The 59,866-nt window shown below is 46.6% G+C and overlaps 5 protein-coding genes and 2 long non-coding RNA genes across 19 annotated transcripts; 4 read left to right on the plus strand and 3 right to left on the minus strand.

The window, feature by feature from the left end:
* Window positions 1-8,188: 8,188 nt before the first annotated feature.
* creb3l4 (cAMP responsive element binding protein 3-like 4) lies at window positions 8,189-15,437 on the minus strand. The gene is made up of 9 exons (XM_029129433.3): window positions 15,288-15,437; window positions 14,929-15,205; window positions 10,152-10,255; window positions 9,986-10,075; window positions 9,769-9,875; window positions 9,561-9,629; window positions 9,228-9,312; window positions 9,068-9,161; window positions 8,189-8,988 (listed from the first exon to the last, which is right to left on the minus strand). Exons 1-9 carry the CDS (start codon window positions 15,435-15,437, stop codon window positions 8,750-8,752), a joined length of 1,215 nt encoding a protein of 404 aa, XP_028985266.1. The 3' UTR covers window positions 8,189-8,749.
* On the minus strand, window positions 13,214-14,922 carry LOC129603137 (uncharacterized). Its single transcript, XR_008692794.1, has 2 exons — window positions 13,702-14,922; window positions 13,214-13,524 (listed from the first exon to the last, which is right to left on the minus strand). It is a non-coding gene; the product is annotated as an uncharacterized LOC129603137 (long non-coding RNA).
* LOC114843164 (histidine N-acetyltransferase-like) lies at window positions 15,360-20,701 on the plus strand. 4 transcript variants are annotated; one of them, XM_029129430.3, is made up of 8 exons: window positions 15,360-15,499; window positions 17,011-17,064; window positions 17,459-17,496; window positions 17,614-17,742; window positions 18,857-18,951; window positions 19,146-19,265; window positions 19,398-19,622; window positions 19,689-20,701. In XM_029129430.3, the coding sequence occupies exons 2-8, from the start codon at window positions 17,057-17,059 to the stop codon at window positions 20,226-20,228; spliced, it is 1,155 nt and encodes a 384-aa protein (XP_028985263.1). In that variant the 5' UTR covers window positions 15,360-15,499; window positions 17,011-17,056; the 3' UTR covers window positions 20,229-20,701. The 4 variants fall into 4 exon arrangements, with proteins under 4 accessions (XP_028985263.1, XP_055359050.1, XP_028985261.1 ...); XM_055503075.1 differs by lacking the exon at window positions 15,360-15,499 and adding an exon at window positions 16,267-16,390; XM_029129428.3 differs by lacking the exon at window positions 15,360-15,499 and adding an exon at window positions 16,307-16,439.
* Window positions 20,702-29,227: 8,526 nt separating this feature from the next.
* Window positions 29,228-32,760, plus strand: LOC114843166 (histidine N-acetyltransferase-like). Its single transcript, XM_029129434.3, has 4 exons — window positions 29,228-30,979; window positions 31,257-31,376; window positions 31,496-31,720; window positions 31,787-32,760. Exons 1-4 carry the CDS (start codon window positions 30,914-30,916, stop codon window positions 32,324-32,326), a joined length of 951 nt encoding a protein of 316 aa, XP_028985267.1. The 5' UTR covers window positions 29,228-30,913; the 3' UTR covers window positions 32,327-32,760.
* A 4-nt stretch (window positions 32,761-32,764) lies between these two features.
* Window positions 32,765-37,342, minus strand: LOC129603148 (uncharacterized). Of its 3 annotated transcripts, XR_008692816.1 has the most exons (4): window positions 37,212-37,342; window positions 35,884-37,044; window positions 35,109-35,148; window positions 32,765-34,400 (listed from the first exon to the last, which is right to left on the minus strand). It is a non-coding gene; the product is annotated as an uncharacterized LOC129603148 (long non-coding RNA). The 3 variants fall into 3 exon arrangements; XR_008692815.1 differs by lacking the exon at window positions 35,109-35,148; XR_008692817.1 differs by having other exon boundaries at window positions 35,109-37,044.
* On the plus strand, window positions 35,894-38,328 carry LOC114842794 (zinc transporter ZIP1-like). Of its 2 annotated transcripts, none has more exons than XM_029128670.3 (3): window positions 35,894-36,095; window positions 36,849-36,979; window positions 37,249-38,328. In XM_029128670.3, the coding sequence occupies exons 1-3, from the start codon at window positions 35,894-35,896 to the stop codon at window positions 37,927-37,929; spliced, it is 1,014 nt and encodes a 337-aa protein (XP_028984503.1). In that variant the 3' UTR covers window positions 37,930-38,328. The 2 variants fall into 2 exon arrangements, with proteins under 2 accessions (XP_028984503.1, XP_028984504.1); XM_029128671.3 differs by lacking the exon at window positions 35,894-36,095 and adding an exon at window positions 36,392-36,533.
* A 731-nt stretch (window positions 38,329-39,059) lies between these two features.
* Window positions 39,060-56,651, plus strand: LOC114842792 (CREB-regulated transcription coactivator 2). Of its 7 annotated transcripts, none has more exons than XM_029128669.3 (17): window positions 39,060-39,280; window positions 40,664-40,723; window positions 42,046-42,147; window positions 42,600-42,716; window positions 43,315-43,376; window positions 44,704-44,769; window positions 45,251-45,345; window positions 45,855-45,881; window positions 47,337-47,416; window positions 47,630-47,679; window positions 48,074-48,342; window positions 50,739-51,178; window positions 51,257-51,499; window positions 51,576-51,761; window positions 52,786-52,866; window positions 53,455-53,641; window positions 54,136-54,275. In XM_029128669.3, the coding sequence occupies exons 1-17, from the start codon at window positions 39,113-39,115 to the stop codon at window positions 54,138-54,140; spliced, it is 2,238 nt and encodes a 745-aa protein (XP_028984502.1). In that variant the 5' UTR covers window positions 39,060-39,112; the 3' UTR covers window positions 54,141-54,275. The 7 variants fall into 7 exon arrangements, with proteins under 7 accessions (XP_028984502.1, XP_028984496.1, XP_028984497.1 ...); XM_029128663.3 differs by having other exon boundaries at window positions 39,061-39,280; window positions 54,170-56,651; XM_029128664.3 differs by lacking the exon at window positions 45,855-45,881 and having other exon boundaries at window positions 39,061-39,280; window positions 54,170-56,651.
* Window positions 56,652-59,866: the final 3,215 nt, after the last annotated feature.

The following is a 59,866-nucleotide window of genomic DNA, read 5'->3' on the forward strand; positions in this document are numbered from 1 at the left end:
CGGACACACCGGTGCGTTTAACCACTCGTTTACAGAAATACAGCAGGGCTCAAAGCTTTCCTGCAGCTAAAGAACTATTACTGCCCTATACCCGGACCATCATCACTAGAACCCACCAGAGGAGCCGTGAACCATGCTTCTTGAGGCACTAACCTCCCGACTTCTGAGCAACTTGCTGAAGGCAAAAGAATCAAACGAACGCAGAACCTCCTCAGCTGGAGACCAGCGAGAAGCAGGTGACTCCGGGTTCGTCTGCTGCACAAACGAGGAACTACAGTGTGATCACGACAGGTGTCGTGCCAAAAAGTGGCTTCTTGTCAAAAGATATTGGCTGTAATCACTTTTTGGCAACGTGAAGACAGCATCTTACTGGTTTAACTGGCCTCAAACAGGTGTAGACAGTGATAAGATGTACTGGATGCTCATTAAATATGTTAATATAACCCAGCAGAGCTCCATGAACTTAAAATAGGGGGAAAATAAGCTTTCAGCAAACAGATATTCGCTTTAACCACTTTGTGGCAACATAAAACCAGCATGCTACTGGTTCTACTGGCCTCAGGCAGGAACAGACAAAGATCAGATGGACGGGATAGTTCCATGTTACAGCAACATTGGGTCGTAGATCTGAGTCCTAGCGTCATGTCATAGAGTTAAACAGTCACGGTCGACGATCGCTGTAAAGAGAATTACGATTATTTCCGTCGTTTACACAAAATTTAAAAGACGTGGCGTCACTACGTCCACTAGAAAACGTGTAGCGGATCATATTTACAGTTATGGCTGTTTGAAACCGTAATAAGCAGCTGTAGTCCACACAAACCGAGCTAAACGCATTAACGAGGCGGCGCGCGCTCCCGCGTGCGGCAAGCGACACCTGCTCCAGATAAACGTCGGTGTAACGTGCCAGATGTTAAAGCAGATTCAGACGTGTTACTGTTATTGTTGTCGTATTCTGCGGCATTAACTAAAAATGCAAGGAGCACAGACTGGGCTTGGTATAGATGGGATGTCCGTCAGAAACCTGAGGAGCGGGCAACAGTCACCGCGGTCAAATGAGCCGCTGCTCGCTTTTCCGTGGTCAACGAGCCGTCGCCATATTCGAGGTCGCCATATTCTACTTAGAACTTCGTGGACTACTACCACTGAAAATAGCAACTACTTTTTGTAGTAATTTATTAATAAGATATCCAATAGTAAACAGCCTTGACATCAATGGCTGAACTTTGACCTTTAATTATTCAATTTACAGTTCTACCTTGTACTTCATTTACTATTAGCATGCAGAGTATTACCTAATTTTACTGTATACTTTTTGAGTAAATACTATTAATAATACGCACAAATGAGCAAACTTTGGCTTTGAAAAAAACAATTTATTTATTTACCATTCGTTCACAGTACTACTTAGTACTTCATAGGCTAAGGTAGAAAGGGCGCCCTCTAGCGGATGTTTGGGGTAATTGTCGACTCAGACACAGCAGAGTGGCGCGAGGAAACTACTAATAGGACGGCCCACATGAAGTTCCACCACGAAGTTTTGTGAAATAGGTTCAAGTGAGTGACAGTTGGTTATCGGCGATCATTAAACCCACCGTTTGATACTTAAAGACACAGCTGCCGATGTACTGGCTACATAGCATCTATTCAAGCTATCGAGGAATGAAGACGACTGTAATTACTGGTGGCATTTAATAAAAAAATCACATTAACCGAACCTGAGTCTTGTGCCATCTCTCACCGGATGCCTGTGGTGGTTCACCTAAGTTTTAACCAGAAGAGTTATTAACAGCTACTACCACAAAAAGTATGAACTTATTCTACTGTATACTTTTTTCACATATTAGAGCCTCCAGCCATCATCCTTGCTTGACAATGACCCGCTTCCCCCAATATGAGCCGTGTCATCTCTAAAGAGAGAGTAGTACTATACTTAAAATTCACAGTAAAATGAGTTGATACTTGTTGTGGCAGAGGCTATGAACTACTAGGTACTACTTTGGGAATTTCCCCATCGCGGCATAATAAAGGTATTCTATCTATCTTTGAGGGAATTATAATCTAATAATTTAAGGAACAAGATTTATTCAAAAACAAGATTATTTTTTTGGTGTTTTGTTTATTAACTGTATGACAGTTGAGTAGTACTTTACTCAAAATATACAGTAAGATGAATAAAGTTTTAACAGTAAAGAAACTGTGATGTACTGATTTGAGGAACTCATTTTATTGAAAGTCAAATTCAGCGATTGATGTCAAGGCTGTTTACTATAGGATACTTTATTAATAGATTACTTAAAAAATATACAGTACAAATAGTTGATATTTGCTGTGATAGTAGTCCATGAAGTACTAAGTAGAGCTGTAAAGTAGTTGATGTACCAATTTGAGGAGCTAATTTTATTGAAGGTCAAAGTTCAGCTATTGATGTCAATTCAACTTACTGTACAATATTTATGGTTTATTTGAAGAAGTATTTTTATTTAAAGCCAAGTTTTAGAATAGAGGCCAATTGCCTCTTCATACATCCCATCAGTGAATATTTTCAAACATACACTTTCAATTCCATCATTTCTTAAGTTTACTTTTGTTTCCTTAAGGCATTGATCCTTACATTATCTCCATTGTTCACTCGAGTGAGTCTCTCCGCTCTTCTCAGTGATCGTAAAACTGTTACCGTAACTATCATACGAATCGCTCACTTCGAATATGGCGACGGCTCATTTGACCACAGAAAAGCGAACAGCTGCTCATTGGCCGCGGTGAACAGTCGGGGAGGCTGGGGCGTCGCACCTTCATCTGGCCATCGGGGGTTCATTAGTAGAACTAGAGGTACTCTGTGTCCGGCTGTTCAGACCCGAGAGGTGTTTTATGTCCTGTCACTCAAACTTCAGCCTTTGGAGCAGAAGCCACTGCTCAGCTGTGTGTGACCCGCTCTCAACAGCCCCGAACCTTCACCTGTAAGATACAGACTTGCAAATGCCAGCGAGGCGCCAGCGTTTCTCTGTGACTCACGGCTCCTGCAGCGTCCGCAGATAATGTGTCTACCGCTGCCATGGCAACGCAGCCCCAGCCCTGGCTCTTTTCAAAGCGCCACCTGTGGATCGATGCGCACATCAGCAGACGGCAGTAATTAAAGCGGTGTCTGGTGATAACATCCAGGTAGATGAGAGAAATCTCAACAGGAAAGGCCAGAGTGTGTCAGTGGATAATACGAAGCAACATACAGCATTCAACACATTTACTATGATGGTGAAGATGTGTGAAACAAACCACACAAACCTCAGGCCGTGGAAGCTAAACGTACCCCAGACCTGACACTCTGTCACCAAGGAGATCAACCTGTTACAACCTAAACTTCTGTACCTCAATGTAGCATCATCCAGGCTCCACGTAGACCCCACTCTGTCTGCTCCAGCTGCCCCAGGCCCCCTGTAGACCCCACTCTGTCTGCTCCAGCTGCCCCAGGCCCCCTGTAGACCCCACTCTGTCTGCTCCAGCTGCCCCAGGCCCCCTGTAGACCCCACTCTGTCTGCTCCAGCTGCCCCAGGCCCCCTGTAGACCCTCCCGGGCTCCACGTAGACCCCACTCTGTCTGCTCCAGCTGCCCTAGGCCCCACGTAGACCCCACTCTGTCTGCTCCAGCTGCCCCAGGCCCCCTGTAGACCCCACTCTGTCTGCTCCAGCTGCCCCAGGCCCCCTGTAGACCCCACTCTGTCTGCTCCAGCTGCCCCAGGCCCCCTGTAGACCCCACTCTGTCTGCTCCAGCTGCCCCAGGCCCCCTGTAGACCCTCCCGGGCTCCACGTAGACCCCACTCTGTCTGCTCCAGCTGCCCTAGGCCCCACGTAGACCCCACTCTGTCTGCTCCAGCTGCCCCAGGCCCCCTGTAGACCCCACTCTGTCTGCTCCAGCTGCCCCAGGCCCCCTGTAGACCCCACTCTGTCTGCTCCAGCTGCCCCAGGCCCCCTGTAGACCCCACTCTGTCTGCTCCAGCTGCCCCAGGCCCCCTGTAGACCCCACTCTGTCTGCTCCAGCTGCCCTAGGCCCCACGTAGACCCCACTCTGTCTGCTCCAGCTGCCCCAGGCCCCCTGTAGACCCCACTCTGTCTGCTCCAGCTGCCCCAGGCCCCACGTAGACCCTCCCGGGCTCCACGTAGACCCCACTCTGTCTGCTCCAGCTGCCCCAGGCCCCCTGTAGACCCCACTCTGTCTGCTCCAGCTGCCCCAGGCCCCCTGTAGACCCTCCCGGGCTCCACGTAGACCCCACTCTGTCTGCTCCAGCTGCCCCAGGCCCCCTGTAGACCCCACTCTGTCTGCTCCAGCTGCCCCAGGCCCCATGTAGACCCCACTCTGTCTGCTCCAGCTGCCCCAGGCCCCACGTAGACCCCACTCTGTCTGCTCCAGCTGCCCCAGGCCCCACGTAGACCCTCCCGGGCTCCACGTAGACCCCACTCTGTCTGCTCCAGCTGCCCTAGGCCCCACGTAATCCCCACTCTGTCTGCTCCAGCTGCCCCAGGCCCCCTGTAGACCCCACTCTGTCTGCTCCAGCTGCCCCAGGCCCCCTGTAGACCCCACTCTGTCTGCTCCAGCTGCCCTAGGCCCCACGTAGACCCCACTCTGTCTGCTCCAGCTGCCCCAGGCCCCCTGTAGACCCCACTCTGTCTGCTCCAGCTGCCCCAGGCCCCACGTAGACCCTCCCGGGCTCCACGTAGACCCCACTCTGTCTGCTCCAGCTGCCCCAGGCCCCCTGTAGACCCCACTCTGTCTGCTCCAGCTGCCCCAGGCCCCCTGTAGACCCTCCCGGGCTCCACGTAGACCCCACTCTGTCTGCTCCAGCTGCCCCAGGCCCCCTGTAGACCCCACTCTGTCTGCTCCAGCTGCCCCAGGCCCCCTGTAGACCCTCCCGGGCTCCACGTAGACCCCACTCTGTCTGCTCCAGCTGCCCCAGGCCCCCTGTAGACCCCACTCTGTCTGCTCCAGCTGCCCTAGGCCCCACGTAGACCCCACTCTGTCTGCTCCAGCTGCCCCAGGCCCCCTGTAGACCCCACTCTGTCTGCTCCAGCTGCCCCAGGCCCCACGTAGACCCTCCCGGGCTCCACGTAGACCCCACTCTGTCTGCTCCAGCTGCCCCAGGCCCCCTGTAGACCCCACTCTGTCTGCTCCAGCTGCCCCAGGCCCCTGTAGACCCTCCCGGGCTCCACGTAGACCCCACTCTGTCTGCTCCAGCTGCCCCAGGCCCCCTGTAGACCCCACTCTGTCTGCTCCAGCTGCCCCAGGCCCCCTGTAGACCCTCCCGGGCTCCACGTAGACCCCACTCTGTCTGCTCCAGCTGCCCCAGGCCCCCTGTAGACCCCACTCTGTCTGCTCCAGCTGCCCCAGGCCCCACGTAGACCCCACTCTGTCTGCTCCAGCTGCCCCAGGCCCCATGTAGACCCCACTCTGTCTGCTCCAGCTGCCCCAGGCCCCACGTAGACCCTCCCGGGCTCCACGTAGACCCCACTCTGTCTGCTCCAGCTGCCCTAGGCCCCACGTAGACCCCACTCTGTCTGCTCCAGCTGCCCCAGGCCCCCTGTAGACCCCACTCTGTCTGCTCCAGCTGCCCCAGGCCCCCTGTAGACCCCACTCTGTCTGCTCCAGCTGCCCTAGGCCCCACGTAGACCCCACTCTGTCTGCTCCAGCTGCCCCAGGCCCCCTGTAGACCCCACTCTGTCTGCTCCAGCTGCCCCAGGCCCCACGTAGACCCTCCCGGGCTCCACGTAGACCCCACTCTGTCTGCTCCAGCTGCCCCAGGCCCCCTGTAGACCCCACTCTGTCTGCTCCAGCTGCCCCAGGCCCCCTGTAGACCCTCCCGGGCTCCACGTAGACCCCACTCTGTCTGCTCCAGCTGCCCCAGGCCCCCTGTAGACCCCACTCTGTCTGCTCCAGCTGCCCCAGGCCCCCTGTAGACCCTCCCGGGCTCCACGTAGACCCCACTCTGTCTGCTCCAGCTGCCCCAGGCCCCCTGTAGACCCCACTCTTTCTGCTCCAGCTGCCCTAGGCCCCACGTAGACCCCACTCTGTCTGCTCCAGCTGCCCCAGGCCCCCTGTAGACCCCACTCTGTCTGCTCCAGCTGCCCCAGGCCCCACGTAGACCCTCCCGGGCTCCACGTAGACCCCACTCTGTCTGCTCCAGCTGCCCCAGGCCCCCTGTAGACCCCACTCTGTCTGCTCCAGCTGCCCCAGGCCCCCTGTAGACCCTCCCGGGCTCCACGTAGACCCCACTCTGTCTGCTCCAGCTGCCCCAGGCCCCCTGTAGACCCCACTCTGTCTGCTCCAGCTGCCCCAGGCCCCCTGTAGACCCTCCCGGGTCCACGTAGACCCCACTCTGTCTGCTCCAGCTGCCCCAGGCCCCCTGTAGACCCCACTCTGTCTGCTCCAGCTGCCCCAGGCCCCACGTAGACCCCACTCTGTCTGCTCCAGCTGCCCCAGGCCCCATGTAGACCCCACTCTGTCTGCTCCAGCTGCCCCAGGCCCCACGTAGACCCTCCCGGGCTCCACGTAGACCCCACTCTGTCTGCTCCAGCTGCCCTAGGCCCCACGTAGACCCCACTCTGTCTGCTCCAGCTGCCCCAGGCCCCCTGTAGACCCCACTCTGTCTGCTCCAGCTGCCCCAGGCCCCCTGTAGACCCCACTCTGTCTGCTCCAGCTGCCCTAGGCCCCACGTAGACCCCACTCTGTCTGCTCCAGCTGCCCCAGGCCCCCTGTAGACCCCACTCTGTCTGCTCCAGCTGCCCCAGGCCCCACGTAGACCCTCCCGGGCTCCACGTAGACCCCACTCTGTCTGCTCCAGCTGCCCCAGGCCCCCTGTAGACCCCACTCTGTCTGCTCCAGCTGCCCCCAGGCCCCCTGTAGACCCTCCCGGGCTCCACGTAGACCCCACTCTGTCTGCTCCAGCTGCCCCAGGCCCCCTGTAGACCCCACTCTGTCTGCTCCAGCTGCCCCAGGCCCCCTGTAGACCCTCCCGGGCTCCACGTAGACCCCACTCTGTCTGCTCCAGCTGCCCCAGGCCCCCTGTAGACCCCACTCTGTCTGCTCCAGCTGCCCCAGGCCCCATGTAGACCCCACTCTGTCTGCTCCAGCTGCCCCAGGCCCCACGTAGACCCCACTCTGTCTGCTCCAGCTGCCCCAGGCCCCATGTAGACCCCACTCTGTCTGCTCCAGCTGCCCCAGGCCCCACGTAGACCCTCCCGGGCTCCACGTAGACCTCACTCTGTCTGCTCCAGCTGCCCTAGGCCCCACGTAGACCCCACTCTGTCTGCTCCAGCTGCCCCAGGCCCCCTGTAGACCCCACTCTGTCTGCTCCAGCTGCCCTAGGCCCCACGTAGACCCCACTCTGTCTGCTCCAGCTGCCCCAGGCCCCCTGTAGACCCCACTCTGTCTGCTCCAGCTGCCCCAGGCCCCACGTAGACCCTCCCGGGCTCCACGTAGACCCCACTCTGTCTGCTCCAGCTGCCCCAGGCCCCCTGTAGACCCCACTCTGTCTGCTCCAGCTGCCCCAGGCCCCCTGTAGACCCTCCCGGGCTCCACGTAGACCCCACTCTGTCTGCTCCAGCTGCCCCAGGCCCCCTGTAGACCCCACTCTGTCTGCTCCAGCTGCCCCAGGCCCCCTGTAGACCCTCCCGGGCTCCACGTAGACCCCACTCTGTCTGCTCCAGCTGCCCCAGGCCCCCTGTAGACCCCACTCTGTCTGCTCCAGCTGCCCCAGGCCCCATGTAGACCCCACTCTGTCTGCTCCAGCTGCCCCAGGCCCCACGTAGACCCCACTCTGTCTGCTCCAGCTGCCCCAGGCCCCATGTAGACCCCACTCTGTCTGCTCCAGCTGCCCCAGGCCCCACGTAGACCCTCCCGGGCTCCATGTAGACCCCACTCTGTCTGCTCCTGCTGCCCCAGGCCCCCTGTAGACCCCACTCTGTCTGCTCCAGCTGCCCCAGGCCCCCTGTAGACCCTCCTGGGCTCCACGTAGACCCCACTCTGTCTGCTCCAGCTGCCCCAGGGCCCCTGTTGATCCCAGTTTTACCTGCCCTGGACTCCCTGTAGGAGCTCTACCTGCCTCACCTTGTCCAGGTGTATTCAGCCAGTTAGCAGGAAATGCCATTGGACACGACTGTAGTTCACACCTGGTGACATCTAGCCTTGAATTGAAACTCTCTTTGAGACTGTAAACTTTTTCTTTAATTCCAGACAGAAAACATTCAACATTTACACTGTATGAAGATAGAAACCTGCCACCAGCTGAGCTCAACCTACGATAGCCCCTGGAAGGATTCATTTAATGTTACTATGACTACTGTGCTACTCAGACAGTGATGTGTTGGTGTTCCTGTGACAATAAAGTCTAAATATCCAAACTGAGTTCAGGTAAGGACATCAGACCACCTGCTAGATGGTCCTTTTTATTCTAAGCTAACTGGCCGCACATAAACATCTTCCCCAAACATTCCCATTGTATTATGAAGGTAAATGTTCTTAAAAAGCCCTTTGACACAGTTTTAATCACACATTCTAAGACCACGGGACCTGGGGAGCTGTGAATCAAACCACTGACCCAACCCTGGGGTCAAACATTCTAGAACGAAAGAACCAAAACGTCAGTTACAAGACATTTTTTGTAAATCAAACATTTAAAATCGTGGCCAGTCCGTGTTTGATGGTTCAGGCTGATATCAATGGTTCAGAGCTTTGGGGCCTAAAGTCCAGTGGCTGCAGCTTCCTACATCTCATCGTTATGAGTGGGTTTGGAAGGATCATGGTTTCCATCTTGAACCTTTGACCTCAGCGTTTTAGCTGAGCTGTTCCCTGCCCGGCTGCCCTCCTGGTCTATGGTTCCACTGTTTTCTCTTGGTTGTTGTAGGGCAGCAGCGTCTCCTGGGGGTTCAAGGGTCACTGGGTGGGACTCATCTGCTGCAGGCTGGGAGGCGTAAGAGTCCGTCAGGATGTTCCGGGAAATAACTAGAAAACAAAAGAAAGACCGGGATTTACAACTACGCCAGACTGTGAGAAGCATTTTTGCGGCGCAGAGGGCTCCGACCTCCTGTCGGCCTGTAGTCATCATCTGCAGACAAGGTGCGTCTGAACGGGCTGAAACTGGGCAGGATGATCAGAGCCAGCGAGACCAGAATGATCTGAGAATGCAGACAAACAGCTGTGACAGGTTCACTACTACTGTGGACGCAGTGGCCCTGACCTACCAGTAAGCAGGTGCTGGTCTGGGCTCCTTTACTGACCGTCTGTCGGACCAGAGACTGAAGCTGTTGCAGCTGAGCCAGCAGAGACCTGAGGAGCAGCCACATAGTCAGGGTTCACCACATCTGCCATGATCTGAGCTCAGTCCAGTACAACCTGAACCTCTGCTTCCTTATTCAAGCATTATGAAACAGAGCAGTGAGACCGGCTCAAACTCACTAACAACACAATGGGTTCAACTGTAGCTGCTTGTAAACATGTCAAGCGTGTGATGCTGCTAAACCAATTAAGGTACAAGTGACTAGAAGCAATGTGTCCTGCTGCATCCAACAACCCACATGTTGTGTCTCTCCAGCTTCTCCACTGTCCTCTGCAGCTCCTTGTTCTGCGTGGAGCAGGCTGCCGCCCTGGCAACACATGTATAGGGACGTTAATGCCACTGCGCTCCAGCACATGCACCACAGAGCAGCTCACATGGTAAACCACAGGAGAAAAACTCCTGCAGAATGAACAGGAGGCACATGTGTTGTCGTAGGTGAAGGTCACCTGCTCTCCAGCCCGTCCAAGTACTCCTTCCTCCTCCGACGGCTGTCCTGAGCCGACTGCTTGTTGCGAATTTTCCTCCGAACTTTCTTCAGGATTCTTTCCTCAGCCTATACATAAAGACAAATCCAGACACAGACGCTGCTCAACCATCATGACAACGTGAACGCAGCAGCTGTTCTAACTGCTTTAGCCGTGTTTAGTTCAGTGGGGAGAGGACCTTGGTGAGAGGAAGATTGTTGGGTAGAGATATTCCCTCCTGAGTCAGCAGTTTCTGCTCCTCCTCAGTCAGCTGGAGGTCCAGGTAAGGCTGCAACCAGACAAGAACAATCAGTCTCCAGGTCCAACCTCATTCCCAACACACATTAAATCTTTTCAAGTCTCACCAGGTCAGTGTCAGGTTCCAGTGAATCGCTGAGCTGAGCAGCAGGAACTGGCAGCTCGTTTATGATGCATGAGTCCGGAAACAGCACCTGAGAGTTCCACTCGTCTGATCAGGAGAGGAAGTCAACAATGAGCACAGGATGCAACAGTCATGGCCTCAGCCTGCAGCGATCTGGTACCAAAAGCCCAGCATTTTATGCTGGTCAAGGCTGATTTCTATGTTTCAGTCTGGATGCAAGGAGGACTCACTGCAAAGGTCTCCACTGAGCATGACAATACTGTGTCATTGTAATAAACATCATTATCATGTTGCTTAGTCTCCCTACGCTGTGACAATTCAGAGTGGAGCCCAGGACGCAGAGTCGCAGTCTTACACGCCTCTCTGCATGTTCTCTACAGCCGCCACCCCCTCTTAGCCTTTTATCGCATAGAGTCTGTGTCTGCTCCCCGACCACCTAAACTATACAAGTCACAAACAAATCAAAGAAGAGTGACTTACCAGAATTTAATAAACAACAAAACGGTTACTCTTACAGAACAAAGTGACAGTAAGTTAATAAAGTGTGTTTTTTTTAAATATCAGATCTCTCTCATCTAAATCCTTGTTAATAAATGACTTGATAAGTGACCATCGCATAGATCTGTTCTGTCTCACTGAAACCTGGCTGCAGCAGGATGAATATGTTACTTTAAATGAGTTGACTCCAATGAGTCACATCAACAATCATGTTCCTAGAAGTACAGGTAGAGGTGGAGGAGTAGCAGCAATTTCTAAATCAGATTTATTAATTACTCCTAAACCGAAACATAGTTATAACTCATTTGAGAGCCTCACTCTGAGCCTTTCTCACCCAGACTCTAAAACTCAGAAGCCAGTTGTGTTATGTATTATTTACTGTCCTCCTGCTCCATATTCAGAGTTCTTAACGGAACTAAACTATTAACTATTGGTTTTACTCAGCATGTAAATGAACCCACTCCTGACATATGGGGTTAAAATCCCCAAAGCCCTTTGATATGTGACCATTTCTTAATAACTTTTGAATTTACCATAATTGGCCTTACAGCAGCTGGAAAGAAATCTTACTATATCTGATGTTTATCTGACGATGCTGTTGCCAGATTCAAGCACATGATTCCATCATCTTTTGCCGCATCATCACGTAGCTACGCAGAGGAAAACAGTCTCCTTATAAACAGGATTGATTGTGTTGTAATAACCTGTACGGAGACTCGCAGTCAGGATTTAGAAAGGATCCTGACAGTATTCAGAAAACTTCATAGCACAGAAACAGCTTAGAACTCAGAACCTTTAGCTTCAGACAATGGTCTAGTTTCTGTCCTTGTCCTGTTGGATCTTAGTGCAGCATTCTATTACAAAGATTAGAATATAGCATCAAAATTAAAGGAATAGCACTGGGATGGTGTGTGAATGTTATTGGGTGAATGAGAAGTAGTATAAAGCGCCTTAGATCCCGGAAGGGTGTTTAAATGCGCTATAGAAGTTTGGACCATTTACCATTTGTTAAACAGATTCCAGTTTGTTTGTGGTAATGATATATCCTCCATATGCACAAGAATTAGCTTTGGAGTACCGCAGGGTTCTGTGCTTGGTCTAATACTGTTCAGTCTATACATGTCTCCTCTAGGTGAGATTATTAGGAAGCATTGGCTTGAGCATGGGCTCACAGAATACAACTAGTGCTTCCTGGTTTCCTCTGTACCTGCCCCAGCAACGGTCAGGCTGAGAGGGGGCGGGGCCAGGCTGAGAGGGGGCGGGACCAAAACTGCTCTGTCTGCCATTGTTTTCCTTGCATACCCCTACAGCACTAATATCCATTGGCCGGAGGTCCTGCTGTAGATTATTTAGAAGACACCCAGTACACACAGTCTGATATTCATGGTTAGTGGTATGGGCCAGAGTTCAGCCCAAAGACTTATGCTTTGTATGGAGGAGGACAAAGCTGACCTGACATCCTGCAACAGCTGAGAGCCAGATGCATCATGTCTCTGCACTGAAAGAAGCACAACTGAATCAAACAGACAAATGTTCAGACATTTGTCTATTTACATTTTTGACAAAAGGTTATACTTGAGAGTGTGTTTGAATAAAGACATTGTTTCTAAGTAATTTAGCAGCTGTTTATTTTGAATCAAAGCAGACAGTTGTTGGAAAGCCACAGATTCTTCTACTTCCGCCTCTTAAGTAGTGCAGACGTGTTTTCTCTCTGCTCCCACACTACTTTGCTTTCAGTGTCCTTGTTCTGTTTATTCTGGAATAACTTTTTTTTTAACATGGAGCTAATCAACTGGTCACTCGCGCATTGGAAAAAAAATTCTCACAAAGAAAACAATCTCTGGGAGAACCACTCTGCCCCTCGGGGACTCTTGCCTCTGGTTACGTGTGAGACGCTTGGAATTCCTGGTGCCCCCATGTGTCTGGAGCCACTGTTCATCCAGGATGCGAATGTGGTGCCCTGCTTTATCGGAGGTTGGAAAATCTGCGGCAGGCTCATTGGCATGTCCACCTGTCGTGGACCAACAAGTAACATCTCAGCTTGTTTGGATCATTTGCATCAGAGGATGAGCCGGATTGAGGGACTGATCAGTAACATCTCAGCCCATTCGGAGGTAGACAAGAGACAGACGGAAAACATCTGCAGACAGACTGAACACTTGGTGAATATGGTGATAGCCTTGTCTGACAGGCTTGAGGAGATGTCACGGGGGACCCAGGGTCCCACAAGAGGCAATGAAGCCCTGAGTTCTGACCGATTAGACTATTGTTCTAGACAAATTAGTCATGGATTGTTCAAATGTACTAGAATTGGCTGTGTATTATTCTGTCCCTTCTCCCTTCCTTCCTCCCTTCCTGGGTCCAATCTAGCTCACAAGCTGTGCCTCCATGTTCGTTCCCTTATTGTGTCTCCCTTCAAGGACAACTGTTGGACTGACCTGTAAACATCTTGGTCGGCCTCGGTAATACTTCTATAAACAACACTTCACTACACTGATGCAGATACACACCCATCCCACCTTACAGTCTCACTGTCTGCTCTCCGACCTTATCTATCTGTCCTGATGTATCTAAGAAAAAATTCTAGCAAGGTTTACACTTGTACTCTATGCCACTGTGTGAGAGTGTGTTTTTGTTTTGTATTGTTTTGTATTGCAACTTGTTTCCACAGTCGGATTCCGTGACGGTCAAGCTGGCTGCTGATGAAATTTCCCCGCCATGGGACTAATAAAGGCACTCTATTCTATTCCTCATTTGGCCAAAGACTTCTTTTCTTTGTCTGCTGTTAGTGGCTGGAAAAACAAGACGTTTGTCCCTTCCAAGAGTCCCAGTGACTATACGAGACCGGCTGATCTTACCTACAAAAGGATGAAATATTAGTATTAGAGTTGCTGCCAGCAAGGCTAATGCACAGGCTAACGTTAGCAACGCACGCTAGTTCTACTCCTGACAGTCCAAAACACAAACAGCAGCTCATAACTGTACTCAAACTTTACAGCACAAGCTAAAACAATACAGTCGAATATATTACTTACTCACTGCTCATTCCACTGTTCTGTCCAGTTGTTTTTTTCTGGTTTGTCCTTAGCATCTTGAAGCTAGTCGAAACTAAGCTTCGACTGCTGCTATGTTTACAAACAGTACAAAACTAATGATCCATAACACACACTTTCCCCTGTCAGCAGTAGAACCCGCAGCTTAATCCAAGAGGAATCATATTAAGAGGCATAATTATATAAAATATGAAGTTGTAAGTAGAATTAGTAATATTGAATTTGTTGCTGCCAGCCAGTCAGAGCTAATATAAAATCTAGCGTTACCAACATAAGCTAATTCTACTTCCAACAGTCTAAAACACCATAAACAGCAGCTCGTAACTTTACTCAAACTTCACAGCGCAAGTTAAAACAATAAAAATATATGACTTACTCAGTGCTCTTTTGACCGTTCTGTCGCGGCTGTTTTTTTCTGGTCTGTCCTGCAGTGCAGAGACACGATGCATCCCGCCTGTGGCTCTGGGCTCTGTTGCCGGTTGCTTACAGGCAGCCTCGTCAGCGCTGTACTCTGGCTCATACAACTAACCATGAACTTCAGACTGTTCTGTACTCTCCTAAATCTACAGCAGGACCTCCGGCCAATGGATATCAGTGCTATAGAGGTATGCAAGGAAAACAATGGCAGACAGCAGTTGTGCTCCAGCAGGCTGGCTCCACCCCTTCTTATCATGGCCCCGCCTCTCAGGTACACAGGTACAGCGAAAACCAGGAAGCACTAGTTGTAGGTTTTGAGCACACGGCAAACCATCTGCAGAGACGTTTTACTGGAGGAATAAATGATAACCTCTCTGGAGATTTTTCTCTCTCTGGAGAAATTATGGAGCAATCTGATTGTCCCTTCATTCCTAAATATTACCCGAGTTTGTTTTTGTCAATCCCGAAAATCTGTGAAGTTTTCTTTTAAGCTGCAATAGACATAGACTGCTGGGGGACTTAATTTATATACTGAGCTCCTCTGTTTCCTTCTACCTCTTCTGTCCAATAACCTCCCATCATTGTTCCACGTTTAACTCACCTTGTCTCTTTGCTTCTCTCTCTCTCTCTCTCTTTTTCTCTCTCTCTCTTTCTCTCTCTCTCCCTCCTACTCCCACTCCCACTCTCTCTGTGTGTGCAAGTTTCTTGAAAAGATGGAGAGTTTTTTAGGCTGCATCGCCCCTTCGCTGATTGATGCTAACCTAACTTTTGTTTCAACTACAGAATCCTCACCGAGTTCGATGGAGATGATGTTCTCCTGACCAGGTTCTGCCTTCACGCTTCCCAGCCCACTGACATCGTAAATCACCTGGTAGACGGTAGTCATGGTCGTCTGTGAGCTTGCCGTGGTTAATGCTTTTTCTATAGAGGCGGGGGTCTCAACAACTGGATCATCAGAGATGCCACTGTCGCTCTCTGACGAGGTGTCTGCATGCAGGCCATTGGGAAACACCTGGTTTGGGTCGACCCCATGAAAGATGTCCTCAGAGTCACTGTCGTTGTGCGTGTGCTGAAAAAAACATGTGGAGACTTTTAGTCAACAACCCTGCAGAACGTGCCTATGGCTGGTCTCAACCAGGTCGCTAACTCACACAGCTGGGGTCTACCACCCAGTCCTGCAGGGGCTTTTCTGAGCTACTGCAAAGGAGCTCTGAGCTGGAAAGCGGAGAGTCAAGCTGCCAGCTGTCTGCCTCCACAACGTTATCTCCACCCAGGAACAGCCGGTCGCGCTCTGCATCCATCACCTGCACCTCAACGAGAAAAGGTTTACACAGTGAAACTGTTAAGCCAGAGGCATAAGAAGGTAGGAGGAAAAACTGAGCCTCCAGTGTCCACATTTCACTATTTATAATCCCCTGAGGAAGAACTAGTGTTTTCATTGTCCTCATTTTGAAGCTCTGCTTTGTTCTGTTCTGTGATACTTTTTTGTGTGAAGGACAGAATGTTACAACTGGTTCTGACTTTAATGTACATTTGTTATATGTTTTATAGTTGTTATTGGTTATCACTGAGTGTGTTGATGTAACGACGCTGCAGCACCAGCAGGTAAAAAGTGAAACATAAGCCACTAATGACGGTGACAGTCGGTACAAACCCTGAGGAGGATATCCTGGAGGCAACACCCAGACTGGAAACCTGATAAGCTGCTCAACACGTTTTCACCGTGTCCTCTACTTTAAACCTGATCTGTGGCTTCCTGCACCGACTGACAAAAACTGTGTTTTTAGGCGTTTTGAGGAACTTCCATCTCTGTCTTGCGGTGCGCATGAAAACCTCATTTATTTGACACCCTAGTCCAGAGTTACAGATCAAAACCAACCTAAGTCTGATTTAAACCAACTGCGATCATGAAGACCACGACTCAGTTATTGACAAACCTACTTGCTTATGATTTGTTTCTACACCGTGGTACAGTACTACTCTCGTTACTGCAGTAAACAACCTGTAGCAAGTTCACAAAGTTCCCAGGATTTTCCAAGACTTTCCAGGCCCGTGTGGACCGCGTCCTGACCTGATTCAGAAACTGCCTGGTCAGAATACTCACGTTAGGAGATACGGCTGCTGGTTCAGAGGGACCGGTTCTTCATCACAGGGCGGATCTGCAGGCGCTGCTTCCTAATCAAGCCGTCAGGGAACTCCTGTCCAGTTGTCGGCCTGGAAACGCTCCGGATCCGATGCTCTTCTTCTTCTTCTGGTTCTGCTTCTTCTTCGTCTTCTTGTTGTTTAATGGCAGCTTGCGGTCTGTAAGTTGCGCACTACCGCCACCAACTAGGCTTGTCTGTGGCGTTACTACATATTGTCTATTTATTGTGTAAAAAATAATAATAATATTAATAATAAAATATATTCCCCACATTAATTAATGTTAATTAATGTCTTCTCAAGAAAACAAAAAAGTGCTCTACTCCTGACATTCCCCACCCCTAGCCTCAATAACACTTGTAGCTCTATCTTAACTTTCTGCAAGTTCAGAAATTCGATTTTCTCTCTTTGTCTACTATATAAAGGACAATATAACACCACATGCTCCATTGTCTCACCCTCATCACACTCACACTACCCTGTCTCATGTTTCCCCATCATCTTTAATGTGCTAGTCCCGTGTGCCCCAATCTCATTCGGCCCCAAATGTCATCCCTGGTCCTATTTCCACTACACCCAAATATCATAACTACCTCCCTTTGAACCTGGTAAAAAAAAACCTACCCTTTATCCCAGTCATCATGCTATTTTATTTTTAATTTAACTTAACTAAATTCTTAATCTCTGCCTTGCTATACCTAATATTCACCTCAATGCTTTCTTTTCCCGTAGCGTCCTTTGCAGGTTTGTCAGCAGCCTCGTTACCCTCCACCCCCTTATGAGCAGGTACCCAAATAAACTTGTCCACTGTCCCTATTTTCCCGATTTTAGTCAATGCATTTAACACCTCTATTACTTTATCTTGCCTTGAAGATGATGCTATAATTTGTATACTTATTACGGAGCTACTTGAGTCTGATGCTATTAACAATTTTGAAGGTTTGATGTCCTCTATCCAATATAACGCAAAAAATGTTGCTAGTATTTCTCCTGTATAAACATTCAAGTTGTCTGTATTTCTTTTATTTGTCACATAATTTCGTTCTGGAACAACAAAAGCAAACCCTACTTTGCCACCTATTGTTCTTGATGTATCCGTATAAATTTTAAGATAATCACTATACTCTAACCCTATATATCCATCATCCCCACTATGTTCCTCTTTCCTCCTCTCCATCAGGCTCAAATCCACTTCTGCCTCTTCCCATAACCATGGAGGTATTTCAGAATATGGCATTGTTGGTCTTATTTCCCTACTTCCTATATCTAATCTAGTGATTACTTTGTCTAACAAACCCAATGCTGACCTCCCTTTTTCTCCTCACTTTATCACAGCTTCAGGGAGCAGGGTGTTGCGCTACCATCACGTGCTGGTGGAAATACGAAAACGAGGTCAAATGGATGCAAATAATGATGCAGGAGCAACCTGGGGCTCATTGAACTGCACCGATGGCGCTAGGGATTGTGGGTAGAGTCTAGTTTAACGTTTTATGTGTTAGTTGTGTGTATGAGTGCTTAGGAGTATAATTTCTTTATGTGTGTTTTGTGATGTGTGTGCAGCACGAAGAATGATGTGTGTAGCTGTTGAACTGAGATAAATTGCCGAGGCAGCAGTGATATCAACAATTGTCATCACCTGTTTTGTTCTCAGTGGTGACTTTACTTAATTGAAGGGACATGATATTCCAAATATTCCCGGAGGCTCCTGCACACAGTGGACATTCCTCACAGATTAGCTTTTAACAGAAATACAAAGTTCAGGAAAAGTAGCTCTCCCTGCACTAATAAGTATACTAACACACTAAACTATAAGATGACCTACAACAAATATATATATCTGATGTGTATGACTTTCCACTACATGTGTAAGTGCCGAGGTGTGAGGTAAATAAATTGTGTCTGTGTTACACAAGATAAGAGCGCGCTCCTCCTGCTGCCTTCAGGGACGCCACAGCTGCAGCAGTGAAGCCTAGCCTAGTTTCGCCAGCGCACCTTACTCGTGCGTAAGGACGCAACAATATAATGCATAAGGACGAGTTAATATATAGTTATTAGTGAAAAACAGCACCGCAGTTTGTAACATTTTTTTCTCTTGTAACATAATGCATTTGTACCATATGCCCAAGTTTATTAATGTAGTCTTTAGTGAACAGACCTACAGGATTTGGTGGTTTTCTTTTAAATGACATGCAAGCGATTACAGCGGGACAGAAGCTTTAAGTTGACTTTCGCTGTGGCGTCACGTTGTCGCCAGCCTAATTCTGATTGGCCGCTGATGTTTGTGGCCAATAGAAAAGCAGCAGAGCTGAATGATGCGTTCACTGTCACAACATAGGTAGGTTTGCTTATGGAAAAGGCCAAGTTGAGTTAATCACTCTTATAGTATGTTGAATATTTGTTGTTGTTCCTACCAAGTAAGAACAAGTCTCTAGCTGCAGTAGAGGTTAAAACGGATTAATTTTTTTAAAGGCAGCTGTAGATGCTAAGCTCAAACTGAACACTAGGCTGTTTATACACTGCAGTGGTTTTGTTGTTCTTGAACGCAGCACGGTGTTTTTAAAATTTTCTCTTTCCGTAGGTGCTGTGAAGATTCACGACGCTCTTACAGTACGCAGTACGAGGATGTCTGCAGCTCTGGAGTTCAGTCTGGCGCAGGAACAGGACTTCCAGCAGGTCATTAACCCTAAACCAGGAAATAACTACTTAACTCGACAGAATTCAAAGTGAACCTAAGCAGACTGGACACGGGTTGGTGCCAGGATGGGTTAGACTCAAATGCTGCTCAGCCTTCTCTAATCCATGTAAGAGTGCTGTGTGGAGTAGGGTTAACAGGAAACATCCAACTAGCTGCAGTGTTCCTGATGCAGGTCCTGAACATCTGCAGCAGTGACGCCTTCGATGGCTTGGACTACATGGCTGCTGCCTTCCACCGCTGGCTGCAGGAGCCTGGACGCGTCGTCTTCATTGCTCGGAAGGACAACAGAGTGGTAGGAGTTGAAGAAGCTCAGACTTATTCTTTATTTCTTAATAATTCTCCTAACATGCAAAATTCTCAAACTCTGATAAAACAACATAAAAGGTGCACGTTTTAAAGCTCACTTGTGCATGTTGACCTGCAGGTGGCGCTGGAGTCTGCTCTGCTCATAGATGGGGGTCAGACAGCTGTATTTCAGGGTCTCAGGGTGGTCCCGGACTTAAGAGGTCACGGCATCGCTGACGCCCTCCAGAAGCACGTCACAGACTACATCCACCAGCATTACCCACAAGTCTCTGCTGTGAGGCTGAGCCGAGCAGTTCAGCCGTCACCTCAGACACTGGCCAAGTACAGACTCGTGGCTAAGGAGGTGAGTTAGTGGGCTGAGCCAGTCTGCGATGGCCTTGCTCCAGTACTGATGTGTCGCCCCCTGCAGGCCGTCGTGTCTCTGCGCTGTGAGGCCGTACACCTCCAAGCGTTTGTTGCTGAACTTGGCTCCAGGCTCCACGGCCACGACACGGTGACTCTGAGCCAGCAGCAGGCCGAGACGCTGATCCTGAGCGACCACGTGGTTTTCAGCCTGCTGCCCAGTAAAACCATCATCAACGACTGGGAGCCTCTGAAGCCCATGGAGGCCAACATGGAGGTGCTGCGGCGCCGGCGCTTGACGTGGATAGTGGACCGTGAGCTGGAGCCGTCAGCCATCAGCCTGTGCACCACGCCGTACCCTGTCCCCTACCGCCACGATGCCCTGCACTTCAACATCAACATCTTCAGCCACAGCGTTTCCTCGGCCTGTGCTGTGTTTGTGGCTCAGCTTGAGTCGCTGCTGCCCAGACTCCAAGGTCTGCTGATCTTCCACACCTTTGTGCACCCTGAGGTCTGGTCTGGGCTGCGGCAGTTCTGTCAGAACAATGCCGGCGTCTCTTTCTTCAAGGACTACTGGGAGGAGGTTATCCTGGAGAGGGACCTCTGAGGTGCCATGGTAACAGCACAGTCTTTTCAGCAGGTTCTGGGTTCTTCCAGACTGAGGATCCTTGATTGGTCACTTTTATCGATCCATTAACTGTGTGTGTCCGCTTTACAGCTTTTTGTATGACTGTAACCTTCTTTGCAAAGAATGAAGCTTATGAAGACAATTCTTTCCTCAGGGTTGAATTTTACTCTCATCACAGGGAGAAAGTGGCATCCTTGTCAGCCTGGTAACAGAAACCTGGGGCCTAGCTCCTCTCTTTGTTCCCCTTGTGATTGAGGTGAATCAGCTTCCTTTTTAGCTGTCCTTGTCATACGGACTTTATCACAGACTGTTGATCCAGCAGCTATTCTGGTTACCTGCTTTGGCCTTTTGGTCTGACTGTCCGCTATTGTTTTCTGCCTGCTAGCCTTGACTTATGATTTGAAAACTGGATTCTGACCACATCTGCTGCTCATAAAGTGGTGAAGGGCTTGCGCTGGTTCTCTGTTGTCAGTCAGTGATGGGTCTCACACAGACCACATGTGGTAGGAACAGAGAGACGATGCCATCGGGTCAGCTGCACAGTCAGCTGACCCTCACAGTCAAACGTCCAGAGCTTCTCCCAACCAGCATCTTCCGCTGTTGGCTACTAATTGTAAAGTGTAAAGTGTAATACAGTTGTAGCATAATTAGAGTGTAACGATACTGCATTTAAGAAGAATAAGAAAACCTTTATTAGCCCTACATTGGGACATTTAACATTTAGCATATAATGAAATAATTGTAGTTAACATTATTTAGCATCTATACATTTTACAACAAACACAGGAGTTTTATGGTTTGATTTGATCAGTTTATTTCGAACATTTTACAACACACACAATATAAAAAAGTATATATAAAAAACAAAGGCCAATAAACAAAATGTTCTAAATGGAGTAGGGCAAGGACTGATCAACCCTGGTCCTCGAGAGCCACAGTCCTGCTTGTTTTCCACCTCTCCTTTCCAAACCAGCAGGACTGTGCTCTCGAGAACCAGGGTTGGTCAGCCCTCGAGTAGGAAGTATAGACTTATTTAATCCTACCCCATGTGCTTCATTAGTTTTAGTCTGTCATCTAGTCTGACATCTATATTACACACACACACACACACACACACACACACACACACACACACACACACACACACACACTACATATTTCTTTGTACACTCAAATAAAAATCCCACATAAATCCACCACACATAAATATCCATAAATAATCTACACATTAATATATGTAATACATATTCATATTATACACACAAATATAACCCCTCAAGCTGAGGGTGGTACCACTACAGCTCTGGACCAGTGGCTCTGACATCACATCTGATGAAGACACTGGAGAGACTGGTCCTGGGTCACCTCCGCTCTGCGGTGGGATCCTACCTGGACCCGCTGCAGTTCGCCTACCGTCACGGCATAGGAGTAGACGATGCCGTCACCTTCCTCCTACATCGAGCCCTTTCCCACCTAGAGAAGCCCGGCAGCAATGTGAGGATCATGTTCTTTGACTTCTCCAGTGCCTTCAACACCATCCAGCCGGTGCTTCTGAAACACAAACTGGAGGAGGCTGGTGTGGACCTTCATCTGACGGAGTGGATTATGGACTATCTCACAAACAGGCCTCAGTTTGTGAGAGCCAGGGACTGTGTGTCTGACACTCTGACCTGCAGTGTGGGGCCCCACAGGGGACTGTACTGGCCCCCTTCCTTTTCACCCTCTACACGTCAGACTTCCGGCACAACACGGAAAGCTGTGTTCTGCAGAAGTTCTCTGACGACTCTGCAATTGTCGGACTTAGCACTGATGATGACGATGCAGAGCACAGAGGACTCACTTCGAACTTTGAACCACCTCCTGATCAACACCAGGAAAACAAAGGAGATGGTGGTGGATTTCTGCGTACGGCAGCCTGCTGTCATCTCACCGATGCACATCCAGGGAATTGACATTGAGAGAGTGGACTCTTACAAGTACCTGGGAGTGCATCTGAACAATAAACTGGACTGGACTCATAACATGGATGCACTGTACAGGAAGGGTCAGAGCAGACTCTACCTGCTGAGGAGACTGCGGTCTTTTGGAGTGAAGGGGCCGCTCCTGAAGACCTTCTATGACTCTGTGTTGGCATCAGCCGTCCTGTACGTGTGGTCTGCTGGAGCAGCAGCATCACAGTGAGGGACAGGAAGAGACTGGACAGGATCATCAAGAAGTCCAGCTCTGTCCTGGGCTGCACTCTGGACACGGTGCAGGAGGTGGGGGAGAGATGGGTCCTGACTAAATTCACATCCATCCTGGACCAGGACTCTCACCCACTGGAGGACTCTCTGTCTGCTCTGCAATATTTTTGCAAACTGTGCAATATGTAGATTATATTTATGACATTTTCGCATACCCACTCTGATCACTGTATTATACTGTGCCAACTCTACCCAGTTTCACTGAGCTGTTCTGTATTTTCTACTTGCTGCTATATTTTTCTTCCCGTGTATCACACTCTGTGCTGTTGTGAGATGAAATTTCCCCATTGTGGGACTATTAAAGGTTTTCTTATTTTTATTTGTATTCTTTTCCTTATACATTCATATATAAATATAATATCTTTACTAATTATCATTAATTTATTCACATTAGATTTATTCACATTAGTCTCATATACAGCCTTGCCTATTCCCTCTTCATTCCTGTACTTCATTAATATGTTTTCTTTACATATCCTTGTGAACTGATTTACATTTGATGCTTGTTTTAAGTCTTCGTCCAACCTGTTCCATACTTTGACTGCACAGATAGATATACAAATGTTTTGACAGTTCTACCTATGCATTACTTACATTACTTTTAAGTTTAACTCAACTCTGAAGTTATACCTACCATCTCTCTCCAAGAACATTTCAGTATGTTTTCAGGTAACAGATTGTTTCTAGCCTTATACAGTATAATATTGCAGTTATGAATTCCACCAGGTTGAAGAATTTAAACACTCTACATTGCACAAATAGTGGGTTGGTATGGTCACGGTATCCTGCATTAAAAACTATCCTTATGGCTCCTTTTTGAAGGATGAACAGAGAATGTAGCATACTCTTGTATGTGTTTCCCCAATTATCCAGCTTGTCCCTGGAAGAGGCTTATTAGCATAGACTGCACCAAACAAACACACAGCAAAGTGTTCAGTTTGTTGTAAATGGATGATAACTGCTGCGGTTTCTGCTCTGATCCTGTAAATGAATCCTTCAAAAGTTCAAAGGTTACAAATCCACAACAACAACCAATCTGAAAATGGTTGGTGCAATAACATCACACTGGAATTTGTGAAGTGGCCATGAGTCAGAACCAGCAGAACATCTTATGTCAAACTGTAGGAAGCACAGATCAGAGAGGAGGTAGCAAGAAGTGATCGATGTGGGAGAAAAGAACTGGACAGTTATTGGATGAGATTAAACGAATTGAAAGATTAAACCCAGATGGTGGCAGCAAATCGGACCTTTCCCTGTCAGCAAGATTGTGAATGCTGCGTCGGTTAGACTTCGGTTACCTCGATCCCTGAAGGTGCACCCTACGTTTCATGTTTCTCGATTGAAGCCCGTGCATTCTAGTACTTTGCTGATTAGATTAGTTTGATTATCTGCGATCGAAATGCCGGAATCCCAGGACTGTATAAAGAAGATCACACAGGCGAAAGTTTAATTGAGACTGTGTTGCTGCGTTAGTCGGGAGCGTCGCATGTTTTGTTTTATCCATAGAGCCAAGTGTGGGAACCCGTTCGTCAGATGCTGCTCTACGAAGAAAAACCCGGACATCAAACCATCCGTTGTCAGAAATAAGTATATGTGACAAATATATAAATATATTTAATATAAATATTAAAGGTAAAAATAAATTTTGAATACAAATGTTAAATGTAACTCTAAATAATATCTAAATGTTAAATGTAAATGTTAATGTTAAATGTTCGCCAAGTATAAAAAACATATTCATGACGTAGTACATAGACAAGTACTCTATCCCTACCCTCAAAAAGCGCTCGTAATGCTGATCTCAGATCCGTGACACGGACTCAATGCCTCAAGCAGTTCACATCTGACCTGGAAACTTTCGTTTATAGCTTGCAAGTAACTTACAACAGCTACCTAGTAAAGTTCAAGATTCAAATAACTGTATTAATCCCAGAGGGAAATTATTTTGCACATTTGATCACTGTCGCAGTTGAACGTACACACAAGAAGTTAGGGAGATTAAAATAAGAATGCTAACACATCTACACACACTCACATCTAATTAGTAGCTACAGTATAGTTTTATTATACCGTTATTGCAGCTCAACCCTTACAGAGAGAGGAGGAGTTGTGCAGGCTGATGGCACAGGTAGGAAGGATCTCTGGTGGCGTTCTGTGGAGCACCTAAGTGGAGTTCCTCTGTCTTCAAAGCAGCTCTGCAGAGCAACGCGTCCTCATCACATTTTATTGTGGCAGCAGATGAATCAAATTGTGATCCGACTTTCCCAGAGGGGGGAAGGCAGTGGAAGAGTAGGCATCCTTAACAGTAGCATACATCACGTCCAGTGTCTTCTCGCCTCTGGTGGGACAGCTCACAAACTGGGTGAATGGAGGAAGTGACTTGTCGAGGCTGGTGTTATTAAAATCACCGGAGATCATAAAGAAAGCGTCAGAATGTCTGAACTGCAGGTTGGAGACGACTGTCTGCATGACATCACACGTTCACGAAGGGGGGGGGGGGTGTCAATAGTGATGAGTACAGTATAAGGTGTGGAAACTCTGGGTGAATAACATGGACGGAGGCCCACGGCCAGCAGCTCGATGTCAGGGCTGCAGACCCGCTCTGACCGCCACACGTCCAGGATGGCACCACTTATTGTTCATGCAGAGAAAAGCGAGTTAGCCGTCCTCGTCGATGCCTTGTCAATCATTGCTCGTGTGGTAGATGCAGAAGTAGCTAAAAAGAAGTGAGGACTGAATAAGTCTGCTATTAATTGCTACAATCTTTTGTAAATAAAATATTGAACCTCTTCGTCCTGTCTTTGGAGTCTTGTTTGCCAAGCTTCGCTTATAAGCGAAATATTACATTGCACGGCGTTCCCCCGGCCACTGCAGCAAACTAACACTTGTCGCCATGGCTTTAACCATTGAGCCATCAAGCAACCACTGCACCGCTACTTTCATAAGACGTATCTATGTGTCTAAACACACTCTTTGTAAACGGTGGAAACCAGATCAACTTGTGACCGCTGTGTCTTGGTGTTACGTTAAATTTCTACATCTACAGACATCTAAATTTAATAAGTTAGTGTCAGGAGCTGTTCTCGTTGTCTGTTGTTACTGCGATGTCAGATCACACATTTTAACTCATCTTTTGTGTGGTGTTTTGGTGAACTAGTCACGTTCACTTTCAACGTTGAGAGGAAGAGGAGGAGCCAGTAACTGTTTACGCCTGGATACAGATGTGACACAAGTTGACAGGCACAGGTTAACAGACTGGTCACAGGTTAATTTGTATTTGTGTTAAGTACATAAAACATGAACATTTTCAGGGCTCCAAGTAAATTATATAGGTGTTGGAAATATCAGAACTCAAAAAATAGAGAATAGGATGAATACCAAACCACTAAGCTGCCAGTTCTTGACTTCAAATAAACATAACCATTTACATATTCAACCTTTAACATCCAGCTAGCAGTGTCCCCCTTGGGATCGATGGACTCATTATCAGTCAGATGTTAGTAGAACCAGATTGTCTGTCAAATATCAGGTTACCATTGGCAGGACATCCTTGCATCATGATTTCATAGATCTTTGATAGAGTGGTGACAGCCTCTGGATTTCCATGTTTGTCACGGGCAGTTGGTTCATCATTGTGTGGTACACTTCTGGTTCAATAGAGGGGAGCGTTTCCTCCTCAGTTGTTGACAGCAGTAGCCAAGGCAAGCCATCTGCATTATAGTGTTGTCTGGTCCCCTTCAATTTGATGTCATAACTGTGGGCCTCTATTAGTGCCCAACATTGCTTAAAGTATGGGCTGCAGAGACCACAGGAATGCCCTTCTGAGGGTTAAAGATTGTTACAAGAGTTTGGTGGTCTGTTACCAACGTAAAACATCACCTGTAAAATAGTGGTGAAACCTTTTTACACCTCATACCAGACTCAAAGCTTCACAGTCAATCTGTGCATATTTATGCTCCACGTTTTTCAGTGATGTTGACGCATATGCAATAGGTCGTTCAGACCAGTCTTCCATGACATGTGACAAAATATCTCCAATCCCATTAGGACTAGCATCACAGGCCAGCCAAAGGGGTTTTGCTGGGTCATAAAGCATGAGGACCTCATTCGAGGTTCAGAGTCTTATTGTTTCATTAAATGCTTTGTTGCATTCCTCAGTCCGCTCCCACTTTTTGCCCTCCTTCTGTAACGTGTTGTGGTTGTAGCAGAGTAAGGTTTGGCAGAAATCTGTGTTAATAATTGATAAGGCCCAGATATGACTTGAGTTGTAACATGTTCACTGATTTTGGTGCCTGCATAACTGCATTTATCTTATCTTGCATTTATCTGCAATCCATGCAGATCAATCACATGTCCACAGAATGGTATTTCACTCCTGAAAAGGTCACATTTGCTCTTCTTTGCATGCAGCCCATATTCACTCAGACACTTTGATGAAATTTTGAGGTCTTTGTAATCTTCCTTGCCTGTGACGATAATGTCGTTGGGATAGCACTGCGTACCTGGTATGTCTTGCAGTACCTGATCCATTGCTCTTAGCTAGATTGCTTGAGCTGAGCAGTTTCTTGCTTGATTCCTCAACCTTCATATGTAGATAGGCGTTTGCTAGATCAATCTTTGAGAATTTTTTCCCACCTGTCAGAGACGCAAAGATGTACTCTATGCGTGGCAGGGGATACTTTACTGTGTGCAGCACAGGATTGATGCTGACCTTGAAATCAGCACAAATGCGTACTGCTTCAGTTTTGCCTTTCTTGATGACAGGAATGATGAGTGTGGCCGACCTTTGACAAGACTCCTTAGTCCACTAGGTTTTGGAGTTCAGCTTTCACCTTTGGCCGCAGAGCATATGAAACAGGATGGGCATTATGGAATTTGGATGTTACATTTTCTTCCAAATCTATTCTAACGTTTATGCCCTTAGGTGTACCAATACCATTTGCAAAAACTTTGAGTTTTTAGCAGATGTGACAGCCTCTCTGTTGCACTGTTTGAGAGGCTGCTGGAGGTGACATGTGTAGAGCTTTCATAGCATGCCAGTCTAGTTGAATCTTTCTCAACCATTCATGGTTGGACCAGGAACTGGACACAGGCAGGATGGGTTGGATCTCCAGCTGCCCATCACAGACACATACAGCAAGGAGCATTGGTAGCTAAAAGCTCTGCCTCCCATTCTACATTTAAAGACTCTAGGAACCACAAGTAGCCCAGCGCTCTGAGAACAAAGTGTTCTGCTGGGAGCATAAGGAACTACAGTATGAGGTCTTTAAGATAAGAAGGAGCTTTATCATTGAGTACTTTGTAGGTGACTAGGAGAATTTTAAATTCTATCCTACATTTTACAGGCAGCCAGTGCAGAGAAGCTAATGTAGGAGAAATGTGATCCCATCAGAACTCTGGCTGCATTTTGAATAAGCTATAGGCTTTTTAAGGAGCTGTTAGAACATCCTGCAGGATGGCCTAGAGGTAACAAATGCATGAATCAATTTCTCTGCGTCATTCTGAGAGAGGATGCTTCTAATTTTAGTTATATTTCAAAGATGAGAGTAGGCGGTTCTGGAGATTTGTTTAGTATACAATGTGAAAGAGAGATCCTGGTCTAAGATGACACCAAGGTTCCTTACAGTAGAATCTGAAGCTAATGTTATGTCATTTACAAGACAATCAACCTGTTCATAAGGATTAAGGTGACTGTTCTCTGTGTAGCTACAAGACAATGAGGCAAAAGATGATGGAATCATCTGCTTTAATCTGGCAACAGCATTGTCTGATAAACATCTTCTATAGCAAAATTTCTTTCCAGCTGCTGCAAGGTCAATTATGGTACATTTAAAAGTTAATAAGAAATGGTCAGATAACAGAGGGTTTTGGGGAAGAACTATTAAATTATCAATTTTAACCCCATATGTCAGGACAAGATCGAGGGTGTGGTTAAAACGATGAGTGGGTTCATTTACCTGCTGTATAAAACCAATAGTGTCTATTAAGGAGTTAAAAGAAGTGCTGAGACAGTTGCTGTCAACATCTACATGAATGTTAAAGTCTCCCACTACAATGACTTTATCTGTGCTAAGAACTAAGTCAGATAAGAATTTAGAGAATTCAGTTAAGAACTCCGAACATGGAGCAGGAGGACGGTAAACAATACAAAACACAACTGGTTTCTGAGTTTTAGAGTCTGGGTGAGAAAGGCTCAGAGTGAGGCTCTCAAATGAGTTATAACTATGTTTAGGTTTAGGAGTAATTAATAAATCTGATTTATAAACTGCTGCTACTCCTCCATCTCTACCTGTACTTCTTGGAACATGATAGTTGATGTGACTCATTGGAGTCGACTCATTTAAAGTAACATATTCATCCTGCTGCAGCCAGGTTTCAGTGAGACAGAACAGATCTATGCGATGGTCACTTATCAAGTCATTTATTAAAAAGGATTTAGATGAGAGAGATCTGATATTTAATAAACCACACTTTATTAACTTACTGTTACTTTGTTCTGTAAAAGGAACCGTTCTGATATTTATTAAATTCTTATAAGTCACTCCTCTTTGATTTGTGTGTGACTTGTATAGTTTAGTTGGTCGGGGAGCAGACACAGTCTCTATGCATATAGAGTATACATTTGTATACATTTACATTTAACATTTAGCATTTAGCATTTAACATTTACATTTACATTTACATTTACATTTACATTTACATTTACATTTACATTTACATTTACATTTAACATTTACATTTAACATTTAACATTTACATTTAGACTTTTGCACATTTAACTAAATGTGAGAAAACATGTTGTGTCATTTAGTTAAATGTGAGAAAACTAGTTATAGGTGCTCCTTTTACATTTGGCACCCCATAACTGGAGATCACTGGCACAATCTACAGACAAGGGACAGGCTGATAACGGCGGTCAGACAAGCACGGGTTGGTAACAGAGAGGCAGGAATACGGTACCGGAGGATCAGGCAGTTCGGCGTCAGTGGACAGGTGATGGTCAGTAACATGCAGGCTCGGTGACAGGACAGACAAGGGCTAGGCCATGTTGGCGTCAGTTAAACAAGCAGTAGTCATCAACGAACAGGCTCGGCAACGGTACAGACAAGGACAAGGCAAAGACTAGGTCGGGCTCGGAAACAGAACTGGTATCAGGCTAGGAATCAAACGAATGCTGGAATGCGGAAAAAATCACGACAATCTGGCAGAGGATACAGGTGAGTACTGGTGGTTAAATACTGGCGTGATTGTTAATGACAGACAGGTGGAGTGATATGGACTGGAAGTAAGAAACTGGCAGCAACATTAACTAAATAAAAGCTGAAGATAGGATGATAATATGGGACTATGGGGCGCACACATTCTTTGCGCAGAAGAATTAATTTTTTAGTTTTAATTAAAAATAAAAATTAATTTGTGAGTTTTCCACACAGGGGTAAGGTATCAGTCTTTAAAATTAGCAGTGGGACAAACCACATGGTGAAAAAAACCCAAAAACCAAAGCGAACCCAAAACCAACACAAACAAAGCAGCAGTGGCGTCTGAAAGAAATAAAAAAAAAACAGTTAAATTATAGAGCCACACATCATAATAATGCTGCTAATTACAAAGCAAAACAACCAAACAAATACCAGATTGCGCTCTCTCCGGTCTGCTCCACTACCTCTGCAGACACGCCAGCTGATGGCTGCACCTGTGCATAAACACACTGTAAATCTAACCTGTCTGCCCTCCCACTACTCCTCGGGTGGCGTGACATTAACAAACCTGGAGTCCCTCGTGACATCCTGTGGGGGGTGCTCCTGGAGTATGGAGTCCAGGGCTCTTTGCTAAGGGCTGTTCGGTCTCTGTACAACCGGAGCAGGAGCTTGGTTCGCATTGGCAGCAATAAGTCAGACCTGTTCCCAGTGCATGTTGGACTTCGGCAGGGCTGCCCTTTGTCACCGGTTCTATTCATTATTTTTATGGACAGAATTTCTAGGCGTAGCCAGGGGCCGGAGGGGGTCTGGTTTGGGGACCACAGGATAGCGTCTCTGCTTTTTGCAGATGATGTTGTCCTGTTGGCTTCATCAGGCCAGGACCTCCAGCGTGCGCTGGTGCGGTTTGCAGCTGAATGTGAAGCGGCTGGGATGAGAATCAGTTCCTCCAAATCTGAGGCCATGGTTCTCGACCAGAAAAAGGTGGTTTGCTCTCTCCAGGTTGGAGGAGAGCTCAGCAGCTGCAAGCTGTGAATTATTCCTTTCTCTGTTTAAAACACCTCCTCGACTGGACATTGGACACTTTTTCATTGTCACGTGACTGTGTTGGTCTGTTTCCTAAAATGACGTAATCTCCTCAGAGAGCTTCACAGCAGAAGAGGGAGCAACGTAAAGTGAGGGGACGTTTACAGAAGCCCCGCCGACTCACTAACTCATTAACAGGATGTCTGCAGCAGGAGAAGCCCAAAGTCTGGAGTTCAGCCTGGCGCAGGAGCAGGACTTCCAGCAGGTCAACTCCTAAACCCGCTCATGAGAAAAGTGAATTTCAGTTAGGAATACTTTGACCTGCGATAATCTGCTGCTGGCGTTGTTCTGGTGGATCACAAATGTAATGTGTTGAAAAAATATAAAAAATACGGTTGTGCTCTCTCTCTGTCTGATTGGCCTTTGCTCTCTGCTGTTGCTCTGCCCAATGTGAAACTGTCATTATTGTAACTTACTCAGACCAGATGAAGTCTCTACAAGCATAGAGCCATGTCTTCATGTTTTTGCTGTTGATGATGTAGGTCCTGAACATCTGCACCAGCCTGGACTTTGGTGGCTTAGACTACATGCCGGTTTACTTCCACCGCTGGCTGCAGGAGCCTGGACGCGTTACTTTCATAGCTCGGAAGAACAACAGAGTGGTAGGAGCTGAAGATGCTGGCATGAAAACCCTGTTGGCTTCTATAAAATATTGTAGTTTCTATGTGTTCCTGTTCAAACCAGTATAGCAAGAAGAAAAACTATGCATGTTGACCTGCAGGTGGCGCTGGAGTCTGCTCTGCTCATAGATGGGGGTCAGACAGCTGTATTTCAGGGTCTCAGGGTGGTCCCGGACTTAAGAGGTCACGGCATCGCTGACGCCCTCCAGAAGCACGTCACAGACTACATCCACCAGCATTACCCACAAGTCTCTGCTGTGAGGCTGAGCCGAGCAGTTCAGCCGTCACCTCAGACACTGGCCAAGTACAGACTCGTGGCTAAGGAGGTGAGTTAGTGGGCTGAGCCAGTCTGCGATGGCCTTGCTCCAGTACTGATGTGTCGCCCCCTGCAGGCCGTCGTGTCTCTGCGCTGTGAGGCCGTACACCTCCAAGCGTTTGTTGCTGAACTTGGCTCCAGGCTCCACGGCCACGACACGGTGACTCTGAGCCAGCAGCAGGCCGAGACGCTGATCCTGAGCGACCACGTGGTTTTCAGCCTGCTGCCCAGTAAAACCATCATCAACGACTGGGAGCCTCTGAAGCCCATGGAGGCCAACATGGAGGTGCTGCGGCGCCGGCGCTTGACGTGGATAGTGGACCGTGAGCTGGAGCCGTCAGCCATCAGCCTGTGCACCACGCCGTACCCTGTCCCCTACCGCCACGATGCCCTGCACTTCAACATCAACATCTTCAGCCACAGCGTTTCCTCGGCCTGTGCTGTGTTTGTGGCTCAGCTTGAGTCGCTGCTGCCCAGACTCCAAGGTCTGCTGATCTTCCACACCTTTGTGCACCCTGAGGTCTGGTCTGGGCTGCGGCAGTTCTGTCAGAACAATGCCGGCGTCTCTTTCTTCAAGGACTACTGGGAGGAGGTTATCCTGGAGAGGGACCTCTGAGGTGCATCACTGGCATCTTTTGCAGGTTCCAGGTCCTGGCTCTCAGATGTCAGATGTTCCTCTGTTCAGTTCCAAAGGTTTTAACAGATTAAGGATTCTTGTTTGGACTGTAATACACCAAGCTGTTTTTACACCTCAACATTAGAAGGCAAATGATTTGCTACAGCATTTAATGGTTGCACTCAAACTTTCCACCTATTGTCCTTTTGTTTCTCTTCATGTGATAATTAATGTCACCTTTGGATTTTTATGTGATAATGACTGTAATAAATCACTCAAGTCAGATGCAGCTTCCACCTCAGAGATAAGTGGTCTGCAGTGAAACATGAGAGCTTTATGTTTAATTACAACATCATGATTTCTTTAAGTTGTACCACCAGATTCTTCCACGTTTGTCTGACTTCTTGCCAATAAAAGTGATTTGATCAAATTGGTCTCTGACTGTTTCCTGTAGTTTTTTCTTACAGCTCCTGAAGCTGAGTAGATGTAGGCCATCCCCAGCTGAGAGGCTTATACAGGCAGATGTTAAATAACATCTGGTATTAAGGCTCCGTCTGTAGCTGTTTGGTCAAAGCGTTCGTTATTAATAAAAGTTTAAACTACAAATTAAAGTTTAGTTAATTATTTATGACTGTATGTAGGGGTGTTTCTGACCAGGGCAAAGGCTAGAGGGGAGGCTGCTGTATGTGTGTGACTCGTTGAGTTGCTGTGTTTCCTACTGACTTCTCAATCTAGTACCAGCTACAGTACAGGTGCTCTTTATGTAGAGCTAAAGTTTTTAAGGTGTGAACCATTTTAGCTGTGAATAGAAACCCAGGCCTGGTAGCTCAGTAGGTAGAGCATCAGAAAGTCCCTGGTTCAGTCTGCACCTCTGGCACCAGGTGTGTGCTTGAGCAAGATACTTCACACTATAGCTCCATGTGAGACAGCCCAGTGCTCCCCAGGGGAAGGGTCAGAGGCACTTCCCCAAGGAGATCAGTAAAGTTTTTCCTTATTGCTTATTGAATCTTATCTTTTATGACAATCTGTCTGTGAATGAATGAAGGATGATTTTTTTATGAATAGAAGATAAGGTTCAGTTTACAAGCTCACATATCACAACATCAGCATGTTTCACACAATAAAATGCTGCCTGCTGTAAAATGAGCCTGGGCCACTGCTTTTTTTAACTAAAGGTTCAATGCACACCTCTGTCTGTGGAGTAGAGGTCACATTTCTGATTTGTAGTTTGTTGTTACATAAATGTTCAGGCTCTTCAGTTGGACATAAACCTAATCTGTGTCTGTGTTCTTTAGTCAGTCTGCCTCGGGTGACCTTTCCTGTTCTGGCTCATAAACTCAGAGGCCTGTTAGCTTCACATCTCATCCTTCACGTATCTGCTCTATATCTGCTTGTTTTACTCCTTCTATCTGGACCGTGTGTCACACGAGTCACTTGCTGGCTTTTATGTCTCGTCACAGTCCATTAGATTTATAGGGAATATGACTTCAGAACATGTGAGCAGGTGTTTTTGTCTGTTTAGCTTTATGTGCTCTACAGATAAGAACTTTTCTAGTGTTTATGCACGAATAGACATCAAGTTCAGTATTAGAGCAGTGGTTCATATCATGTAGTGTTAGATGATACGAATCACCAAATAATAACAATGGGGAAATTTCCCACGTTGCAGCAGCAGTACAGTTATAAAACAAGAGCAGGATCAGAATTATGTACAATTTAAAGAAAATAAACATTTATCATGTGTTGGCTTCAGTTCTTGTAAAGGGAATATCTTTTTGACTTCAAGGTCTCTGTGGGGCTTTGGGGCCTATTTTAGACTCAGGCTTCAGTATTGTTCTTGTTTTTCTTCTTTCTTCTTAACAGATCTTAAAATCCACTAAAAAGTCCCCAGAGGCATCCACGCATTGCGAAGCTCAGCACTGTCACCAGAAGCTGTGACTGTGCAGCAGACGTTGTCTGCAGGACGTGATCATTCTTTGCTACGTGATGAATCGCTGCAGGCATTTCTCCAGGACTCGCTCAGCAGCTGAACCTCCCCTTCCAGTTGGTGCTTCATCAAGTGACAACAGCGTGGCTGGAACAGTAGGACCAGCCCATCAAAATAAAAGCATTGAGTAATATTGTTATAGGTAATATGATTAGACAGTGACTTGAAAGATCAAAAACATCATGACAGGACTTAGTGAACAAGCTTGTCTCGTATCACTTACTTTCTACTACAACTGCTCCTAGTTTGTGTGCCAGCAGATGCCTTTGCGTTTGTTAAAGACACAGTAGCATTTACAGACCTGAAACACCAACCTGTCACCACTAACCAACTAACATCCATCCATCCATTTTATACCGCTTAGTCCCATATGGGGTTGCAGGGGTGCGGGAGCCCATCCCAGCTATCTAGAGAGGCAGGGTGCTGCACCCTGGACAGGTCGCCAGTCCATCACAGGGCAACACACAGACAGACAACCTTTCACACACACTTACTTTACACCTATGGGCAATTTAGAGTGACCAATGAACCTAATGCATGTTTTTGGACAGTGGGAGGAGGCCGGAGAACCCGGAGAGAACCCAAGCAAACACGGGGAGAACATGCCCAGGAATCGAACCCAGGACCTTCTCTGTGACAGTGCTACCCACTGTACCGCCGTGCCGTCCTCCAACTAACATCCTTTTCCAAAAAAAAAACCACGACATTTCACCGGCTTTTATTGTGACAAAGCGGAAGTGGTCAGTGCTGGTGCGCGGTGTTTGAGCAGGAATCAGCTGATGGGAACTGACTCACCGCTTCCCGGACAACATGTAACCACATCGAGCTTTTTTCCCTAGGGGAGAAGAACAAACGGTGGGTCAACAGCGCCCGAGTCCAACAGAACCAGATTCTACTACGGATGAACTCGATAATACCGAAGCTTTAAATTCAGGGCCACCGATACGTCGCTTCGTAAGTTTCACTGAAGTTCGCACGCTTTTAAGAGGTTCCTTCGGTTCGGTTAATCCGACACCAATTTGTGGTGTCTGAACAGTGATGATAACATTATGGTAAAGTTCTGATCCAGTCATTGCTGTACAATAAAGCTGCTCTAAAACTGAGTACAGTTACTGAAGTAACGCACGTGTTTTAATCTACTACATTTAAAGTTCATGTTAGGATCATGGCTCGGTTCGCCAGAATCTGACTGGGTAATGACGAGTCTGAAACTATCCTGACACTGAGGCTGCAGTATAATTCAGAACATCATGATTCTGGGCGCTTCAGTGAGAGAAACATACACAACACTGCCATCGATTCCTGTTTATTATTACAGTATTTTACTGTGTATTATTACAGTATGTTACTGCGCATCCTTACAGTACTTTACTGTGTGTTACTACAGTACGTTATTGTGTATTATTACGGTATATTATAGTATATTATTACAGCATAGGATCATATTTGTGTCAGGATCCCCTTTGAACACAGATCAGTTCTGGACTCACCTGGGCGTCTCCTCCTGTATGAATCCATGGCCGGCGTTTAAGACATCTACCACCCCCCTTCCTGTTTGACACACACCAACCTTATTAAAGATGGCTGTCGGGGTCCGAGTGTCCTCCTCCGCCCTCCTGTCTCCTGGGGTTGAAGGTCTGGTCCTGCAGGTAAACCCGGCTGATGTCCCCGCCCTGGAGATCAAATTGGGAGCACTAGTGGTCCTGCTGACCTCCTCGCTGCTGTTTGGCTTCACTCCACTGTGCATCACCCAGGGAACGGGGCGCTGCAACCTGAACCCAGGTGAGAAGGCAGACCACGAGGAGCACGTAGCTTGATCTCCCACCTGCACCTCGGGCACCTCGGTGTGGGTGCCCACTGCTCCCCCAGGGGATCGGTCAAATGCAGAAACTAATTTGAATAAAGTTTCTATTATTGTTATTATTATTATTATTATTATTATTATTATTATTATTATTATTATTATTATGTCTGACCCACACACCTAGCTTTAGGCTTGTCATGCATCAGCTTTGTTGTCACCATTATCTTGCCTGTTTTGGGGTTCCTGTCTTATTTTGATAAGTTCCTGTTTGGTTCACCTGTGTTTGTCTGTCACGTCACCACCAGCTGTTTCCGTTCAGTAATCACTCTCCGGCATTTAAGCACCAATACTCACCACTCTTGTTTGCCAGATGGTCTTGATCATTTACCTGTTTGACTCACCAGCTTTCTCACCTTGTAAGTCCACTTTTGCTTCGTGTTTGACCTTGTCTTGCCTGCTCCCTGTCGGTACTGAATTGGACTCTGCCTCTGTGTATAATTCATGCTTGGAGACTAACTCTTGCCTACTCCTTGTCTGTGAAGTATTGCTAACCTGTGTACCGACCTTTGCCTGTCTGCCAACGCCATTAATAAATCCACTTCCTGTCTGCGCCGTGCGTTTGGGTCCCTCCCCGTGTGCTGGTGACAAGGCTAGCGCCAAGCAGCTGTTTGCCCATGATGCTCAGCAGGTTTTATGCTAGGTTTCATTGTGAGTTTCTGTCTGATTTACAGATTTACGCCACAGGCTTCTTGGCCTCATCAGCTGCTTTGCTGGAGGAGTTTTCTTGGCCACCTGCCTGTTGGACCTGCTGCCAGACTACCTGCAGGGCATCAACGAGGCCTTCAGCAGTGCAGGCATCACAGTAAGTTTGGACTCAGACACACAGTGGTGGGTTTCTCCTTTCCTCTCTGATGTACTTTGACAATGCTGCAAGATAAAAGGACAGCGAATCAACCTTTTAAACATAGGAACAGGAATATAAAGGTATGATTTAGTCAGAGGACAGCCAAATCCTTCAGAGCTGAGGCCAAGAATGAGAAGGAGTCAAAGTTTTAGGATGAAGGTCAAAAGCAGAAACGTTGCTGCTGGGAAACCTGTTGTGTTTAGTTTTCCGATCTTCTCTCCTCACAGCTCCAGTTCCCTCTTCCCGAGTTCATTGTGTCTATGGGCTTCTTCCTGGTCCTAGTCCTGGAACAGGTCATCCTGGCCTTCAAGGACCAGTCCTATTCACACTTGGAGGAGCGTCGGGCTCTACTGGTGGAGTCCAGCATCCAGGCCGCCAGCAGGACCGGCCGCCACCTTCACCATCACTCGCCCGAGCCGGACGGTGGCCACAACTACGTGGACTTCAGCTCCCAGTCGGCCTTGCGGGCTTTCATCCTGGTCTTCTCTCTGGCTCTGCACTCCGTGTTTGAGGGCTTGGCTATAGGCCTGCAGGAGGAGGGGAGGGACGTGCTGGAGATCTGCTTGGCACTGATGATCCACAAGAGCATCATCTCCTTCAGCCTCTCCTTTAGGCTGTGTCAGGGGCGGCTGCGACGCTCTGCGGTGGCCGGCTGCCTGCTGCTGTTTGCTGTCATGTCTCCCCTGGGAATCAGCCTGGGCATCGGGCTCACCGAGACTAGGGCGTCCCCCCAGCACCAGCTGGCCCGCTGCACCCTGCAGGGGCTGGCAGCGGGAACCTTCATCTACATCACCTTCATGGAGATCCTGCCTCACGAGCTCAGTTCCCCCAGGAACCGAATGGCCAAGGTGGCAATGCTGCTGGTGGGCTTCGCCGTGGTGACGGCCGTGCTCTTCATCAAGCTGTAACCAGGTCTGCCTGGGAATGAGACCTGAAGCTGCTCCGATTCCAGTGTAGGAAACATTCCAGGATTTCAAGGGTAGAGCTGTGGAAACAGCTGCTGACAGAGGAGAATGTGAGTTGGTATAATTTGGGAAATTTCTGAATTTCCTCATTTCACTTCATGATAGTAAAAACCTCTGAAGACTTTCAGTGTGAATGTCTGGGAATGCTTTTACACCAATGGGGTTTAGAAAGTGGACAGATGTATTTTTGTAATTATGTCATCAAAGGCTTTGATCCAAAGGCAATTTAAAGATTTTACTCAGCATGTTAAATTTATGAATAATTATATTTTGTAAAGTGAGAATACAACAGAATAGTTTTGGATATTCCTTACATTTTTAAAATAAAAAAATGTAAATATTTGTATGCATCTTCTATCTTCTTTCCTAGGCATGTTATTACTTTTGTGCAAATTATGCATCTCAGGCCTGAGTTTTCCCAGCACCAGCTGAAACTCTGGTCACTGATGCGTCTGAATAAAGCCATATTACCTGTGAAAGTCTCAGCTCAGCTAAAAAAATACTACAAGAAAACAAAAACTAACAAGAAAATAATAACTATGTAACAAAGCTGCAGAATTACTCAACAGTAAAACAAAAAACAGACAGCATTCAGATGATATTGAACACTATGTAAATGAAAGACCGTTTACACATTGTAGCAACAAGGAGCCCTCTGACCTTTAACCGCGACTCCTCCTGCAGAAACCGCCCAAACTGCCGCTCAGTCAGGAAGTTGGCCAGATGCAGCAGCTGCGCTCCGTCACTAAGAGGCGCGCCGTCGCTTTCTCCCACTTGGAAAAGCTAGTTTGTGTTAGACAGATGTCTCACTCCATTGTTTTTAAAGACGTACAGTAAAGATGAACGCGCTTTTTTTCTAAAGCTCATTTTATGAGGATTGTAACATAAACCTGTTGACATAGACATCTTGTTAATGTTAACGTGGTCTTTTTGTCTACTAGATTAAAAAATGTATTCAATTTTAAAAATGCTTCAGAGCGTTAATATACGGAGTGAAAATTATTTTCATACAAACGCTTTTTGGTCTTACGTTACCAAAACAGCGGCAGAGTGATATCTCTTTTGTCGACCTCTCTGTGCTCAAAATCGTTCCACTACGTCAAGTCGCCCCGTCCGCCCGCTGAAGATGTCTGCGACGGGTACAGGCGGCTGTGGACCCGGACCCACCTCGGGTACCGGGTCCGGAGCTTCCAACCCTAGGAAGTTTAGCGAGAAGATAGCACTGCATACCCAGCGGCAGGCCGAGGAGACAGCCGCCTTCCAGGAGGTCATGATGGACATAAGTTCGACCAGGGTAGGTCTGAGACGGAGGCAGGAGGAGCCGAGCTGCCCGCAGGAAGAGGCCTTACTCGACTTGTCAGGCTCCAGAACTGTTCCGCGTCCGCCTCGTCATGGCGCCCCGCTGGCTTTAGCGGCTTTCTATAGCGTAGTGGCGGATAGTGTGTGTGGCCATGTTGGCCTCGAAGTTTGTGTGATTGTTGTTAGCACGTCGTTAGCACCTTTAGCTCGTTAGCTCCCGTTAGCCAACAGAGCTAACGTGGCTTGTTTACAGTCGCTGCTCGCCAGAAACAGGACTTTTGAGTGGAACGCGGTTCCAAACACAGGTCCCGCATTTTAACGGGAGCTTCTTCGCCATCATCTGCTGCGTTCGCTGTATTACGCTGTTCATTCTGCCTCATGAAGCGTTTGGTCGTGATTGGATTTCTCAGCCAGGTTCGTTTTCAGGTACCAGGGTACTCCTCGGTTCTGGTCGGAGTCGCCACAGATGCTAAGCAGTGATTTAGTACGTTTCAGTGGTCACTAATCGGAGTGAGGTGTCCAGAGGTGTCCAGAGGTGGGGAAGGTTGCTGCAGGATGTGAGTCGTTTGGCATCACGAGGATCTGAAGGAGCCGCTGAGGCTTTGGCAGGTTTCATTTCATTTGTCTTGTCCTTTGTTAAAGAAGCTGCTGTTTCCTCTGATTCACACCTCAGTGCTGCCTTTCACTCTAGTCAGGCTTCAATAAGCAGAACCCTTTTTAGCTGCAAAGATTTCTGGTTTTCTGATCTTTGTATCAGTGTGATGAAATGAATGTCCAATATTTATTTTTTTACACATATAAAACCTGAAATAGTGATGAAAGCCAACCATCATTGTTCAAGGTTGTGACTGTTTTGCTGAGTAGAGACTGACTAACTTTTACTTTTGTGTGATGAATCCATCACCAAAAGCTGTTTTACTAATGCCAGAAATAAGCCACATCAAAGAAAAAAGACATAAATAAGGGCTTAGGGTCTATTGTTATTAATACTAGTGGTAGTTTTCTACTTGCTTGTGCACCTTACCGTATATGACACTGTTCTGTGGGATCTAGCAGCTCTTTTCCTGTCACCATCATGTCCTAGTACCTAGATCTACTTCAGCACTTTCCAGGTTTTGAAAAGGTTTTGGTCACTTTGATTGCAGTTGAACCAAACGGTTGGCAGGTTTTACAAGAAGGAGGGGGCACCCAGACTTATCTGATTGAACCAAGTGGCAGCATCCTGCTCTTACACATTATGTACTCCGTGGTACTGCTGAGGTTTACCCCAGTCCTGCTGATAACTGTTAACAATCTAAGTTCAAAGAAATGATGGGCCTTTAGTCATGAATGGTGCATCCATGTGTCTGCCATCTGATGGAGCGTTTTTTGGTTTCAGGTGGCAGAGAGACTAATCGTGTCTGGTTGTGATTCAGCGATGCAGCTTCCTCAGCAACAGGTGACCTGGGGGGTGAAACTATGGCAACATGTTTAAGCTGCTCTTATCATGTTAGCTCGACTTCCCTTCAGTGATGTCCTGCTTTTAGTTATCATTAAATCTGTGCCTGCTAAGTGGTGACATACCAGAGACCTGCTGTACCTCGTTACCTTACTGGCCTGTTGAGCTGCATGTGATGGCTGCAGATATCATGAGTGCAAGCACTGGAGCCAGAGTGCTGGTGCAGAGGCCAGCTGTCCTTCCATCCTGCTGAGCAGGAGACTGGTGAAGGTACTTGTGTTACTATTATTGCTGGTCTTTTCATTTTAATAAGCTTCTGTCAGCAGAACATGTAAAGTCAGTGTAGTGCAAGTCACAAGCAATTAAATTCTATCTGGCATTTGAATTTCTAAGGAAGATGTTATTAATCATGAGCCAGGTGTAAATCACTCAAAGCCTCCCGCTGAGCTTCAATGAAGCATGTACAAGCTTTATCTTTGAAATGCTGCCTTTTTATTTAAAGCCATTAAGAACAAACAACCCTGTTACTCCGAAACATGGAGGTGCCATGAGGCCACATGTTCACTGTTTGCTTTTGTCCAATCTATTGGGTGCTGATGGGTGTTGTCACCTTCTTACCTTCGAAGTAAAAGCTAGAGACACAGAGCCACCTTAACGATCTCGGCTGTGCTTGGTGAGACAGTCAGCTGGGCCGGGGCTCCTGCTCAGATTATAGGGAGACAGTCTCCCTGTGTTCAGTTCAAGTATCTTCCTTTAGGAGGAATATTTATAACAGCTGCTTTGAAGTCAAAGCAAAACACTGGATGACCTTCACATTGTGTGTTGTTCTGAGTCCCGACCTGCTTCACACAGAGAAGTCAGCAGTGAACCGTGTTTTCTCTGTGGTGTCTGCTGCTGCCACATAATTCACATGGTGACAGTAGATGGAGGGTTTTCCCCAGGACACTGATGCGACAGGTTGGTGAGAGTGGCCTTTGTGGATTCTCAGCATCAGACTCAAACTCTTGAAAGGGCCCAAAACTGCTTTTAAATGTTTGAATGTTTTTTTTCCACAGGACGTTTCTGCTTCAGAAACAGCTTAAGTGAAAATCGTAGTAAACTATCCGAGTTAGCAAACCATTGTTGTGGTGACTGGTTCAGCTTTGCGTCCGTTTCTAAACGCAGGTTCATTGACTGCGTGTTCCACCAGAATGTTAAATCAGTGTGTGCAGTCATCCTAAGGTTTCTTTTGTTCAGTTGTGGACAGACACTCCTTTACTCTCTGGGAGCCTTTAAGTTAGATGATAGATGGCTCTGGTGTTAATGTTTCCTTCGCCCATCAGCTTCAGGCCCAGAAGCTCCGTCTTGTCCAGAGTCAGGGGCCGTACTACGGAGGATCGTTACCCAACGTCAACCAGATTGGCAGGAACCCTCAGGACTTCCAGGTAATGCTGCACTTTGATGCTTTGGTTCAAAATGTAGTTGCATATTAGTGTTTATTCATCAAGTGCATTCTGATTACATTGACAGCAGGTAAATGCTTAATAGAGATAATTTTTCTACTTTTTGTACTGTCTGACTAGTTTTACTTTCCTGTTCTGGTGAAACCAAAGTATCTGCCTTTGTGTACCTAAGTGGCCCTGCAGCAGTTACTGCCTTTATCACTGCCATGACCAGTGTTTCAGCCTCTGCTTTGATGCACTTTACTAAATGTCAGCCAAGTCTGATCCATTTTAGCTTAATGCTCTAAATACAGATTTACAATAGTAGAGAGTACTGATCTATTAGAATGAGGAGAAACTGTTCAGGCCTTAACATCAATGGGATTGTGACGCTCCTCCTGTGTCCTGTGTGTGTCAGGAGGCTGTTAATGTGTGAATTCATGTTTCTACCTCAGGGCTCCTTTCCCTCTACTTTCGAGTCCAACCGGTCAACTCGACATCATGGCCTGGTGGAGCGAGTCCAGAGGGACCGGCGCTTCATCTCACCAGTCCGGCCGTACCGCAACCGACAAGTATCCTTGACAGGCATTCACGTGATGTTGTGTAAACTAGCAACGTGTCTCTCTCCCAGTCACTTCGCAGTGATGTACAGTAAGGGGGTTTCACTGCACAAGCAGGATTCATTCATTCATCCAAGCTTCACACAGGTGCTGCTTTACAGCCACATACAGAGACATTATTTCCCTCTTCCCGTGTCAAGTCGTATTATCAGCAGTGCACTTATCTATTTTGAGATCATAGCACAGACACAACTTGCTTTTGTACCAGAGATTCTCCGAAGGCTGATACTTGATCTGGGCTCAATTCATTTCCTGTATTAAACAGATGGTAGATTGCCGTTTATCACCAGTGATATTTAAGTTCTGCATCCAGGCACATATTCAGCATTTCACACACAGGATTCATGAAGCTTTGTAAGGCTCCTTTGTGTTAATGGGTTTAAAACGTTTGGTTTGGCTATCAAACACAGTGACCCGTGAAGGTCCAGCTGTGACTCAACAGGCTAGATTAGAAAAGTGAGCATGTACCTGTGTATTAGCCACCCAGTGTTCAGAGTGTGAGACATGGAGCTGGTAACCAGTCTGTTTCTTTAACCAGCCGGCCTCTCAGGTGGACAGCTCGCCGTACAGCTCAGCCTTCTTGTCCCCACAGCCAGACCCCAGCTGGAGAAGGTACACTTTGTTCCCCACGTCTCTGGGGGTCTGGACGTCTGCAGAGACGACTGTTTGTTCTTTGGCTCCCACTGCTCCCACAGCTCCCAGAAGCCTTTGTGACACCTCAGATGGTGCAAGAGCGAAAAAAACCCAAACAATCATCCACACGGTTCAACACTGCACACCTGCCTGCACTGAATGTCCTGCAGTAGCATCATAATAGGTTCATGTATGACGTGTGACACTGAGGCTTCACGAAGGCTTCATGGATCCTGCAGGTGCTGCTGCTTTGGTTTGTTGCCTCTGCAGCTTTTCCACTAACCTCTAGACAACTAGTAGACTGAGTGTGTGTGTGTTTTTTTTGTTTTAAAGAGCTTTGTTACTTTTCCTCCTCATCTTTAGTGCCCTTTGGCTACCTGCCTCCGCTCTTTTAGGCATTCCTGTCTGTCCTTTGAGCTGATGTACTCCTGCCTGCTTGCATCCTTTCTGGTTTTCTTCTAACAAGATGACAACCATCTTCAGAACGAGACTGGCTTCTGTCCACCGTCAGAAGGTCCAGTGTGACAAGCAAAGACTGGTGAGCCTCCCTTTGTCAGGACGCCAACCGGCAGTTGAAAACCTCACGCCGTTTAGGCGCAGCTTTGTCTATTAGCGCGATTAAAGTGTTGTCTCTTTGGGCGTCTAGAGTGAGGGTCTGTTTTAAACCGATTCCAGTGCAGCGGAGAAAGTCTGTCTGAGCTCCTCTTCTTCTGTGGTGTCTACAGGATCCTGGAGTTACTCCACATATTTCATTATCAGCAGCCTTCAGTGTTGCTTCCAGATGTTGAGTTTTACACTGAGGTCATGTCAGCAGTCAGTTTATGTCACTTCTGCCTTGAAGCAGTTTCCCTCTCTATCTGAAGCAAAGTGAGTCAGAATGTTTTATTCGTCCTGTCATTTGGGACAGACACGAGTTGCTTGCTATATTTTGGGTTCGAAACTTTTTTAATTTTCTGAATTTATATAGAGCAAAGCTCATTTACAGATTCTCATGGGCTACATTTATTAGAGCCTTTCGTTGAGCTTTTCTGTTTGTCTGGCTGCCTTGTTCATCATATTATGTGAACGCTTTGTTTTGTAGCAGGTCAGATTTAGCTTTACCGTTGAAGGTTTAAATGGATTTACTCTATGGACACAGTCTCTGGTGACTGGCCAAGCTCACTCTGTCTTTTGCTTGCTGTCTTCACCTCCTGTCTCTTTGCTTGTGTTTGCTTTCTGAGGCATCGCTTTTTTTCTCCCACCTTGTTTAAGTTCTTTCAGCTGGATATGGAGGAAAATAATTTGTTGTTGTTGTTGATCACAAAAGGAATTGGTCTGGAAACTTCCCTGGGGATAAAAGCCAGTTTCGTCTCCCCACCACTGCACTCAACAGGTGACTTTCCATCTTTCTCTTCTGCCTTCATGCCTCGTCTCTTCCTCCTCCAGTGATGAAAGTCTTGATCAGAACCCAATGGAACGTGTCCTGTCAAACTTCACTTCTTCTAACTTTTGACTCGAAAAATCAAGTTTTTCTACTTTACCGCTTCTTGGATATAATCTGGCAAATTCCTCTCGTTGTCTGTTCAGACCTTCACTTACAGTATGAACTTACAGTCGTTTTCTGCATCAGAAACAGCTGCGCTTCTCATTCAATGTCCCTTTAATTTGTCAAGTGGGAATCTGACATTCTTTCATCAGTTGTATGTGTTGATATAAATATCTATTTATGCTTCATGTTGAAGTCTAGCAATTTATGTCACAGTTTCCTTCGTCTGACAATAAACAGACATACGTTGGTGTTTTCAGGTGTAACGCGCTGTAATGCTGTGCGTTGACGTCCAGGGTTTTTTACCTTCTGTGTCTGTGTCCCTCAGGACCAACTCTGACTCAGCCCTCCACACCAGTGTGATGAACCCTCCCACAGGAGACCCCTTCACCGTGGGACCCACCCAGAGCCCCAGACGCAGCGGTGAGAAAAGCAGCAATGGTGGTAACATATGGAGTCATAATAATTCCCTCTGACGTTTGTCAACAAACACAAAATTGAAGGTTGAAAAGTGTTTCTTGAAAAAAAAAAAGCCTCAAATGGCAGCATAGAGATGAAAACAACCCAAAAAGCAGAGAATGAGTTCGTCTCTACAGGCAAATGGTGTCAGTGAACCACCATCAACTCAACTGAAAAGCACATTAGCCACATTGGCCGAGCTGCTGCCGTTAATGAGACACTTTATCAGCAAATATAAAATAATATGTAAAAGTCAATGTTTCGTGTGTAAAATGGTGGAAACATTTGAAGAACCTCTTGTTTACCAGATAAAGACTGACCGAGGGAAAGCAAATAGTCTTCTTAGAGACGGGAGCCAGAACTGTTCATTGTTCCAAACAAGTTTTCCTCCAGTTGCCAGCAGAGTCAGGATGTTCTCAGCGTAAACTGTGGCTGTTCCAGCTCAGTGAAACCTCTTGTGTTTCTGTGTGCAGGTCAAGGCGATAGTGAAGGCAGACGAAGTGAGTTACAAACATATTCATAGACACTGGTGTCATGAACATCCTGCATGTTGTGATTAAATCCACGTAAACTGCATGAGTTTTCTGCGATTAATCGCGATTAACACATTAATATGAGAAACATTTAGTAACCTATTCAAAAGCAGTATATTGCACATTTGTGTTTTAAAACTACTACTTTCTGGTGAGAGCAACACTTGGTGCACGTTGTACTGTAACTCCTCTCTTTTTCATTCAACTTGTGTATTCTTCCTGTGATGGTGCGTCATGATGGAGGCTCACAAGTGCTGTCATTCATTCGGATTCTATTAACGTTCCTCAGAGCGACATCTTTCACAACTAATAGGATAGGATTGAACTTTTTACTTGGCTGTGGAATTGTTAGCTTGCCTTGCTTTTTACTTATACTTCTCCCACTCGCTACATCTAAAGTGTTCTGCGCAAGTCTCCCTCCGCTGTTTGTTTAGGTGGGGGATTTGCTGACATTAACGGTATGTATTGCACTTGAGTCATACTTCAGACTCAAAGTACTACAGTGATTCAGCTGATTCAGATTCAGCATTGCCATGAATCAGAATCAACTTTAATGGCCAAGTTTGCACAGGACAACCAAGGACTTATATAAGGTCTGACTCCGTCGTTCCCTCGTGTGAGGAAAAAAAATTATTTACAATTTTAATTATTTGTTCATTTTTGTAAATAACTATAAAGAATATAAACTGCAGCTCATTGTATTGTGTGGCTGGTAGAGTTCAGCTCAGAAACTGGGGGAAGAAGCTAGCTCAGTGTCTGGTCGTTCTGGTGGCTATGGCTCTGTGACGCTGAGCCAGGAGGAGTTTAAACAGTTCGTGTGCAGGATGTGTGGGGTCAGCAGCGATGCTGACAGCCCGTTTTTTGAGTCTGGCCCAGTACAGGTGCTTGATGGACGGAAGCTCAGTACCAATGATCTTGACTTGTTTCCACAAACCTGCCATTCGGAAGAGATTTAAATTCATAATGTCCATGTAAGACACCTTTACTCTACTCGGTTCCAGTTCATTGGTTGCTGCAGCTGTCTTAGGCCTCGCCCCCAAAGGCTCTGATTGGTTGAGAAGCGTATCTCAGGCCAGTACTAATCAACACCTGGCTCTTCCGGTGACCCTTCGTTTGTCTGCATTTGTATTTAGAGCCCGTGAGCAACAGACTTAAATATTAATAATTAAAATAAATGGTGTTAACGCGCATTGCACGTGTTAACACGTTCACGTGCCCAGCACTAATATATATCATCACATTTTTATAGGTACTGCTTTTATTTTGGTGGAATTTGGCTCAGTTAGTGAATGTGTATTTTTAAGATCACTGGAAGCAATGAAATGTGGCTTCCCATTCTCCATCACTTTGGCTGAGAGGAGTATTTTCTGATCACTGGAATTGGTTCAGCCTTTCATGTTCTGCTTTTCTTTTTTGCGTCAGTGTTTCCGTACCCAGTTCCTCCCATCGAAGAAAACATGCTGGATGAGGGCAAACTGCTCACACCGTGGGACACTAAGAAGGTAAAGTCCTTCACTCAGGTGTCATTGTTTTGTGATTGTCGCTAACTGGAAGGTGTATGTCTGTTTATACTGCTGCTGCGTTATTTGACACACATAATAGAACATATTCACATTCAACATCAAACCTTAAATTTAAACTGCCTGTGGGTGTAAGAACCCAGTTTTTAATAAAACTCGAATAAGACTGATTTTGTTTTATTTGCTTTCCTCTAGTTGCCTCTGTTTGCGCCACGACCTAGATCCTGTGAAGTCCCTGGCATCAAGTAGGTGTCACTGACCGCAACGCTGCACTTTGCCCGTAAACTCTACTCTCCTGTCCTGACGTTGGCTTAATCCTGAAACAAGGCTTTTGTTCGCTCCCTCTCTTTCTGTTGTCTTACTCATCTTTAAAGCAAAGGTCACGGCATCAAATAATTTTAATTAATTAATTAATTAATTAATTAATTAATTTAATCATTTTGTCTTTAGCCTTTAAACAAGGAAAATCTGAGTTCACCAATAAAAATAAGTAAAGTGTAGCAGAAACTAAGGTTTGGGAGAATTCAGAATTCAATCTGGAAGATTGCCTAATACGTCATCAGCCTTTTGTTTAGCTGCTGTAACTTGAAGGGCCCTCTCCCTTGTCTACTGCTTATAATGATCCGAATTTCCTCTCAGCGTCTTCACATCACCGGAGCAGCCGTCCATGGCGGCTCATGGAGTCCCATCTGCTCTCAACACCGGTGGTTCGCTGCCTGACCTGTCCAGCCTCCATTTCCCCTCGCCGCTACCTACGCCGTTAGACCAGGATGAGCCTGGCTACCCAGGATCCTCCTCTTTAAGTGGGGGGAACAGCACAGGGAACTTAGCGTCGACCCTTACCCAGCTGGGCATCCATACTGCCAATGCACCAGGAGGCAACAGTGGTTTCCAGCATCATGCATCAGGTACAGGATATTTGACCTACTGCCTGAGTGTCACTGACTTCAGATTGAGGGTGCTGAAATGCCAACCTAGCAAAGGTTGGCTAAGTTCTTACTTAGTCTGGGTGGATTTGTGTGAATAGCCTCCAAATCCAGTAGTGAAAGTGTTTACAGTCATATTAGTAGCTAATGAATTGAGAGTCTGTAGGATAAGTCTGTGGTAGCAAAGAGCCTTCAAAGATCCATCTGCTAAGTTTGGTCTCTGATAAAATCACTGACTGCTGCTGGTTGAAACTACAGTGATCAGGATTAGCAGCTTCATGCCAGGTAGTGTGAATATTGGAGATCAGACAACAGCAGTTTGCTCTGATCAGGTTCTACCTGTGCTGAGTTCTCTACATGGTGGAGACAAAAAAGGAAAACTGTGGTGAACATAGAAACAGTTTACTGGCGGCAGTGTGAATCTACTGGAGCCACTGTAGGTGTGTGTGAGCGCTTTCATTCTTCCAGTTTGAGTTCCAGGATGATGGCAGTAAGTACTGAAGCATTGCTTCAGTACTTACTGAAGTCTCTTCATCTCGTTTTTGTGTTCGTGGTCTAGTTCACTGTGGTGAATGCTGCACCTGTATCACATCAGTCTCCTTCTTTGATGTAGTAATCTGGTTCTAAATGTCCTGTAACCTGACAGACCTACAACAACGAGTCTTTCCCAGGTCATTATGTGGACAAAAGCCGCTAAGTTGATTAATGTGAAGGTTAGTTCAGCAAGTATGTGGGTGAGAGCGGACAAGATGAAAAGAAAGGGATGTACAGTGACTGGTGCTCTAAATTTATCCTCCCTTCTGTGGATGGAAGTGCTTTTAAAAAATGTGTGTTATCACTGAGGTGTACGGCTACAGGCAGGAAGCTGCAGCTGTCTGACACCATCATGGTGTCCAGAACCTGCAGCAATGAGCCAGTGGGACCACAAATTGACTTGAACATGAGATGATGATGGGTCCAGCCTGGTCATCTGTCATCTCCACCTACAGGTTCAGCCAACGACTGGACACAAATTGTCCTCATGACCAAGGGGCACATTATTTTGGCGTTATGTGCTGTTCTATTGTAATAACTGAAGGTGACTAATGGATAACCGTCATCACTTAAAGAGCTTCTTGTGGTTTTTTTTTGTGATTCATTTAATTATTTTGTGACACAGAGCTGCTACATCCAAACCACACTTTATTAGCTTAATGTTACTTTGTTTTGTAAGAGAAACCGTTTTGATGTTTATTAAATTCTGGTAAGTCACTCCTCACTCAGAGCTAATACACAAGGTAGCGTTAGTTACATAAGCTAACATTACTCCTTACAGTCTAAAACACACAAGCAACAGCTGGTAACTTTACTCAACCTTCACAGCGCAAGGTAAAACAATAAATGGTTGAATATATTATGTGCTCATTTGACCTGTCTGTCACAGCTGTTTTTCCAGTTTCTTCCTGGTATCCTGAAGCTACTTTCCAGCTCTGTCCACATGTAACCCAATACTGATATACTGTCATTAGCAGTAGAATCCGCAGCTTCATCCAAACAAAGTCAGCAGCAGTGAAATTCAGCACAGGAATATTCAGCTGTTCACATCAGCGTGTGGTGCAGACCACCAGCTGTCTACTGCTGGTCGTATCTCCCTTTCGGCTGTAACAGCTTCATCCACTCTGAGTACTGTAACTCGTCTGGGCTGCACTCTAGATCATACAAGTAACCCTGAATATCAGACTGTTCTAACACTATAGAACTGGCTGTCTTCTTAAAAATCATCATCTGGTCATTGCATATTAGTGCTGTAGGTGTATGCATGAAGAACAATGGTGGACCGGACAGTTTCGCTCCAGCAGGCTGCCTCCGCCCCTTCTCAGCCTGGCCCCGCCCCCTCACAGTCTGAGCACTGCTGGGCCAGGTACAGAGGAAACCAGGAAGCACTAGTTGTAGTTTTTGAGCCCAAGGAAAACCACCTGCGGAGGCGTTTTCCCGGGGGAATAAACGAAAACTTCTCTGCATACAAATTATGGAGCGGTCTGAGTCTCTTCATTCTCAAATATTACCCAAGGTCATTTTGGTCAACCCTTATTGAAAATCTGTGAAGTTTTCCTTTAACTATAATTGCTGGATTCTCTAACTTCACATTTCCAACCATGGAGTCACCAATAATCAGAGTGGGTTTCTCTGCCGGCGTGTCGCTGAGTGGGAAAAATCTGTTGAATTATTTTGAATCATTGAATCAGGCAACGTCCGGTCATCTCTGCTGCTTGACTTTAAATCTCCTCACTAGTTGCTCAACTGATTATGTTCTGTCATTGTATACACCCAATATCTATTTCATTCTAGTTCTTCCTGCTGGGTTCTATGTTGATAGATTGTCTGTGCTCCCTCCTCAGGTCTCCTGGCGTCTCTACAGAGCACGCTCAGTAACCCCTCCCTGCAGTCATCCCTAAGCAACCCCAACATCCAGTCATCGCTAAGCAGCCACTCCTATTCCAACTCCCTGAGCTCTGCCTCTCTTCACTCGTCACTCAGCAACCCCTCGCTGCAGTCGTCCCTCGGCTCATCCCCCTCCCTGCCGTCCTCTCTCAGCAGCCATTCGCTGCACTCCTCCCTCAGCAGCTCCTCCCTCCAGTCGGCGTCCAGCGGTAATCCCAGCTACGGCAGCGGCTCCTCCTCATACCCTCCACTGCTGGGTCAGCAGCCCCTCAGCACATCGCCACGGAGACGAGCCCCGCTGTCCCCACTCATCCTGCCTATGGTCGGGGAGTCGCGGAGACACCACTCCAAACAGTTCTCCCCCACCATCTCTCCCACCCTGTCTTCCATCACGCAGGTAACATCCACACAGCTTCATTCTGTGACGTCCACAAGTCGACCACAGGTAAATCTCACTAAGCTCCTTGCTCCACAGGGCGTCCCTCTGGACACCAGCAAGCTGCCTCAGGACCAGAGGCTGCCCCCGTACCCCCTCAGTCAGTCCCACCAGCACCATCCAGGCCCCCTGCCGAGCCAGCAGTCGTCTCTGCTGGGCCACCAACAGCTGCACCGTCTTCAGCAGCCACGACCCAAGGCCCAACAGCAACAGTCACAGCCCATGCAACAGCTTCACCTGCAGAACCTGCACAACCAGCACATACAGCAGCACTTTGGAACTGTAAGAATTGTTGTAGCTCTAAACACATAAACCAATCCAGCTCAGCGTGTTAACACTCTGGTGTCTTCCCTTGCAGCAACAAAGGCCGATGGGGCCACAAATGAACACAACAAATGCAGCGCTGATCAAGAACGAGAATGTGTTGGACCATCAGACGCAGAGTTCCTCTCAGTGTCAGGTCAAACAGGAGGCAGAGCAGCAGATTGGCGGGCTCCCTCAGCTGCAACACATGAGCCAGAACCTGGCCGCAGACCTCTACAACGTGAGTAACTTGCTTTAAGGCACCTCGTTACCAGTCAAAGCTCAGACCTGTAAGATCCTGCAAATGATGCGCTGGTTGTCCAGTCTTCCAGTGTAGATGCAACTGAAGATAAGGTGGCTGTATGTATTTAGAGCAGAAAGTTGGGATGATACGTCTTCAGGGTAGAAAAGTCGAGTTTAACTCCACTGTTGGTGCCCAGTGTTTGAACCAGTAGCAGGTTTCAGACATTTTCAGATGTCACGTTCCTGGCTTCATCTGTTCATTGTGCTGCTTTAGGACAGGTTTTGTGGAACCTTAATGGATTAAGCTGATTGAGTTATTTTTATTATTCAGTCATTGCCTGTGCTTTTCCTTTCTTAAAGAAAAGGAAAGCAGTTTCCACAGTTTAAGACTTGTGTGTGCATGTATTCCACTTGGCTGTGGTTGTTTCTGTGACTGGTGTGTCTGCCACTTAATAAGCACAGTTAAGTGGAATCTTCTGACTGTGCTGCTGCAGTACCCCCCCCCCTTATCTTTCACAATCACAGGTGTCGTATGTAGACACTGGCTGATGTAATGATGAGCTGAAACAGTACCTGCTGCTATTTTTGGAAGTCTGCTGGGAATGAGTCATTGTGTAGTGATAGGATGTGACATTCAATCAGCAATTAAGTCAAAGGAAGGACACAAAGACGCATCCTGACATCTTAATGTTGCAGCTGGAACCAACCTTCAGGCAAAGGTCTGTGAGCTCAGCTACATTTAGCAGGTTCCTTGTCTAACTGAACTAGTCTGAGTCACAGCAAGAAGCACCTGCCACATCCCACAGGACTAACGTGCTCACGGTGCGAGGTTCTCCTTTGTGTTAGTCTAATGATGCTTTTGATTTGACTGCAGTTCTTGTCCTACTATTGCTATGAGGAAAATGTTGCATTACCTCATCTCAAGATTGGGAATGTAATCTTGAATCAATAAAAGATTTGTAAAAAAATAAAATAAAATAGAAAACAGAAAAACACGAAACTGAATGAGACTTTTTTTCCAGGATGCCTTGTTCAACTCTCTTCTCGACTCTGTTTCTGACCCGTACCTGAGTCTGCAACTCACTGGAAAATCCAGCCAGCAGGTAAGGGGCCGCCTGCCTACCCTGGCATTGTAGAACCATACGACTCTGTGAAGGCACCTAGCACCTAGTGGCCTGACTTTTCACATTGAAATCGTTATAATTATGTGCTGCTTCACTTCATCAAACCATTGTTTTTGCTGAGTTAATGGTGCACTAATTATGCTTTGATTATATGGATGGATAGACATTGCTGGGGCCTCTATTTACAGAGATATTCATCCTGAAAGTGGATTATTTTTCAAACAGAACTGAACTTGTATTATTCATAAATATTGCATGAGTAACACTTACACTAATCTTTACACCTCTTGTGACAAGTGTCCCCTACATTATGACACCAAAGGCATTTAAATAGACCTTATGGTTGCAGATATATATACCCCTTTAACATGACTGCCATCTTTTGAAAGACCCCAGAAAATAGGCTTCGGGGGTATAGGGTTAACCTCAGTTTTTATCTCACTATTTGAATCTTGAATTTGGTCTTCTAGATCCCACATAAGCCCAAAGTCATGGATGAGTTTCACGTTGAACTCCCAGATGATCATTATGTTTTGTGTATGAATCGCTCACTTCTTCCTCTTGCAGTTCCCAGCACAGAACCAGGGAGGAGGTGGTCTGAGCTGTGGCAGCACTGACAAGAAGCATTTCCCATCCAACACCCAGGTGCCCCTGGACCTGCAGGAACCCGGAGACCACCACCTCCTCAACAACCAGAACCAGAACTTCACTGGGGGGGATGGACGACACAATGTGCCCAATATCATCCTCACCGGTCAGTGTGGTCCGACTTCATCAGAACTGATCACTTGTTCCAATAGAGGATGTAGTTCTCTCTAATGCAGTGTAGTAAAACCTCATTATGCCACTGCTGCATATGCACAATGTTTATAATATGACTTGATCTAAGAACTGTGGTCAAAGCCCAATTAAACTGGGTTAGAATCAGGAAGGAATGGAAGATTATCTTAAGAATTTAAGATGGAAGTGAGTCGTTTATTTTAGTGTTTAGGAAAGTGAATACCCGGCGACTCCACTTGGACAGAAGGGACTAGTTTTGGACCCCAAGCTCTTCCCCGAACGTCTTGACATTAAAGTGCGTTTAAAAGGAGCTTAATGATGCAATTTCCCCACTGTGGGACAATTAAAGGTTTTAATTTTAATTTAAAAAGCAAGATAAAAACCTATTTCAGTTTTGCGTTGTGTTGCTTTTTGTTTTCGAGTTCTATTGGTCAAACTCCCGATGATCAGCCTTTCTCCTGTCTCCAGTCTAAACACGTCCACCAACTCCACTTCCTTGCAGGGGACTCTCCACCCGGTCTGTCCAAGGAGATCGCCAACGCTCTGTCCCATGTCCCTGGCTTTGAAATGGACCCCTTCTCCCTCGATGACCCTCTCAGGATGGACCCTCTTGCTCTGGACATGCTGGAGGGCGACCTGATGCTCGCAGACCCGGCTGTGGAGGACTCTTTCCGATCCGATCGTCTGAAGTGACCCCTTTGCTCCAGGAGACGGGTGGAAACCTGATGGGCAGACTGCCACCTACAGTAGACCCAGAGCTCCCACCACTTACTGGAAGGTCTACAGACGAGGTTTGGACATAACTGAAACGTTTCTTCGTCATTCAGCGATGAAGCGCTGGAGAGGACCTGACATTTTTGTGAGGTCAGAACAAACTGAAGGAGGAGAAACTTCTCCGTCAGAGGCACTTACCTGAACATGCTCTTGCAAAGCTTGAAGTCGAGTTGAAACAAGATGCTTTTTTTAGGTATCAACTTGTACAAGTCTTACCTGCATGTTCACCAGAAAATAAATGTTCCTGCGCTGTTTGCTTGATGTAAAAACCAGGGGCAAATGGTGCATCCTGACGCAGTCAGCAGCCATGTCACGAAGAGGAGCTGCATCCTTGACCTGCAATCTTACTAGACACTTTGACAGGAGCTTAGCCATCACTGACATCTTCCTGCTCAGACAGCGACATGTCAGTTAACCAGTCTGAAACGGGCTGAACTAGTCTGCTTGTGATCGAACCCACCTCAGGAGTGAGTGCAGTGCTTCAAACCCCAGCTGAAAGCAGCTTAAAGCCATAAATGAGCCTGTGATCACACAGTGCATCTAGTTCACACCTTTAGTCTGAAGTAGAATGTTACTGTTGAAGGTTCTCATGCATGTGCACACGTATACATTGTCTGTCAGCGAGTCAAAAATCTTTTGAGAAAACCGTTTGTTTCTGGCTGTAAACTGACCCAGATGAGGAGACGGAGGCAGACGTCCTGCAGGTTCTCCAGCCTTGTTGAAATTAAAAGCTGCTCTTCACCTTGTAATGACACAGTAATGACGTCCTCCACCCAAAGCGCTGGTTGCTGGTACAGCTGCCAGTCATCCCTGTGTGGGCTTTGTGTGCCCGCTGCTTTTGGTGTCTGTTACATTGTTCCCGTCATTCCCAACAACACAAATGTTAGTCAATGCATGTTCTGTGGATGCACTTGCTTGTAATGAGGTTTATTTGCAGCATTTTAGTAGAGCTGTGCATATTGCTTCATTGCCTTTTTGGTCAAGGGGTAAAGTGCAGTTTCACCAATTCAGTGCATTTCAAGTGCAGGAACTACGATTGGCTGAACTGCTGGTGCAGGTTTTCCTTTGTGTGTGTTTCCACTGGAACTAACCAGAGGTTCTCCGAAAGCTGCAAAGCTCTCAAAGTTGTGAGCTGTGCTTCTGTCTTCAGTCTCTGCGGAGGGGAAAATATCGGCTTCACCAATTAAGAAACAAAACAAAACAAAAGATCCAAGTCTGAGTTTTGCATTAATTCAGACCTGCAGACCTGCCAGTTCCCATCATCTCAACAGTTGGAACCTAAATGCAGCTTTTGGTGGCTTTGCACTTTTACCCCTAGTCACTGTGACTGACAGCTCTCTGTCCCGCCCTTCCTCACCTGCACTTGCTGCCCGTGTGTGTCGCCCCGGCAACAGATGCAAAGCTTATGTGACAAAGATGAATATTCTTACTATAAAGTTTTATTTTTTAACTCAAAGTAATCTAAGTCTGTATGTAAATAATGTCTCAGATAATATCTTTTAAAAAACTGTACATTTAAAATGAAAGAAGAGGAAAGCGGCTTGTTTAAGATGTCAGAATTTGGACAGCATCACCTGGAAACAAGGACGTAGCATTTATTCAAAGCTGCATTGATGTCTCTGCTGAAGATTTTCTTTATTGTCTTATAGGTGTAAGGTCAAGATCAAAAACAATTATTTAAACCGTTTATAAGGAAAAATTAGCCAAATCAGCACAAATGAATTCAGTCACGAACAGCCTCCTCACTTCATTTCTACATAGGACACATAATCAATTGAGGTTTGTTTTTTTTGTTTTTTTTAATGGAACAAGAGATTATTATGTCACGGACCACTGACCGAGCCATAAAATGACAATTCTGGGAAGATTTTGGAAGTTTTGAAAACAGGTTTCAAGCCTGAAAAGTTTGGAAATGAAGCAGTGTTTAGCAGAAAGTGAGCGGGTCCTGAGCCGTGATGAATGGAGTGTTTACTGCATGGATCTGGCTTTATTCCATGTCCCTGAAGGTTGGAAGCGTCGGATCAGTGAGCGTAATACAGACACATCGTCTTGTGGGTTCTTTTGATTTAAAACCTTACGGACCCCGGTAGAGCCCCACAGGGCTCTAACGCATGGGGAAATAGGCAGTTTACTCTGATAGTTCCCACTATACAGAGTTCTGGTAAAGTTATTTTCCTCCATATTTTTAGCACTGAACACGGTCACATGTAGCACGAGTCAGAATCCAGGAACCAGCTGCGTTGTCCTTCATGTGCCTGTCATCCTGCCAGATCTGAGACTAACTGAGACTTTTCAGCTCGCTCCATTTTTTGGGGTGCTGGCAGCCAACTGGACCTGATACAGAGTCTGGTTCATTGGATGAAAGAAAGGTTACTGCTCCACTTTGGACTTTAGATCTGGGCTTGAATGTGTTTTTTTTTCGCTTCAGAACATGTACAGAACATGTGTGGGCGTGCTGTAAAAGTCTCTGCTCAGCATTTATATGTATGGCATCGGTCACGCTGCAACAACCTTCATAACTGTATCACAGCGTTTAAGCTAGTGATTGAAGGCGGAAACCTGAAGCTGCCAATGAACAAAAGACTCAGACTGAACAAATAAAACAAATATATTAAACAAATATAAACAAACATTTCCCATCCCATTTAAATATTAATTTAAGCAGCTGTGTGTGTGTGTGTGTGTGTGTGTGTGTGTGTGTGTGTGTGTGTGTGTGTGTGTGTGTGTGTGTGTGTGTGTGTGTGTGTGTGTGTGTGTGTGTGTGTGTGTGTGTGTGTGTGTGTGTGTGTGTGTGTGTGTGTGTGTGTGTGTGTGTGTGTGTGTGTGTGTGTGTGTGTGTGAAGCCTCTTGCTGCTGTTATGTAATAGACCCGTTGTTCGTCAACGTGCAGTTCCTGGTTCTGCCGGTCGTGGCGCTGTTGACCAACAAGGTTGTGAATTAGCGGATTAGGATCAGTTTTTTACTTTTTGTTTTTTATTGATGTATATATATTACTTTCTCTGCCTATTAAATCTATTGTTGGTGTTTTTTATTGTTACTCTGGTTTTCAGGACCTAGACAATAAGGTTTTCTGCTCCATATTTGAATAAAGATTTTAATTTGAAACTTGTAATAACCAGGGAACATTGTGTTGTACATATTGTTTTTTTTTAACCTGAGGTGCTTCTGAAAGTGATGGAAGACTTTTTTAAACAGACTTTACCTTCACATTATTTTCCATAAAATAAATAAGTGAAACCACTTTTATTTGCGTGTCTGAGTGCAGTTATGCTTTTACTTCCATCTTGATTTACCGATGCTTTTATTTTAAATGTTGGAGCTGCTAAAGTGACTGCTCCCAGCTGATCTTATTTACAGGAGCAATGGTTATTATTTTCTGGTAACGTAAAGTAACTGATAACGCAGGGCGATAGTGAATCCACGGACTTTGCGTGTGAAGGCTTTAGTCTGCTCCACTGCGTGTGTGTGTATGTATATATATATATGTGTGTGTGTGTGTGTGTGTGTGTATATATGTATATATATATACATATATATGTATATATGTATGTATGTGTGTATGTATGTATGTATGTGTGTATGTATGTATGTATGTGTATATGTATATATACATATACACTGGTCGCTGGATAGCTCAATCGGTAAAGTCGCATGACTTGCATACGGGGGGTTTCTGGTTCAAATCCCCATTACGGCGAATAGGCATCCAGTGTGCCTATTCAAGCTACCGCCTACCTCATATCATGAGAGACAATGAACCACATGAGATACCGGCTCAGACGTCGCCCGGTCTAACAAGGTCTGGATGAAACATCCAAGATGCATAAGTACATCAAGGATAAGGCCCCGACAGATGACGTGCTGAGTGAATGTCTCAGGCAGTGGAGAACAGAGGATGAGATGCTGGAAGAGGGACCATCATGGGAGGACAAGCCCTTGCACGGGATGTACCACCAGAACATAACTGAAGTGGCTGATCTCAACAAATTCTACCAATGGCTATCCACCACTACGGCTTTCCTCTGTTCTTTGTCCACCACCACAATGTCTGGTTGGTTCGCCATTACCATTCTGTCTGTCTGTATCTGGAAGTCCCACAGGATCTTGGCTCGCTCGTTCTCTACCACCTTGGGAGGTGTTTCCCACTTTGACCTTGGGGTTTCCAGTCCATACTCTGTGCAGATGTTCCTGTATACTATGCCAGCCACTTGGTTATGGCGTTCCATGTATGCTTTGCCTGCCAGCATCTTACACCCTGCAGTTATGTGCTGGACCGTCTCAGGGGCCTCTTTGCACAGTCTACACCTTGGGTCTTGTCTGGTGTGGTAGATCTGGGCCTCTATGGCTGGCTCTGGTGCTCAGGGCCTGCTCCTGTGCGGCCAGGATGAGTGCCTCTGTGCTGTCCTTCAGCCCAGCCCTTTCAAGCCATTGGTAGGATTTGTTGAGATCAGCCACTTCAGTTATGTTCCGGTGGTACATCCCGTGTAAGGGCTTGTCCTCCCAGTCCCTCATCCAGCATCTCATCCTCTGTTCTCCACTGCCTGAGACATTCACTCAGCACGTCATCTGTCGGGGCCTTATCCTTGATGTACTTATGGATCTTGGATGTTTCATCCCGGATAGTGGCTCTCACGCTCACTAGTCCTCAGCCTCCTTCCTTGCGGCTAGCGTACAGTCTCAGGGTGCTGGATTTGGGGTGGAACCCTGCATGCATGGTGAGGAGCTTTTCGTGTCTTAACATCTGTGGTCTGTATCTCTTCCTTTGGCCACCTTATTATTCCCGCAGGGTATCTGATCACTGGCAGGGCGTAGAGTTGGTGTTTGGCTCCTCTGGTATCCTTACCAATGCCCTTCTGTGCTTCGCTCATGTATTGACCCATGTGCCCACTTATCTTGACATGAGCTTCCATGTTGTGGAGAGGCAGGTTATTGGCCGGTAGTTGGATGGGACTGTACCCTTTGAGGGATCCTTCATTATCAGGATCGTTCGCCCTTCGGTTAGACATTCAGGGTGAGTCCCGTCCCTTAGCAGCTGGTTCATTTGTGCTGCCTGGCACTCATGGATTGCAGTGAGTTTCTTTAGCCAGTAGACGTGGATCATGTCAGGGCCGGGTGCTGTCCAGTTTTTCATACCTGAGACTCTTTGTTGGATGTCTGCCACTGTGATAGTCACTGGGTTCTGTTCAGGGAGGTTACTGTGGTCTTCCCTCAGATCCACCAGCCACTGTGCATCACTGTTGTGTGACGCCTCCCTTTCCCATATACCTTTCCAGTACTGTTCAGTTTCCAGCCTTGGTGGGTCTTGGTGGGTATGCGGGGGGTTCCCGGTTCGAATCCCCGTTAGGGCGAATAGGCATCCAGTGTGGGTCCTTGGGCAAGACCCTTCAAGCTACCGCCTACCTCATATCATGAGAGACAATGAACC

Source organism: Betta splendens, chromosome 16 (genome assembly GCF_900634795.4).
Source record: "Betta splendens chromosome 16, fBetSpl5.4, whole genome shotgun sequence".
NCBI classification, from domain to species: domain Eukaryota; kingdom Metazoa; phylum Chordata; class Actinopteri; order Anabantiformes; family Osphronemidae; genus Betta; species Betta splendens.

Bases quoted from the DNA above. Each gene is read 5' to 3' on its own strand.
- creb3l4 (XM_029129433.3), bottom strand. From the start codon at position 15,437: ATGGATGCAGAGCGCGACCGGCTGTTCCTGGGTGGAGATAACGTTGTG. The intron at 10,256-14,928 runs GTGAGGATTCTG...TCTCCTGATCAG, and splicing joins CATCATCTCCATCGAACTCG to ACGAGTGGAACTCTCAGGTG. The intron at 9,876-9,985 runs GTCCTCTCCCCA...CTTTATGTATAG, and splicing joins ACAATCTTCCTCTCACCAAG to GCTGAGGAAAGAATCCTGAA.
- LOC114843164 (XM_055503075.1), top strand. From the start codon at position 16,371: ATGCTCTTCTTCTTCTTCTG. The intron at 19,266-19,397 runs GTAGGAGTTGAA...GTTGACCTGCAG, and splicing joins CTCGGAAGGACAACAGAGTG to GTGGCGCTGGAGTCTGCTCT. The intron at 19,623-19,688 runs GTGAGTTAGTGG...CGCCCCCTGCAG, and splicing joins ACAGACTCGTGGCTAAGGAG to GCCGTCGTGTCTCTGCGCTG.
- LOC114843166 (XM_029129434.3), top strand. From the start codon at position 30,914: ATGTCTGCAGCAGGAGAAGCCCAAAGTCTGGAGTTCAGCCTGGCGCAG. The intron at 30,980-31,256 runs GTCAACTCCTAA...TTGATGATGTAG, and splicing joins AGGAGCAGGACTTCCAGCAG to GTCCTGAACATCTGCACCAG. The intron at 31,377-31,495 runs GTAGGAGCTGAA...GTTGACCTGCAG, and splicing joins CTCGGAAGAACAACAGAGTG to GTGGCGCTGGAGTCTGCTCT.
- LOC114842794 (XM_029128670.3), top strand. From the start codon at position 35,894: ATGGCTGTCGGGGTCCGAGTGTCCTCCTCCGCCCTCCTGTCTCCTGGG. The intron at 36,096-36,848 runs GTGAGAAGGCAG...TCTGATTTACAG, and splicing joins GCGCTGCAACCTGAACCCAG to ATTTACGCCACAGGCTTCTT. The intron at 36,980-37,248 runs GTAAGTTTGGAC...CTCTCCTCACAG, and splicing joins TCAGCAGTGCAGGCATCACA to CTCCAGTTCCCTCTTCCCGA.
- LOC114842792 (XM_029128663.3), top strand. From the start codon at position 39,113: ATGTCTGCGACGGGTACAGGCGGCTGTGGACCCGGACCCACCTCGGGT. The intron at 40,724-42,045 runs GTGACCTGGGGG...TTCGCCCATCAG, and splicing joins TGCAGCTTCCTCAGCAACAG to CTTCAGGCCCAGAAGCTCCG. The intron at 51,762-52,785 runs GTGAGTAACTTG...CTTTTTTTCCAG, and splicing joins TGGCCGCAGACCTCTACAAC to GATGCCTTGTTCAACTCTCT.